This window comes from Erinaceus europaeus, chromosome 16, assembly GCF_950295315.1.
Source record: "Erinaceus europaeus chromosome 16, mEriEur2.1, whole genome shotgun sequence".
NCBI classification, from domain to species: domain Eukaryota; kingdom Metazoa; phylum Chordata; class Mammalia; order Eulipotyphla; family Erinaceidae; genus Erinaceus; species Erinaceus europaeus.
This window is the reverse complement of record NC_080177.1, coordinates 69,645,455-69,715,457: the sequence shown is the minus strand read 5'-3', so window position 1 is coordinate 69,715,457 and position 70,003 is coordinate 69,645,455. Positions and strand designations below refer to the sequence as shown.

Sequence of the window (70,003 nt, the reverse complement as noted above, 5' to 3'; positions counted from 1 at the left end):
CCCTACCTTTCCCTTCCCTCTTGATTTCTGGCTGTCTCTATCCAATAAAAAATATTTATTTCTATTTTTTTCTTATTAGATAGAGACAGAGAGACGTTAAGAGGGGAGAAGGAGATAGAGAGGGAAAGAGGCAGAGAGACACCTGCAGCCCTGCTTCATCACTCATGAAGCTTCCAGGGGCTTGAAGCTGGGTCCTTTCGCACTATGACTGTTTAACCAGGTGTGCTACCACGTGCTCCCAGGGGGAAAAAAAAACAACAAAACCTTCCCATTTCACTAGACAGGATAACCGTCCCTCCCTTCCTCCATCCTTCTAACATTGGACTGCTACTGTCCAGTTCTGAGTGAACTGAAGCAGGCATCTGCTTTTACCTCTCAAACAATTCAGCTATCCAATCTCCTAATAGTTCCTTGTGCCTGTTCATCTAAGGTCTGTAGTTCTTTTTGTGTGTTGCTGTTGTTTTTGAGACAGAGAGCGTGAAAGAGAACACAGCATAGAAGCTTCATTCGGTGTGCTGGGGGCTGGGCTTGAACCTGGGTCGTGCCCACAGTAAAGCAAGTGCACTATCCAAGTGAGGGGTTTCACCAGCCAGCCCTGTCAGTTTTTTTTTTTTTTTAAAGATTTTATTTATTGATTGATGAGAAGGATAGGAGAGAGAAAGAACGAACCAGACATTTCTCTGGTACATGTGCTGCCTGGGTTTGAACTCAAGACCTCATGCTTGAGTCTAATGCTTTGTCCACTGCATCACCTGTCAATAGTTTTTGATAATTAACCGTAGAATCATTCATCCCACACTTTAATAGCACCAGTTAAAAATAAATAAATAAATAAATAAATAAATAAATAAATAAATAAATAAATAATAAAAAAGGCAGGCCAAGCAGGATGACAGGGAGGGAAGAGCAATGCCAAAGAAGCAAGTCAAAGCAGCCAGGGAGGCCCAGAGGAAAGCCATCAGGTTTTCGCTAGAACACCGAGCACAGTGAATAGAGTAATGCAAAGGGGGCAGTAATGATGGGCAGTTTGGACCGTGGAGACAAAAATTTACCCTTGCATTATCATATACATATATATAAAAAACTTTTTTTTGCTCCACCCCCACCCCCGCTCCCCCTGTAAGTTGTCAAGCTTCAAAGGGCAGACACTGGAGGTTATTATGATTTAACAATTCATGTTCACAAGATATCTGGCTCACCCCCTCCTTTTATGAGTAACATCAAAGTAACTAGTTGTTTGGTAACACTGTCTAGAGGGGTGAAGCTGAGGAGTCAGGTGGCTAGAACTTTAATTTGCAGCTCAGCTGTTGCTCTGGTGTGTGAATTTAATGGAAATCTGTTTTGTGCCACAGCTTTTTCTACCTGAGAAAGTGCGATAGGATTGTTTTTGTTTTAACTTTATTTTATATGACAGGGCAGAGAGAAGTTGAGAGGCATGGGGGAGATGGACAGAGAGGCACCTGCAACCCTGCTTCACCACTGGTGAAGTTCCCCCCCTGCAGGGGGGTTTGAACCAGGATCCTTGCTCATGGACCAGCACCCAGCCCCCAGGAATTCTTGCTTAGGAGGAGAAGGTTAAGAATTAAAGAGTCGGAAGTCAGGCAGTAGCGCAGCGGGTTAAGCGCACACGGGGCAAAGCGCAAGGACGGGTCTAAGGATCCGGGTTCGAGCCCCCAGCTCCCCATCTACAGAGGAGTCGCTTCACATGTGGTGAAGCAGGTCTGCAGGTGTCTTTCTCTCCTCCTCTCTCCATTTCTCTCTGTCCTATCCAACAACAATAACTACAACAAAACAAGGGCAACAAATGGGAATAAATACTAAAAAAAAGAATTAAAGAGTTGGGAGGCATTAGACAGTATAATGGTTATGCAAACAGGCTCTCATGCCTGAGGCTCCAAAGCCCCAGGTTTGATCCCCCGCATCACCATAAGCCAGAGCTGAGCAGTGCTCTGGTTAAAAAAAAAAGTCAAAGTTGTGGTCTGGGAGGTGGCGCAGTGGATGAAGCACTGGACTCTCGAGCATGAGGTCCTGAGTTTGATCCCCGGCAGCACATGTACCAGAGTGATGTCTGGTTCTTCCTCTCCTCCTGTCACTCTCATGAATAAATTCTTTTAAAAAAAAAAAAAATTGCACAATCAACTAGTCCACAAAAGTCACTGCTTAGTTCAGCTCCGAGTTTCAAGAACCGTGTATCCTTTACCTAAGCCTGCAAGTCAGTTCTGCGGGCAAATTTCGCACAAGGGAAGGAAAAACTGACCCCAATTTTTTTTTTCCAGTAAATCACCAGCTTTTGGGAAGGTCAGGTTTCGAAGCTGAAAACTCTTGTCTGTCTGTCTGTCTGTCTGTCTGTCTCAGAGTCCACACTCCAGCCTGACAGTGTGAACTGACCCACATTTTAATACAGCCAGGGCAACTGCTCAGTAGGTTTGCTTTTCTTTCTTACTTTTTTTTTTTACCTGTCTTTTCCTTTCTTTTTCTCGCTATTTTTTTCCTTTCTTTCTTTCCTTTCCCTCTCGCTTTCCTTTCCTCTTTCTTCTTTTTCCCCCTTCTGTTTTTTCCCAGAGCACTGCTCAGCTCTGGCTTATGGGGAGCGGGGGATTGAACTTGGGACTTCGGAGCCTCGGGGATGAGAGTCTGTTCGCATAACCGCCATGCTATCTACCCCGCCCACTTTCTCCCCCCACCTCCCTTTCATTCCGTTTCCCTCTCTTCTTCCCTTCCTCCCCACCACTCCGCGCTCGTCGGCGGCTGCGGCTGCGGGGACGCGGCCCCGGGACGTGCGGCCTCCCGTCTGCTCGGCGCGGCCGCTGGGCGCCGCACTGACGCGCAGTCGGTTTCCCCGGCGTTTTCACAGACGTGACCCTCGCGAGACCCGGGATGACTCGCCCTGCGGAGTCGGCCCCACGGCGCCGCCGCCCCGTCAGTCTGAGCCGCCCAGGCTTCCCGAGGACGCACCCGCCGGGCGCCCTCCTCCCCGCACCTTCGAACAAACCTGCGCAACCCGGGGGCGCTAAGGCCAAGCCGAGAGGGATGGATCGGATCGGGCGCGCCGCAGCGTCACTCCCCCCGACCCCGCCCGCCCGCCCGCCCACCCGAACCCGGGTTCCGGAACCTCTCACTCTGAGGTCTCGCTGGGGCGGGGGGGAAGAAGCAAGGATGCAGGACCGCTGGGCAAGGTCCTGGTAAGGCAAAGGGCTGCGGAAGCCGCGCGGGGCGAGGGGCGGGGCTAAAGTCCAGGCGGGAACAGTAGCCCCGCCCCTCGCCCTGCGCGCGCCCTAAAGCCCCAACCGCCGGGACCGAGGCGGGCCCGGAGGGGGCGGGGCTTCTTTCCCTTTTCTTGAAAAATTAACAGCTGCCATTTAAAAAAATATTTATTTATTCCCTTTTGTTGCCCGTGTTGTTTTATTGTAGTTTTTGTTGTTGGATAGGACAGAGAGAAATGGAGAGAGGAGGGGAAGGCAGAAGGGGGAGAGAAAGACAGACACCTGCAGACCTGCTTCACCGCCTGTGAAGCGACTCCCCTGCAGGTGGGGAGCCGGGGGCTCGAACCGGGATCCTTAAGCTGGGCCTTGTGCTTTGCGCCACCTGTGCTTAACCCGCTGCGCTACCGCCTGTCTCCCAACATCTGCTATTTCTAAGACTTATTTTTTCTCTTTTATATTTTTTATTTATTATTGGAAAAAGAGAAATTGAAAGGGGAGGGAGAGCTAGGCAGACAGATGGGCGGAGTAGATAGCATAATATTATGCAAAGAGACTCTCATGCCTGAGGGTCCCAGGTCCCAGGTTCAATCCCCCCACACCACCATAAGCCAGAGCTGAGCAGTGCTCTGGTTAAAAGAGAGAGAATGAGAAAGCAAAGGGTAAGAGACAGACACCTGCAGTTCTGCTTAACAGCTTGTGAAGTTTCCCCCCTGCAGGTGGGGACCAGGGCTCGAACCCCTGTCCTTGCACACTATAGTGTGTGCTTAACCATGTGCGCCGCTGCCTGGCCCCTTTTCCTCTCTTTTATTTAATAGGGATAGAGAAATTAAGAGGGAAGGAGGAGTTAGACACGGGGACTGAGACACCTGCAGCCCTACTTAACCACTCTAGAAGCCCCCCCACCGGGGGGCTTGAACCCGGGTCCTTGCTCATAGCAACTTGTACACTTGACCGCATCACCTCCAGGCCACTCCCCCCCACACTTTTTTTTTTTTTTAAACCAGAGCACTGCTCAGCTCTGGTTTATGGTGGTGTGGGGCATTGAACCTGGGACTTTGGAACCTCAGGCATGAGAATCTCTTTGCATAACCATTATGCTGTCTACCCCTGCAAGATACATTATTTTATTATTTAAATCATCTAAAGGTTTAACATGATAGGCTAGAGCAGGAGCAGACACATGCAACATCCAGATTCCAGCCAGAAGACTCAGGCGTGCATGATCCTCCTGTACAGCCCAGCTATCACCCGGCCTCAGTGTCTAGTTTTGATTATGGATTTAAAGGAGTCCAGGGCTGCGCCAAGTTTCCCTTACTTTGCTTTCTGGCTCATTCCCCTGAGGAAGCCAGTCTCTTACCCATTTTTCAGATCAGAAAACTAAGGCTCAAATATCAGCAGGTCGGGTGACTTGTTCAAGATCTAAACCTGAGTCAGTGACCTTCTGAACCCGCCCAGCACTGCCGCCCACAGGGAGCCCCAGTGTCCCCAGCTGCAACCTGCCCGACCTGCCCCCCCAGGTCAGTTGCCTCCTAGTTTTCTTCCACCCCCACCCTCTCCTTTTTTCTCTCTTCCTTCATTCACCTCTCTCTGTTAACTAGCTGGACATTTATTGTGTTGAACCTATAAAATCTGGAGCTAGATGTTCCAAAGCTTTTTAGTAGTTGTGGCGTCAGGGTTTTTCTGCAGCCTTATGACAGTACCCTCCTGGTCTCAAGATAGCTTCAGAAGTTCAAGAGATTCATGAAGGAAGGAAAGAGAAGCAAGTTTCCAAAGCAGCTCCTTGCAGGCTTTTCCCCAAGTCTCATTGGCCAGACTGGTCACCTGAGCACCCCTAGACCAATGAGCTCCCGTACTCCCTGGCTGGTTGCACTCCCGGGGGGGGGGGGGGGGGGGGGGGGGGGGGGGGGGGGGGACCCCAATAGGAACAGTCAGTGTTGGCAGAGGTGGCAATGCTGGACTTGTTCCCTGCACTTGACCTTAAGCTGACTGTTGCCTTCGACTAAAGGTCACTGTTTCTCTGAAGGTAGTGCCCCACCCATCCCCACCGCTGTATCTAATTTTTTTTTCTTTATTGAGGGGATTGTTTACAGTCAACAGTAGAATACAGTATTTGTACATGTGTAACATTTCTCAGTTGTTCATGTAACAATTCAACCCCCTCCAGGTTCTCTGCCATCAAGTTCCAGGACCAGCCCCTCCCCCCACCCCAGAGTCTTTTTTTTTTTTTTAATTTCTTTATTTGGGAATTAATGTTTCACATTCAACAGTAAATACAATAGTTTGTACATGCATAACATTCCCCAGTTTCCCATATAGCAATACAACCCCCACTAGGTCCTCTGTCATCCTTCTTGGACCTATATTCTCCCCCACCCCCACCCCCACCCCAGAGTCTTTTACTTTGGTGCAATACGCCAATTCCATTTCAGGTTCTACTTGTGTTTTGTTTTTTTTTTCTGATCTTGTTTTTCAACTTCTGCCTAAGAGTGAGATCACCCCATATTCATCCTTCTGTTTCTGACTTATTTCACTTAACATGAATTTTTCAACGTCCGTCCAAGATCAGCTGAAAACGGTGAAGTCACCATTTTTTACAGCTGAGTAGTATTCCATTGTGTATATAGACCACAACTTGCTCAGCCACTCATCTGTTGTTGGGCACCTGGGTTGCTTCCAGGTTTTGGCTATTAAAAATTGTGCTGCCAAGAACATATGTGTACACAGATCTTTTTGGATGGATGTGTTGGGTTCCTTAGGATATATCCCCAGGAGAGGAATTGCAGGATCATAGGGTAGGTCCATTTCTAGCCTTCTGAGAGTTCTCCAGACTGTTCTCCACAGAGGTTGGACCAATTTACATTCCCACCAGCAGTGTAGGAGGGTTCCTTTGACCCCACACCCTCTCCAGCATTTTCTGCTGTTACCTTTTCTGATGTGTGACATTCTCACAGGAGTGAAGTGGTATCTCATTGTTGTCTTTATTTGCATTTCTCTGACAATCAGAGACTTGGAGCATTTTTTCATGTGTTTCTCGGCCTTGTGGATCTCTTCTGTGGTGAATATTCTGTTCATGTCCTCCCCCCACTTTTGGATGGGGTTATTTGTTGTCTTGTTGTTGAGTTAGGCAAGCTCTTTATATATGTTGGTTATTGAACTTTTGTCTGATGTATGGCATGTAAAGATCTTCTCCCATTCTGTGAGGGGTCTCTTGGTTTGGGTAGTGGTTTCTTTAGCTGTGAAGAAGCTTTTTAATTTGATGTAGTCCCATAGGTTTATATTTGCCTTAGTCTTCTTTGTAATTGGATTCGTTTCATTGAAGATGTCTTTAAAATTTATGCAGAAAAGAGTTCTGCCAATATTTTCCACTAAGTATCTGATAGTTTGTGGTCTAACATCCAAGTCCTTGATCCACTTGGAATTTACTTTTGTATTTGGTGAAATACAGTGGTTCAGTTTCATTCTTCTGCATGTTTCAATCCATTGTTTCCAACACCATTTGTTGAAGAGACTCTGCTTTCCCCATGTAATAGTCTGGGCCCCTTTGTCAAAGATTAGATGTCCATAGGTGTGGGGGCAAGAGTCTTTTACTTTGGTGCAATATATCATCTGTCTAATTTTTTTTAACATTTATTTATTTTTCCCTTTTGTTGCCCTTGCTGTTTTATTGTAGTTATTATTGTTGTTGTTATTGATGTTGTCATTGTTAGATAGGACAGAGAAATGGAGAGGAGGGGAGACAGAGAGAGGGAGAGAAAGACAGACACTTACAGATTTGCTTCACCGCCTGTGAAGCGACTCCCCTGCAGTTGGGCAGCCGGGGGCTGGAACCGGGATTCTTACTCTGGTCCCTGCGCTTTGCCACCTGTGCTTAACCCACTGCGCTACTGCCCGACTCCCTAATTTTTTTTTTAGATTTATTTAGGGGGGCCAGGTGATGGCACACCTGGTTAAGTACACACACACTACAGTGTCCAAGGACCCGGGTTCAAGCCCCTGAGCCCCACCTGCAGGGGGAAAGCTTTTTGAGTGGTGAAGCAGTGTTGCAGGTGTCTCTCTCACTCTCTGTCACCCCATTCCCTCTTGATTTCTGGCTGTCTCTAGCCAATAAATAAAGATAATAAAATTTTTTCAAAAAAAGATTGGTTGGTTTGTTAATGAAATAAAGAAAGAGAATCAGAGCATCATTCTGGCATATGTTTGCCAGGGACTGAACTCACGACATCATACCTAAGAGTCCAAGGATTTTTGAACTGTACCACCTCTCGGGCCCCTAGATTTATTTATTTATTTATTTATTTTGTGAGAGAACAGAGCATTGCTCAGATCTGGCTTGTGGTGGCAGCAATTGAACCATTTATATGTTTTCTCCTCTACTTCTCTTGTCTGAGAATCTACAAACCCCTCCCTCCACCACCAGTTGATCGGACTCTAGTTAGGTGAAGTCTATGTGCAGCTGTTCGATGGTTGATACAGAAGCTAGTGCAGTGACTAAGGCTTTGGACTTAAAAGGATGAGTTCAGACCCCAGTATCACATGGGTAAGATTGATGTTCTGATTCTCTCTTCCCTTCTTTCTCTCTCATAAATAAGTCTTTTAAAAAATATTTGAGGGGTGGTCCGGGAGGTGGCACAGTGGCTAACGCACTAGACTCTCAGGCGTGAGGTCCTGAGTTCAATCCCCGGCAGCACATGTACCACAGTGATGTCTGGTTCTTTCTCTCTCTCCTCCTATATTTCTCATTAATAAATAAAAAAAAATATCTGAGGGGATTCAGAACTCTGGTGGTGGGAAGAGTGTGGAAGTCTACCCCAGTTGACATGTAATTTCATAAGTCAATATTAAATCACTAATAAAATAAGAAATTGTTTAAAAAATAGCTGATGGGGCCAGGCAGTGGTAAATCTAGTAGAACATGCATGTTACCGTGTGTGAGGACCTGAGTTCAAGTTCCCCTGGCGTCCACTTACAGGGAGAATGTGCAGGAACAGTAAAAGAGGGCTGCAGGTGTCTCTCTTTTCCCCCTTCCCCCTCTCAATTTCTCTCTGTCCTAGCAAATGAAATAAAAATAACCACCAGGAAGGATGTAATTGTCATGATCACTCTGGTGGCAAAATAATATTTATGGGAGTCGGGCTGTAGTGCAGCGGGTTAAGCGCAGGTGGCGCAAAGCACAAGGACCGGCATAAGGATCCCGGTTCGAACCCTGGCTCCCCACCTGCAGGGGAGTCGCTTCACAGGCGGTGAAGCAGGTCTGCAGGTGTCTATCTTTCTCTCCTCCTCTCTGTCTTCCCCTCCTCTCTCCATTTCTCTCTGTCCTATCCAACAATGACGACAACAACAATAATAACTACAACAATAAAACAACAAGGGCAATAAAAGGGAATAAATAAATTAAATAAATATTTTAAAAAATTTGCATTTGATACTAAGAACTGCATCTAGGTCCTCAAATCATTGGAGAAGCTGATAATCCGCAGTGGTAGAAAAACTCTCAGAGCTAAGTGTGTAAAGAGTGACAGATTTCCTTTTTCCTTTCTGCACTTGTAACAATGTGAGAAATGGTGTGATCCAGTGCAGAATTTTAGATCTCTGCCTGGTACCACCATAAGCCAGAGCTGAGCAGTGTTCAGGTCTCTCTCTTTCTCTCTCTCTCTCATTCATAATAAGTAAGTCTTTTTTTTTTTTTTTTTTTTAATATCCCTGGTCATCTTGTCAGCTGCCACCTTTCATGCTTAATATTAAAGTGCTGTCATTTTTTTTCGGAGGCTTTTAAGAATCATTTATGCTTCCTCGTCTCTGTAGTGCAGCATCATTGAATATTAGGCGTAATGTCCCCAGCAAATGGTACTTGGAACAAAACAACAAAGCACATGCTTTAGTGACTCAGGGCTTGCTCAGAACCTGCTGAAACCCGTCTCTCAGATTTGTCAAGTGTTCTTAAGTGGCTGTAAAGTACTGGGGGGTGGGGGGTGGGGAGATGACGAAGGGTGAAGTGACCTTCAGGTAGAGAGAGAGGTCAGGGTGGTCCAGGAGGTGGTCCAGGAGGTGGTCCAGGAGGTGGCATAGTTGGATAAATGCACTGGACTCTCAAGCATGAGGAGGGAGGGAGAGAGAGAGAGAGAGAGAGAGAGAGATCAGGTGGGAGAGCGCAGAGGTGTTGTGACACACAAGGACCTGGATTCAGGGTCCCCACCCTGCTCCAGCCCTGTCCCCTCGTGCAGGTGGAAGCTTCATGACTTGTGAACCAGTATTGTATATCTCTTCCTCCCCCCTCCTCTCTCTCTCTCTCTCTCTCTCTCTTTCTCTCTCTCTCTCTTAACCAGAATACTGCTCTGGCTTATGGTGGTTCAGAGATTGTAACTGGGACTTTTGAAGCCTCTGGCATCAGAATCTCTTTGCATGGTTACATTATGCTATCTACCCCCACCCTTTCAGTCTGACTCTATCCAATAAGTAAATAAGTGAAATTCAAAAGTGAAATGTTGAAGGAGGGGGAGAAAGAGAAGAAGAACAGGGTAGAGAAGACTGCCATGGCAGACCTTCCTGTGCGATTATCTACTCCGTCTCAGTCTCAAGCAAATGGCTGCGTGACCTTGAGCTTCAGGTTCCTTATCTGTCAAAAGGAAGAATTAACATATTTCTAGCTCCTCCAGTCTCCTTGTGTTGATGTAATGATCAGATGAGATAATGGCTGAGAAAGTCCTTTGGAAAGACTATCAAAGAGAGGTGTTTTTAAATTGACACTTATTAAGTACTTATTTAGTGCCTTGGGAAAGACACAGAGATAAAGATGACACCCTCCCTGCCCCGGAGAAGTTTGTAATATTGTTGAGAAGATTTGCACATGAAAAGCAAGTAACATACAGCAGCAAGAAGGTGTCAAAAGTGCAGTTTAGATGATAATACTAGAGGAATTTAAAAACTTTCTCAAGGAACCGAATGGAAATAGACAGTACTATATAGGGGCCTAGGCAGTAGGCACAAGGACATGGTTCAAGCCCTTGATCCCCACCTGCAGGTCAGCAGGTATCTAGCTTTCTCTCCCCCTCTCTATATCTTACCATCCTCACTCAATTTTTTTCTGGCCTGTCCAAAGAAGGGAAAAAAAAAAAAAAGAAAAAATGGCCTCCAGGAACAGTGGATTCAAAGTGCCGGCACCAAGCCCTAGCAATAACCCTGGAAGCAAAAAAAAAAAAAAAAAAAAAAAAAAAGTACTATATAGATCTTTCAAACTACTCATTTATTTACTAATGAGAGAGAGAGCCAAAGCAACACTTTATGTATCTACTTGTTGATTTTTGTCAGGCCTTGCCCCACAGACTAACCCTTTATTTAGTTTCATTTGTGACCTAAAAGATTTGGCCTTTTCATTTGTGTTGTTCAGCTCACCTTCTCCTATGCCATATGGGAATACAGTCACTCACTTCCCCCTCTAATTTAGCTGTTTTTTTAAAAATATTTATTTATTTCCTTTTGTTGTCCTTGTTGTTTTATTGTTGTAGTTATTGTTGATGTCGTTGGATAGGACAGAGAGAAATGGAAAGAGGAGAGGAAGACAGAGGGGGGAGAGAAAGACAGACACCTGCAGATTTGAGAGAGACTCCTCTGCAGGTGGGGAGCTGGAGGCTCGAACTGGGATCCTTCCACCAGTCCTTGCTCTTTGTGCCACGTGCGCTTAACCCACTGCACTACCGCTTGACTCCCTAATTTATCCGTTTTATTGGGGGGAGGACAGGAATGTCCATAAGAAGAACACATGGCTTTGGTGATCATGTGCCTCCTCCCTTCTGTCACTCACTTCTTCAATCTTCTCCTTCTCTCTCTTATTTATATATTTATTATTGGATAGAGACAGAGAAGTTGAGAGGGGAGGAGGAGGGAGAGACAGAGACACCTTCAGCCCTGTTTCACCACTCATGAAACTTCCCCCTACAAGTAGGAACCAGGGGCTTGAACCTGCACCCTTGAGCACTGTACTGTGAACACTTAACTAGGTGTACCATTGGGGGGGTGGGCTTCCCTCCTCCCTCATTTCCCCTCCTCCTCCTCCTCCATTACAGGAAGAGAAAGAGAGAGGTGCAGTGCTCAGTTCTGGTTTATGGTGGTAGCAGGGATTGAACATGAGACCTCAGAGTCTCAGACATGAGAGTTTTTGGCATAGCTATCATGCTCTCTCCTGGCTCCTTCTGTTCTTTAATGAGAAAACCAAGAACACACTCAAGTTTTCCTGATATTGATTCCTAGGAGAAAAGGTTCTGGGCAGAGTGGGGATGCATACAAAGATAAGTTATGGGTCTGAGTGGTGGCGCACCTAGTTGAGTGTGCATGTTAGAATGCACAAGGACCTGGGTTCAAGCCTCTAGTTCCCACCTGTAGGGGGATGCTTCACTAGCAGTAAAGCAGTGCTACAGTTGTTTCTCTTTTTCTCCCTTTTTTTTTTTTTTTTTTGCCTCCAGGGTTATTGCTGGGCCTCAGTGCCTGCACCATGAATCCACTGCTCCAGGAGGCCATTTTTTCCCCCCTTTTGTTGCCCTTGTTGTAGCCCTACCATGGTTATTATTGTTATTGTTGATGTCGTTCGCTGTTGGATAGGACAGAGAGAAATGGAGAGAGGAGAAGACAGAGAGGGGGAGAGAAAGCCAGACAGACACCTGCAGATCTGCTTCTCCCCCTGTGAAGCGACTCCCCTACAGGTGGGAACCCGGGGGCTCGAACCGGGATCCCTACGCCCGTCTTTGGGCTTTGCGTCACGTGCGCTTAACCCACTGCGCTACCGCCCGACCTCATTTCTCTCCCTTTCTATTTCCTGCATCCCCTCTCAATTTCTGCCTGTCCTATCATAATATGAAATCAACAAGTCTAGGAAGTCGGGCAGTAGCGCAGCGGTTAAGCGCAGGTGGCGCAAAGCACAAGGACCAGAATAAGGATCCCGGTTCAAGCCCCGACTCCCCACCTGCAGGGGAGTTGCTTCACAAGCGGTGAAGCAGGTCTGCAGGTGTCTGTCTTTCTCTCCCCCTCTGTCGAGTCCTCCTCCTCTCTCCACTTCTCTCTGTCCTGTCCAACAATGAGGACATCAATAACAACAATAATAACTACAACAATAAAACAACAAGGGCAACAAAAAGGGAAAATGAATAAATAAATATTAAAAAAAAAAAGAAATCAACAAGTCTAAATAAATAAAGTGTCAGAAAAGTGGAATAGTCTTTTTTAAGAAAGAAAAATAAATTAGGCCTAACTCCTCCCACAACCTAGCTCAATTATTTTCTCAAAAGTGTTGCTCTTGATCTAGTACTCAGCACATATTCATGTAGGTGTTTTCAATTTGATGATAAATGTAAATGAGAGTCTGAGAAAAAGTCTACTTAACCTTTCAGATGTGGTCATTTCTTTGTTGCATTGTTTAAAATCACCAAAAAGAATGGAGGCTTGCTGAGAACAATTGTGTCAACATTGCAGGGACTCTAATTCCCACATTCTAGCTAAGAAACAAAACACTGATGCAAAGATCAAAGTTTCTTTTCTTTTTTTTAAACAAAAGATTTTATTTATTTATTTATTAATGAGGAAGATAGGAGAGAGAAAAAGAAAGAACTAGACATCACTCTGGTACATGTGATGCCAGGGATTGAACTCAGGACCTTGTGCTTGAGAGTCTAATGACTTACTCACTGCGCCACTTCTTAGACCCAAAGATCAAAGTTTCTGGTGAGTTTTGGGTAGTTTATTTCTCAAAGGAATGGAAACTTTTGAGTAGAATGTATACTTAGTTTAATCTTTTTCTTGCCTTTCCTTATATTTAGTTTTAAAAGTGTTTTAAAAATTAATTGATGTAAGACACACGGTGAGAACAAGAGCATCACTCCGGCGTGTGCAGTGCCAGGGGCTGAATACAGGGCCTCAGAGATAAGAATCCAGTGCTTTAGAACGGGGCTGGGGAAAAGGAAAAAAAAGATTGTTTTATACACTACATCACCTCCCAGGATGCTATAGGATTTTTTTTTTTTTTTGCCTCCAGGGTTATTGCTGGGGCTCGGTGCCAGCACTATGAATCCACTGCTCCTGGAGGCCATTTTTTTCTATTTTGTTGCCCTTGTTGCGGTTGTTATTGTTGTTGTTATAGCTGTTGTTGTTGGATAAGACAGAGAGAAATGGAGAGAGGAGGGGAAGACAGAGAGGGGGAGAGAAAGATAGACACCTGCAGACCTGCTTCACTGCTTGCTAAGCGACACCTCTGCAGGTGGGGAGTTGGCTTGAACCGAGATCCTTACGCTAGTACTTGGCGCTTTGCACCATGGGTGCACTTAACCCGTTGTACTACCGTCCAGCCCCCTTTTAAAATATTTAATTAATTAATTTATTATTGGATAGAGACAGAGAGAAACTGAGAGGGGAGAGAGAGATAGAGAGAGAGAAATAGACAGAGAGACACCTGCAGCCCTGCTTCACCACTTGTGAAGCTTTCCCCTGAAGGTGGGGATCAGGGTTTGAACCTGGGTCCTTGCTTACTGTAATCTGAGTGCTTAATCAGGTGTGCCACCGCCTGCCCCCAATTTATTTATCTATCTATTTGTTTGTTTATTTATTTATTTACCTCCAGAGTGATTGTTGGGGCTCGGTGCCTGCACTACAAATCCACTATTCCTGGGAGTCATTTTTCCCATTTTATTGGAAAGGACAGAGAGAATTGAGAGGGGAAGAGAAAATCAGACACACCTGCAGACCTGTTTCACTGCTTGTGAACTCTTTCCCCTACAGGACTTGAACCCGGATCCTTGTGAGGGTCCTTGCACTTCGACTATGTGCACTTAACCAGGTGCACCACCACCTGGTCCCTGTTTCTATTTATTTATTTTTCCTTTTGTTGCCCTTGTTTTGTTGTAGTTATTATTGTTGTTGTCATCATTGTTGGACAGGACAGAGAGAAATGGAGAGAGGAGGGGAAGACAGAGGGGGAGAGAAAGATAGACACCTGCAGACCTGCTTCACCGTTTGTGGAGCGACCCCCCCCCCCTTGCAGGTGGGGTGCTGGGGGCTCGAACCGGGATCTTTGCACTGGTCCTTGCACTTTGCTCCATGTACACTTAACTCGCTGCCCAACTCTCTCCCTGTTTTTATTTTTAATCAGAGCACTGATCAGCTCTGGTTTGTAGTAGTGCTTAGGATTGAACTTGAGACCTGAGAGCATTAGGCATGAACATCTTTTGAATAACCATGGTGCTGTCTAGCTCCCTGACTGTAGAATATGTTCTGATGGAGCCAGGTGGTGTGGTGCCCCTGGTGTGCGCACACATTACTGTGCACAAGAACTCAGGTTCAAGTCACTGGTCCCACCTGAGGGGAGAAGCTTCAGGGACTGTGAAACATGGCTGCAGTGTGTTTCTCTCTCCTTCTCTATCTTCCCCTCCCCTATCAATTTCTCTTCCTCTATATCCAAGAATAAATAAAGTATGAAAAGAAAACTGACACTGAAAATTCTGGCTTAAGTGATCTGTTTCAAAAATCAGGACATGAAGCTAGCTACTGGTCCTTGGCATCACCCTTAACTGAGCCCTTGCTTAGAATTTTTTTTCTTTTTGTTATCTTTATTTATTGATTGATAGAGACAGTCAGACACTGAGAGAGTAGAGGAGATGGGGAGATAGACAGAGAGGCACCCGCAATACTGCTTCACCACTAGAGGCTCTAACCTGGGTCGTTGAACACTGTTAACTGGTGCACTCAACTGAAAAAGTATTTAGGGCAGGGAGGTAGCATAATGGTTATGCTAGAGACTTTCAAGCCTGAGACTTAGTAAAAGGCGAAAGATTTATGTGATCTGAAGAGAAACCAGAGTATTCATGCCTGAGACTTAGAAGTCCCAGGCTCAATTCCTGCACCACCATAAACCAAAGCTGGTTGGGGGCCAGGTGGTGGTGCTCCTGGTTAAGTGAGCACATTACAATGTGGAGGACCTGGGTTCAAGCCCCTGCTCTCTCCCTGTAGGAGGGAACCTTTTTCAGGAGTGGTGAAGCAGGCAGGGTTGCAGGTGTTTCTGTGTCTCCCTATTTTCCCTCCTTCTCGACTTCTCTCTGTCTCTATCCAATAATAAATAAATAAAATTTTTAAAAACTAAAATAAACCAGAGCTGGTCAGTGTTCTGGTAGAAGAAGGAGGAGGAGAAAGAAAAGAAGAGAAAGTATTTAAAAACAAGTCACATCAGTTTGAAAGTATCTGCAGACAAGAAGCAAAGAATACATCATGGCATTATAGACATAGAAACTAGTTTCAATAATAAAAAAAAAACTATAGGCAGTCAAGATATTTTCAAATAAGTTTCACTGGAAAATGAAGGTATTCAGAAGCACAACTATTGATGATTAAGCTAGAAATTTTCATGGTCACTATAAGTGCATGATTTAGAAGGAGACAAGTGGATAGAGAAAATGTGTAATCAACCTATGACATCAAATGAAAATTTTTGAACAAACGTTCCCAATGTCTCATTTCTACAATTGTTTAACCCTTCCAAGGGCACTTTATTTATTTATTTACTTATTCCTTTTTGTTGCCCTTGTTTTTTTTATTGTAGTTATTGTCGTTGTTGTTATTGATGTCATCGTTGTTGGATAGGACAGAGAGAAATGGAGAGAGGAGGGGAAGACAAAGAAGGGGAGAGAAAGATAGACACCTACAGACCTACTTCTTGTGAAGCGACTCCCCTGCAGGTGGGGAGCCGGGGGCTTGAACTGGGATTCTTATGCTGGTCCTTGTGCTTCGTGCCACATGCGCTTAACCTGCTGTTCTACCGCTCGACTCCCCCAAGGGCACTTCTAAAGCAGCCTGTGGCAGCGTCCCAGGTTGCCTGTCTGTTGGTGGAAACCTTTGTGACATAAGCCTGAATATGCCCAGCTTTACTGTGAGACACTATATAAAGTCCCAGATAAACAAGGCCTGGTTGGAAATGCTGACAATACTGGAAAAGCTGAGAAATTTGCATTAGAAGAGGAGAAACTGAAATCATTTTTACCAGCGAAATAAGAGGCAGTCAGTGAAACTGATTCAGAAGGCCAGTGTCATTTTGGAGAGCTCTAAGTGAAGCACAAAGTGTGCGACTCTCACATCTGCCAGGTTGAGCTGCTGCTGCTGTTGCTGTATGGCAGAAACATGCTGAGCTGATAAATAGTTATTTATTTTAAATATTCCCTTTTGTTGCCCTTGTTATTTTATTGTTGTAGTTATTATTGTTGTTGTTATTTGATGTCGTCGTTGTTGGATAGGACAGAGAGAAATGGAGAGAGGAGGGGAAGACAGAGAGATGGAAAGATAGACACCTGCAGACCTGCTTCACCTCTTGTGAAGCAGCTCCCCACAGGGGAGCCGGGCCAACAACCGGGATCCTTATGCCTGTCCTTACACTTTTGCCATGTGCGCTTAACCCACTGAGCTACCTCCTGACTCCCTTTGCTTTCTTTCTCTCTCTCTCTCTCTCTCTTTCTCTATTTATTTTCCCTTTTGTTGCCCTTGTTGTTAACATTCTTGTGGTAATTGATGTCATTGTTGTTGGATAGGACAGAGAGAAATGGAGAGAGGAGGGGAAGGCAGAGAGGGGGAGAGAAAGACAGACACCTGCAGACCTGCTTCACCCCTTGTGGAGCGACCCCCACCCCCTTGCAGGTGGGGAGCCGGGGGCTCGAACTGGGATCCTTATGCCAGTCCTTGTGCTACACGCCATGTGCGCTTACCCCTCTGCTAAGTCCCCACCCCCTTCTTTCTTTTTCTTCCTTCCTCTCTCCCTTTCATTTCATTCTTTTCATTTTTAAAAATTATTCATTTATTTATTCATGAGAAAGATTAGAGAGAAAGAACCAGCCATCACTCTGTACATGTGCTGCTGGGGATCGAACTGGGGACCTCATGGTTGAGAATCCAATGCTTTATCCACTGTGCCACCTCCCGGACCACTCTTTCATTTTTTATTTACCAGAGCAGCATTGTTCAGCTCTGGTTTGCGGTGGTGCAGGGGATTGAACCTGAGACTATGGAGCCTCAGACGTGAGAGTCTCTTTGCACAACCATTATGCTGTCTGCCCTGCCCTCTTTATTCTTTCCTTCCTTTTTTATTATTTTTATTCTTTTTAAAATTTCTTTATTGGGGAATTCATGTTTTACATTCAACTGTAAATACAACAGTTTGTACATGCATAACATTCCCCAGTTTCCCATATAACAACACAACCCCCATTGGTCCTCTGTCATCCTTCTTGGGTCTGTATTCTTTTTTTTTTCTTTTTTCTAATTTCTTTATTGGGGAATTCATGTTTTACATTCAACTGTAAATACAACAGTTTGTACATGCATAACATTCCCCAGTTTCCCATATAACAATACAACCCCCACCAGGTCCTCTGTCATCCTTCTTGGACCTGTATTCTCTCCACCCACCCACCCCAGAGTCTTTTACTTTGGTGCGACTCGCCAATTCCAGTTCAGGTTCTACTTGTGTTTTCTTTTCTGATCTTGTTTTTCAACTTCTGCCTGAGAGTGCGATCATCCTATATTCATCCTTCTGTTTCTGACTTATTTCACTTAACATGAATTTTTCAAGGTCCATTCAAGATGGGCTGAAAATGGTGAAGTCACCATTTTTTATAGCTGAGTAGTATTCCATTGTGTGTATATATACCACAACTTGCTCAACCACTCATCTGTTGTTGGACACCTGGGTTGCTTCCAGGTTTTGCCTATTACAAATTGCACTGCTAAGAACATATGTGTACACAGATCTTTTTGGATGGATGTGTTGGGTTCCTTAGGATATATCCCCAGGAGAGGAATTGCAGGATCATAGGGTAGGTTCATTTCTAGCCTTCTGAGAGTTCTCCAGACTGTTCTCCATAGAGATTGGACCAATTTACATTCCCACCAGCAGTGTAGGAGGGTTCCTTTGACCCCACAACCTCTCTAGCATTTGCTGCTGTTACCTTTTCTGATGTATGACATTCTCACAGGAGTGAAGTGGTATCTCATTGTTGTCTTGATTTGCATTTCTCTGACAATCAGAGACTTGGAGCATTTTTTCATGTTTCTCGGCCTTTTGATCTCTTCTGTGGTGAATAATCTGTCCATGTCCTCCCCCCACTTTTGGATGGGGTTATTTGTTGTCTTGTTGAGTTTGGCAAGTTCTTTATATATTCTGGTTATTAGCCTCTTGTCTGATGTATGGCATGTAAAGATCTCCCATTCTGTGAGGGGTCTCTTGGTTTGGGTAGTAGTTTCTTTAGCTGTGCAGAAGCTTTTTAATTTGATGTAGTCCCATAGGTTTATACTTGCCTTAGTTTTCTTTGTAATTGGATTCGTTTCATTGAAGATGTCTTTAAAATTTTATGCGGAAAAGAGTTCTGCCAGTATTTTCCACTAAGTATCTGATAGTTTGTGGTCTAACATCCAAGTCCTTGATCCACTTGGAATTTACTTTTGTACTTGGTGAAATATAGTGGTTCAGTTTCATTCTTCTGCATGTTTCAACCCATTTTTTCCAACACCATTTAAAAAAAATTATTTATTTATGAGAAAGATAGGAGGAGAGAAAAAGAACCAGATATCACTCTGTGCTGCCAGGGGACCGAACTCGGGACCTCATGCTTGAGAGTCCAAAGCTTTACCACTATGCCACCTTCTGGACCACACCCAACACCATTTATTGAAGAGACTCTGTTTTCCCCATTTAATAGTCTGGGCACCTTTGTCAAAGATTAGATGTCCATAGGTGTGGGAGTATTCTTTCCTTTCTTTCTCTCCTTTCTTCTTTATTTCTTTCTTCTTTAAATATTTTATTTATATATACCTATGTCTTTTGTTTCTTTTCACCAGAATTCTGCTTAGCTCTTGGTTATGGTGGTACTGTGGATTGAACCTGGGACCTCAGAGTCTCAGAGATGAGTCTTTTGCATAACCATTATGCTGTCTCTCCAGTCCACCAGCCCCCCCTCCACTTTTTTTTCTTTTTTCTTTAAGAAAGGATTAATTAACAAAACCATAGGGTAGGAGGGGTACAACTCCACACAATTCCCACCACCCAATCTCCATATCCCACCCCCTCCCCTGATAGCTTTCTCATTCTCTATCCCTCTGGGAGCATGGACCCAGGGTCACTGTGGGTTGCAGAAGGTAGAAGGTCTGGCTTCTGTAATTGCTTCCCTGCTGAACATGGGTGTTGACTGGTCGGTCCATACTCCCAGTCTGCCTCTCTCTTTCCCTAGTAGGGTGGGTCTCTGGGGAAGCTGAGCTCCAGGACACATTGGTGGGGTCTTCAGTCTAGGGAAGCCTGGCCGGCATCCTGATGACATCTGGAACCTGATGACTGAAAAGAGAGTTAACATACGAAGCCAAACAAATTGTTGAGCAATCATGGACCCAAAGCTTGGAATAGTGGAGAGGAAGTGTTAGGGGGGTACTCACTGCAAACTCTAGTGTACTTCTGCTTTCAGGTATATATTTTGCAGTAGTTTACGGATACGTGTGAATATATGCTCTCTCTCACAGAAACTGGTGTATATCTAGGTTTTGGGACTTTGTTAGAAAGTGAACCACCTGAGATGGAATTAGAGTATACTATGAAAGGAAAGGTCTCACCCGAGTAATGAAGCTGAAGAGTTGTCATTCCACACGTGAAGTCTCTGGTCACAGTCTGAAGTAAATGTTGAGGTGGCAATCATTGCGTTGGTTAGGCTGTGATCGGCAGATGCAATATTATTTGATATGGATTGGGAGAGGCATACGGGAAAGTGGGCCCTACCCAAGGGTTTCAGGACTGGGGGAAGTAGAGGCTCTATAGTGGAGTTTCTTTTCACCAGAATTCTGCTCAGCTCTTGCTTATGGTGGTGCTGTGGATTGAACCTGGGACCTCAGAGTCTCAGAGATCAGTCTTTTGCATAACCACTATGCTGTCTCTCCAGTCCACCAGCCCACCCCCTCCACTTTTTTTTTTTTTTTTTAAACTAGAGCACCATTCAGCTCTGGCTTTGGTGATACTGTGAATTGAACCTGGAACCTCAGACATGAAAGTTGTTTGCATAACAGCCGAGCCATTTGGAGTTTCATATTTAAGACTTTAGAACTTATATGGCAAATTGTACAATGTTTCATGTGATTAAGGCATTGTGGCAAAATAGATAAATAAATAAGTGGTCCAGTAGGTGGCTCAGTGGATAAAGCACTGGACTCTCAAGCATGAGGTCCCAAGTTCAATCCCTGGCAGCACATGTACCAGAGTGATGTCCGGTTCTTTCTCTCTGCTCCTACCTTTCTCATTAGTAAATAAATAAAAATAAACAAAGAAAACCCCAAACTACAAGAAGTTAGCAATTTAGTACTCTCTATTTCATTCTCTGAAATCTGCTCAGCTAGTTGGCAGGTTGCAACTAAAGCAGCTAAACAGATTTAAATGTCACATCTACAATTCTTGGGACCGGACTGTCTTGCAGAAATCTGAGGCTCCGATAATTCTGGCACAAATGTTTTCTTTTTTCTTTTTTTCTGGACATTTTTTTAATATTCTTTTTTTATTTTATTTTATTTTATTTATTTTCCCTTTTGTTGCCTTTGTTGTTGTAGTTGTTATTGTTGTTGTTATTGATATCATCATTGTTGGATAGGACAGAGAGAAATGGAGAGAGGAGGGGAAGACAGAGAGGGGGAGAGAAAGATAGACACCTGCAGACCTGCTTCACCACCTGTGAAATGACTCCCTGACAGGGAGCAGGAGACTCGAACTGGGATCCTTACTCTGGTCCTTGCGCTTTGTGCCACCTGTGCTTAACCCACTGTGCTACCGCCGGACTCCCAACACAAATGTTTTTTTTTCCGGGCAGGGGTAGATAGCATAATGGTTATGCAAAGAGACTCTCATGCCTGAGGCTCCAAAGTCCCAGGTTCAGTCCCCTGCACCACCATAAACCAGAGCTGAGCAGTGCTCTGGTTGAAAAAAAAAAAAAAAAAAGGTTTTTTTGGGTAGCATTTCAAAATGAACTTATCACTTACTTTGAATGATCAATGATGGGGGGGGCAGGTTTCTCCACAGATGGGGACTCCACGGGATCATCAGAATCAAGGCTTACTGACTCAGAAATCTGTGGGGGTTGGGCAGATACTCACTACTGGAAGGAGACAGATGAGAGTGGAGGGGACGGTGACACACTGAGAGGAGGGGTGGAAAGTAGCCACCCTCATTCAGTACCCAGCCTTGAGAGAATGGGAGCTTGACAGTCCCTGTGGTGACACCCTAAGATGCAGAGAGGCTCTTCACATCCCATTTCAGATTTCTACATCAGGCCTCTGGAATGGTCAGTGCTGGCAACTGGTGATTTTATTTGTAACCATTTATTATGATTGCAGGGCAGTCCATACACACACACACACACACACACACACACACACACACACACTGCATAAAAATAGAAAATAGGCCAACAGCAAGACATGTCCTCAGAAATCACCAGTAACAATTCAGTGTCTACCCTTTCAGACCCCTTTCCCTTTATAGGCATAGTATTGAAACTGTAGAAACAAAATAGGGCCAGCCTATACTGTACAGTTTGGTGACTGTCTTTTTTATTAACAATCTGGACCTTCTATCTCAGTAAAGTTTCCCTCATCTTGTCCTGGGCCCTTATGCAAGTATTCAAACTAGCCCTCACCTCAACACCTTTTACAGTAACTTGTTTAATAGGGAAACCAGGACCTTGTATTATTATCTCACATCCAGCAGTTTGACTATTAAAACAAAAACAAAACATATGGAGGGGGGCAAGGGTAGATAGCATAATGGTTATGCAAAGAGACTCTCATGCCTGAGGTTCCAAAGTACAGGTTCAATCCCCTGCATCAGCATAAACCAGAGCTGAGTGGGACTCTGGTAAAAAAAAAAATTTTTTTAAAAAGGTAGCCATGTCTCACACTGACACCAGCCAGAGCTGAGCAGGGCTCTGGTGTTTCTCTGTCTCTCTCTCTCTCTGCCACTCTCTCAAAAATAAAATATTTTGTAAAAGGGGGGGCCGGGCAGTCGCACAGTGGGTTAAGTGCACATGGCATGAAGCACAAGAACCAGCTCAAAGACCCCAGTTAGAGCCCCCGGCTCCCCACCTGCAGGAGGGGTCGATTCACAAGCGGTGAAGCAGGTCTGCAGGTGGCTTTCTCTCCCCGTGTCCCCGTCTCTCTCATTTTCTCTCTGTCCTATCCAACCACAACATCAACAGCAACAATAACAATAATGACAACAACAAGGGCAACAAAATGGGAAAATGGCCTCCAGGAGCGGCGGATTCGTGGTGCAGGCACGGAGCCCCAGAGTAATCCTGGGGAAAAAAACATATGGGTGGGGCTGGGCAGTGACACACCTGGTGAACAGAGGTTACAGCCTGCAAGGACCTGGGTTCAAAGCCCCAATTCTTCAACTGCAAAGCGGATGTTTTGCAAGGAAGGCAACAGTGCTGCAGGTGTCTCTCTCTCTCCCTCTCACTTCCCTCTAGATTTCTCTCTGTCTCTATCATGTATATATTTGGGGGAGCACTTGGTAGAGCACATGTGTTACCATGTGGAGGGCATGGGTTCAAGCCCCCAGCCCCAACCTGCAATGGGGGGAACTTCAGGAGGTTCACGCAAGCACCTTCTTCTTCTAGCGTTTGCCCTTCTTCCGTAGCCAGTCAACAGCGTCAGGTTGAGCCTGATGTCAAGTTTCGAGACCTCCTTTGAATCTGGAGAGGTGGCAGTCATTGACTATGTGGGTCATAGTCTGTCTGGAGCCGCAGGGGCAGTTCGGGTCGTCTCTGGCTCCCCAGCGATGGAACATAGCGGCGCACTGGCCATGGCCTGTTCGATAGCGATTGAGGAGGGCCCAATCATAACGTGCTAGGTCAAAGCCGGGTTGACGCTTGCAGGGGTCTGTGATGAGGTGTTTGTTCTTGACCTCAGCTGACTGCCAGCTCTGTTTCCAAGAGACTGGAACAGAGAAGTTCAGTGTAGGCGTAGGGGACCAGATTGGGTGACGAGACGTCAAGCGTCGGACAGGGTGGGCGAAGATATCCGCGTATATTGGCAGGTCCGGTCGAGCGTAGACGTGGGAAATGAACTTAGATGATGCTGCATCCCGATGAATATCTGGCGGGGCGATGTTGCTAAGAACTGGCAGCCATGCAAGCACCAAGCCCCAGCAGTATAAGCCTGGCGGTGGTAATAGTAATAGTAATAGTAATAGTAATAGTAATAGTAATAGTAATAGTAGATATATTGGGGGCTGGCGAACTATTAACAGGTCACTTGGATAGTGTGTGACATGTCATGTGTGTGACCCAGGTTTAAAACCACCCCCGCCTCCACATTGGAGGAAGCTTTGGTACTATTTTTATTTTCTCTCTCTCTCTGCCTTTTCTCTTTTCTTGTATCTGAAAAAAGTCCTCTCAGAGCAGCAAAGCCCCAGAGATGACAACATAAATAATAATGGTGATGATAAAATAATAATAATAGGGCCCAGCAGGTGACGCAGTGGGTAAAATATTGGACTCTCAAGCATGAAACCTTGAGTTCTTCCTACATTCATTTCCCTCCTCAACTAGAATTCTAATTAGTATTCAAAACAAAAGCCTTCTGGTGGGCCACATGGAATACATTTGGGGACAGGCTGCAGCCTGCGGTCGGCCACTTCTTATCTACACTGCAGGCCAGACGAAGTCTCACCTCTGTCACCTCTGTCGTCTGCTCTGTGTCACAGGAGGTATTCTGTTGATGACGCTCCATTACTTTGCACTTGTTAACATGTTGCTCATAATCTTCTGGAGGCATTTTATATGTGCATCTGTCTCTCTGACTAGACCAGACCTCCTCAAGGGCAGGGCCTTTCTGCAGGCTATTGGCTTTGGCTTCTACTGTGCTTTGAAAGGGAGGGAGTAGGGGACCCGAGAGGTAGCTTACCAGCTGGGATGTCTGCCTTGACATGTGTGCTGCCCAACTCTGACCCCCTGGTATCACATGGGGAGTGCAAAGATGACACTGGGGGGAGGTCCTGTGCTATGGTGTCTCTGTCTCTCTCTCTCTATATATATATATATGTTGGCTTGGAGTGGTAAAATAGTATGCATAGGCCTCTGGTGATACAAAATATAAACAGATAAATAAATAAATGTGGGGGTGGCATACATGATTGAGTACACATGCTACAGTAGTCCAGGACCCTGGTTCAAAGCCCCAGTCCCCACCTGCAGAAGGAAAGCTTCACAAGGGGTGAAGCAGGGCTGCAGGCGTCTCTCTCCCTCTCCGGCTCCTCCCCTTCCTCTTGATTTCTGGCTGTCTCTATCAAATAAAGATAATAAAAATAAAATAAAAAATAAACTGAGGTAGATGATATTTCTGATTTTTAAAAAAATTTTGCCTCCAGGGTTTTCACATTGGCTTTGAGCCTGTATAACTGCCCATAGACATTTTTCTTTTCCTCCTTTCTTCCTTCTTTATTATTTTTTTTACAAGGTTGGTGTGGGGGGTGGCTGGATGGTGGTTCACCTGGTTGAAGCACATATGTTACAATGTACAAAGACCTAGGTTTGATCCCTCAGTCTCCACATGCAGGGAGAAAGCTTTGCCAGTAGTGAAGCAGTGCTGCAGGTATCTCTCTGCCTCTCTTTCCCTCTGTTCCCTTCCTTTTAAAAAAAAATTTTTTATATTTATTTTCCCTTTTTTGTTGTAGTTATTATTGTTGTCGTTATTGATGTAATTGTTAGATAGGACAGAGAGAAATGGAGAGAGGAGGGGGAAGACTCTGAGAGGGGGAGACACCTGCAGACCTGCTTCACCGCTTGTGGAGCGACCCCCCGCCCCTGCAGGTGGGGAACTGGGGGCTTGAACCAGGATCCTTACACCTGTCCTTGCGCTTTGTGCCACCTGCGTTAACCCGCTGCGCTATTGCCCAACTCCGTTCCACTTATTGCTAAGCTTCCCCTTTGCGTGGTGCTCTCATGTGATGTCAGGGACTCAGATCTGGGTCCTTATGCGCAATAAGGTGTATGCTGTACTAAGTGTTTTTCTGGGAGACTCTTTGCCAGCTGTCTCTCTAGAAGCTGGCGCAGTGCATAAAGCCACTAAACACTCAAGCATGAGGTCCTGAGTTAAGTCCCCATGTGCCAGAGCGATGCTCTGATTCTCTTTCCCTTTCCTTTTCCCTCTCCCTGTCACTTCCTCTCCTCCCTAGTTATAAACAAATCTCAGACAGAAAGAAAATCCACAATTGATTTACTTTTTTTCTCTCTACACCTCAGGACTTGTGGCCAATGACAAAAAAGCCAGTGCAAGTTGACCAAACAAAGGTTTACCTGGTCACCTGGGGCTCGGCAGCACCCCATGAATCTTTATCGACCATAAACACTAAATGGAACAAATAAGACTGACAGGTCTGCCAGCAAACAGGGAGCAGGGAAATTCCTGCACAGGGCATGCTGGGAACCAGCCAGTGGTGACTGGGGTATGGGGATGGCCTGCCTTCTGGGCCTGTTCCCATCAGATGGCAACACTGGCGAGAGAGAGAGAGACCGAGACCATAGCACCTAAACTTTCAAACCTAGGTTGTGCATGAGGCGAAGCAGTGCACTATCCTGGTGAGCTATGTTGCCAGCTTACATGGATTATTATTATTATTTTATCAGAGCGCTGCTCAGCTCTGGCTTCTACAGTGGTGCTGGCATTGAACCTAGGAGCTCAAAGCCTCAGGCATGAAATCTTTTTGCATAACCACTATACTATCTCCCAAGCCCTAAAGTGAACCTAAAAAAGAATCAGCAGTGAGCCCCAGATGGAGGCCAAGATCAGAGCAGGACAAATAGTGACCGAGAGGACAAGAATGCCAAGAGTTAAAGAACTGAAGGGGATGCCTGTAAAGTTATCCGCAAAGTTATCCACGCTTATCTGGATTCCCAGGCTTAGAGCAGCCTGCTGAGAAAAGTTCCCAGTCACGGAGCCTTTGTAGTCACTGGTGTAATAGTAACAGTGCAGAAGCAGTCTCAGCATGTGGAAGGCTAATCTAGTTTCAGAACATTTGTCCCTCCCTACTCCAACACCACCCCTACCTTCAGTCCCCCCTCCCCCACGTCTCTCTCTGGTCCTCAGCAGCTTGAATCTGATTACCTGGCTCCTTCAGATTCTTTCCCAGGAACTTCTTTCTCAGGTTAATTAGCAGTCTTTTAATTTTTATTTTATTGGCTAGACATAAACATTGAGAGGGAAAGGGGGGATGACAGAGAGAAAGAGAGACACCTGTCGCACCACGTCACCACTCATGAATCCTGTCCCCTGTAGATGGGGCTCAGGGGCTTGAACCTGGAACATTGTAGTAATGTGTACATTCTACTGAGTGCACCACCTACCTGCCCTAAAATGATCAGCAGCTGGGGGTCGGGCAGTGGCGCAGTGCAAGGACAGGCATAAGGATCCCGGTTCGAGCTCCCGGCTCCCCACCTGTAGGGGAGTCACTTCACAATCGGTGAAGCAGGTCTGCAAGTATATACCTTTCTCTCCCCCTCTGACTTCCTGATTTCTCTCTGTCGTATCCAACAACACGACATCAATAACAACAAATAATAACTACAACAATAAAACAACAAGGGCAACAAGAGGGAAAATAAATAATAAAATAATTTTTTTTTAAATGATCATCTGGGCCTGGGTAGATAGCATAATGGTTATGCAAAGAGACTCTCATGCCTGAGACTCCAAAGTCCCCTGCACCACCATAAGCCTGAGCTGAGCAGTGCTCTGGTGAAAAAAAAAAAAAAAGATCATCAGTCAATTTTAGAATCATCTCGGAATGCAGAATTTCTCTTCTCAGGAATCATCATTTTCACTATGATGCGCTAAGTGACAAGAAAATGAAGACAAAGGATCAGGGTTCAGCACAAGGACCAGCATAAGGATCCCGGTTCGAGCCCCCAGTTCCCCACCTGCAGGGGAGTCGCTTCACAAGCTGTAAAGCAGGTCTGCAGGTGTCTATCTTTCTCTCCCCGTTTCTGTCTTCCCCTCCTCTCTCCATTGCTCTCTGTCCTATCCAACAACGACAACGTCAATAACAACAACAGGGCAAAACAATAAGGGCAACAAATGGGAATAAATAAATAAATAAATTTTTAGAAAAAAAAAATATTTAGCACATTCACCCTTGCGCTTTTTGCTGTTATCTTATAACCTTTGTTAATCAATTGATGAATATGCTACAAGTCTGTTCTGTTTAGAATACAATGGTGGGGGGAGTCGGGCGGTGGCGCAGTGGGTTAAGCGCACGTGGCGCAAAGCGCAGGGATCGGCATAAGGATCCCGGTTCGAGCCCCCGGATCCCCACCTGCAGGGGAGTCACTTCAAAGGCGGTGAAGCGGGTCTGCAGGTGTCTATCTTTCTCTCCCCCTCTCTGTCTTCCCCTCCTCTCTCCGTCTTCCCCTCCTCTCTCCATTTCTCTCTGTCCTATCCAACAACAACAAAAAAAGCAACGTCAACAATGGCAATAATAACCGCAAGGAGGCTGCAACAACTAGGGCAACAAAAAGGGGGAAAAATGGCCTCCAGGAGCGGTGGATTCATGGTGCAGGCACCGAGCCCAGCAATAACCCTGGAGAAAAAGAAAAAAAAAAAAAAGAAGAATACAATGGTGGGCTGGGAGACAGCTTAAAGATTATACAAGACTTTCATGCCTGAAGCTCAGAGGTCCCAAATTTAATCCAAGCTACAGCCATTAACCCAAGCTGAGTGATGTGCTGGTGAAATACATAAATAATGGCACCAGGGGAGTCAGGCAGTAGCACAGCAGGTTAAGTGCACGTGGTGCAAAGCACAAGGACCAGTGTAAGGATTGTGGTTCGAGCCCCAGCTCCCCATCTGCAGGGGAGTCGCTTCACAGGCGGTAAAGCAGGTCTGCAGGTGTCTTTCTCTCCCCCTCTCTGTCTTTCCCTCCTCTCTCCATTTCTCTCTGTCCTAACGACATCAATAACTACAACAATAATTACAACAACAATAAAAAAGGGTAACAAATGGGAAAATAAATATAAAAGATTATTTAAAAAAAAAAGGCATAACACCTAAATGCAAAGAATGATCTGTGCTTGAATCTGGGTTAGGAAAACAAACAAATGGACTATCTAGGCTAGATGGCGGCCTCTGTGCAGGAAGCTGGGTTCAGCCCTCCACTCCTCTTTTGTAGTGAGGAAGCTTCTTGAGTGGTGAAGTAGTGCTGCAGGTGTCTCCCTTCTCTGTCACTCTCCCCCTCCCATCTCAGTTTCTCTCTGTCCCATCAAATTGAAATAAAGAAAAAAATAATCATACCCACGGGAGAGCTAAGGCACTGGGGGAAGCTTGGTGCTGTGGTGTCTCTCCCCATCTGTCTGTCTCTGTCTCTGCGTATCTGAATACTGTCCCAGGTGGTGAAATCACCTGTGTGAGGATCACTGGGCCAAACCAAAGACTATAGTGGGGGGAGGGGGAGGATACAAGAGCATTTCAAACTATTAGTGGTAGTTAGAGGCAGAGAGAGACTGACTACAGCAGTGGGAGCCAAGCTTAAACCTGGCCACACACACGGCAAAGCGGTGCACCATGCAAGTGAGCTTTCTCACGGACTCTTATTTATTCATGATGGATAGAGAGAGAGAGAGAAGCAGAGCGTCACTCTGGTTTATATAATGTCAGGGATCAAACTTAGGGCCCGTGCCTGAGAGTCCAGCGCTATCCACTGTGCCACCTCCTAGGCTACTGTGTCATTTTAGCAGCAGAAATGTAGACATCTAGCCAAAACATAGAAGCCTTTACCAAAAAAAAAAAAAAAATTGTTCCATTTTTTTAAAATAATTTTTTTCTTAATATTTATTTATTCCCTTTTGTTGCCCTTGTTGAAATTGTTTCATTTTTCAGGGCATCTTTTTTTGTAAAGATATACAAATACAGACATACACACAAAGATACACAAAATATCCGCACCGATTATATTTATTGCTAGAAACTTAAGCATGACAAATAAAAATAATAATAAAAGATAGAACACCTAAATAGATAAAAACACCTCAGTGGTTGGGCAGTGGTGCACACAGTAGAGTGCACACATTACTATGTGTGAGGACCTGAGTTCAAGCCTCAGGTCCTCCCCAAGTGCAGGGAAAGGGGAGACGTCACAAGCAGTGGGGCAGTGCTGAAGGTGTTTCTTCCCCCTTGTTTCCGTATGAAAGGAGAAAAAGAAAAACAAAACAGGTTGTGAACAGCAATGGATTCATGATGCAGGCACTGAGCCCCCAACAATAATCCTGTGGCAAAAACAAACAACAACAACAAAACCCAAAAATAACCCAGTGGTCAGCAAGAATTTGGTAGACCTGCTAAATGTTTACCACAAGGAACTGGCTTAAGAAGTCTACCCTTAGGTGAACCAACATCAACACCACTGGCTAGAGCCAAGTCAGTGCCTTCCTCCTCCAGCTCCTCAGAACCTGGGTGTTGGGGGTGGGGGAATGAGGGAGGTTACAGGGGCTAACATCCTGCATCTCAGAGGTCTAGAAGGGTGAGTTACTGCTAGGGAACGAGGGCAGGAAGGACCTGAGCAGGGAGTGAGAGAGTGTGTGACATGCTCACGTGTGCATAGGCTGTGCCGGGGGGCCTCCGTGCCCGTCAGCTGGGGAGCACGCAGGAAGTGGGGCAAGCCTGGAGCTCCATGCCCAGGGACCAATTCATTACCTCCTCCAGCTGACACCAGAAACCAAGTGCAGGCACCCACCTGACCGCCCCAGGTCCGAGTGAGTCCCTGAGATACAGGCAGTACAAGCGGCAGCAGCCCCCACCCCCCAACCTGCCTCACCTTTCTAAGCTGGGCCGCCCTTCTCAGAGAAAGGTGCTCATGGAATAACCCAGCATTTCTAGAGCTGGCTCAGCATGTCCACTGCTGCATCCAGGTAAAGACGAGATAACTGTGGTGACAGCCAGGGTGACCTCACGCCTGACTCACTCTCGTGTGGAGTACAAGAGTGAGGGGCTCCCTTGATACTCCCCCCACACACATCATGATCCAGAAACAGAACAGGACAAGCACACATGGACGGGAGGCACACATGAAGTCAGCCCTTGAGGCACATGAGGCAGCCTGCGGTGCCTGGGCGTCGGCTCCAGCACAGGCTGCACGTGGTGGGGAGGCCAGTCACCCCCATGCCGGCGCAACCGGACGTCTTCTCCTCCACAATCCATTTGGAATGTTGTGATCTTTGGGTCTCTCTGGCCCTTGGGACCCTTTTCCCAAGAGGCTCTTCTGTCAGGCTCGGAGAGGACATTCCTTGCCTCCGCTGACCTCAGAGGGGCTCGCTGGCCAGAGGGGTCTGTCATCGGCAGCGACGGCGGCAGTGGTGACTGCGGCTCAGATGTAGTTGGCAGGGGGCTGTCGGGTGCTGAGCCGCTGCATGTGACAGCCGTGGCAGAGCAAGTGCCCATCCAGAGGGAAGCAGCAGCAGCCTTCCTCGTCACTCAGCTGCATCCGGCAGTCCTAGGGAGGAAGGGCACGAAGTCTGAGGAACCTTCACTGTGTCTGCTCTGCTCTGCATCAGACTCCTAACTTGGAAGCAAGGGCCTAATGGAGTCCCCAAAGGAATCGGAAAAAAAAATCCCTCAGCCAGGCACCAGGTGGCGCTGCTACAGCGATAATAAAGACAGGTTCGCATTTGCAGTGGCTGCCACAACTTCCTAGTTTTAGTCTGGTTAGAGAAGTCAGGTGCAGAAAGGACTCAACAACCTGGCCCCACCAGAGTACTGTGAGGGCTAGAACAAGCCTGGAACTGGGTCAGAGCGCTTCCTGGCCTGCCAAACCCCGGAGCTCCACCCTATAGCAGTCAGTTCTAGAACCCGACACCCAGTGTCTGGTCCATTGTCTCCCCCCTGACACACACCCGCCCAGCTTCTCCAGGTCCTGGCCCCAAACACTCACCTCACAGTGGTAGCACTCAAAGTGATAATCTCGGTCCATGGAAATCACCCTCACAATGTCCTCACAGCCCTGAAATATGATGAGAGCAGCAAGATAGACCCTCAGTGGGAAAATCCATACGGATGCCTCCAAAAGGCTCTTTGTAGTGGGTCTTTGCAGAAATTGCCCCTTCCCTTCCTGGTGCTGCTCTGAGAAGACTCCATCCCTCAGCCTCAGGGCTCCTCCTACTACCAGAAAGAGGCAGCTGGCACAGATCACACAGGCTATGCCGAGGACTGATTTGCTGGCATCCGGTTGCTCAGCAGTTTCTAGCTTCTCTACTTCGGTGCATCCTGCCCTCACCACACCAGCACGAATCCTACCAGCACTCTGGGCTCTCCCACCTTTCCCCAGCCCGTGTCTGTGTCTGGGATATGGTAGCCTTGACCACAAAGTCCCTCCTCTAGCTGAGGATAGAGGAGATGGGGTCCAGGCCCAGGGAAGCTGTCAGACATGTCCGGGCCCGGATGTTAGGGTCAGGGTGGTGACCCCGAGAGCAGAGTCACACGGGAATCTTTGCAGAGGACATTCCTCAGCACCACTGCTTCCTGCGGGAGGCCAGGCCACGTGTCCCTGTCCCCTCCCCAGAGGCAGTGGCACTGGCTGCCCTGCAGGAGAATCCAGACACACTGACCTCAGAGGGGAGGATGGGCTGGCCACAGGCCGCACACTTGGGAGCATAGTTTCTGAAAGAGAGAGAGGGCGGGAAGCGGGGTGAGCCTAGTGCGGCCACCCTGAGCCCAGGGCCACACTGCCTCCCCAGGGAAGGAGTGACTCACTTGTGGTAGTCGGTGACACAGTACACCTGGTTGGAGAAGTCCACCGTGAAGGGGATGCCATCCAGGCACTTGTTGCAAACGATGCAGCGGAAGCAGCCTGGGTGATAGGACTTCCCCATTGCCTGGAGGATCTGCCTCAGGGATGGAGGAGGATCAGTCTCCCAGCTCTCTTCCCCGTTCCCTACCATACTGCCAGCGGCTTCTACTCACTGCATCCAACCCCCTGCTACCCTTCTGGAAAAAGGCTGTGGCCCAGTGGATAAATCATCAGGACCCTTAAGCATAAGGTTCCATGTTTATTGGGAGTCGGGCGGTAGGTAGTGCAGTGGGTTAAGCGCACATGGTGCAAAGTGCAAAGACCGGCGTAAGGATCCCAGTTTGAGCCTCCAGCTCCCCACCTGCAGGGGGGTCGCTTCATAGGTGGTGAAGCAGGTCTGCAGGTGTTTGTCTTTCTCTCCCCATCTGCCCCTCCTCTCTCCATTTCTCTCTGTCCTACCTAACAAATGATGTCATCAGTAACAATAATTACAACAACCATAAAAAACAAGGGCAACAAAAGGGAAAATATAAAATTTTTTTAAATGTTTATTTATGATTGGATAGAGACAGAAAAATTGAGAAAGGGAGGGGGGAAATAGAGAGGGAGAGAGACAGAGAGACACCTGCAGCCCTGCCTCACCACTTAAGAAGCTTTCCCCCTGCAGGTGGGGACCGGGGGCTTGAACCTGAGTCCTTGTGCACAGTTATGTGTGTGCTTTACCAGGTGCACCACCCCCTGGTCCCACCAGAGTGATTTCCTCTCTTATAAATCAATGAATCTAGGGGCTGGGTGATGGCACACTTGGCTGAACGTAAACTTTACAGTGCGCAGGCCCCCAGGTCCCCACCTGCAGGGGGAAAGCTTCACAAGTGGTGAAGCAGGGCTGCAGGTGTCTGTCTCTCTCCCTCTCAATATCCCCCTTCCTCTCATTTTCTGGCTGTCTCTATCCAATAAATAAATAAAAGATAATTTAAAAATAAAATAAAAATAAATGAATCTAAAAAAAGGTCTTTGCACTCAGTGGTTCCCAGGCCTAGCTACAAACTGAGAGAATCTAGGGCGTGTGTAGGAGCCTGGTCCCACCCCAAAAGTCTTCCTGAGTCCGATCTCCCAAGCATTAGGATTCTTTGCCTGGTGACCCGCTACGTTGCTGGGCTGAGAACTCCTGCTCTAACCCAGCCCCTTTACCACGGAAAAGAAAACTGAATTCTAACTGAGCTCAGTAAGCAGGCGGCTAAGACCCAGTGGCCCACACTCCTTGCTCAGGAGAGTGCCTGGTCGGGCCCGTAGGATGTGAGAGGAGCCAGATTCCAGGAGCCCAGACTCGATGCCCTGGGCAGAGGGTTGCCACCCAGAACAGCTGTTCTAGCGTAAGGGTGAACATCTGGTGCCAGCTCTCCTGCCCCGACCTCTTCTCAGAGTCCACCCGCTCTGCTTACCTTCTCCAGAATCAAGTGCCCACAGACACAGCATTTCTCAGCTGCCTCCTGAAACCCTGAAAACTGGAAAGAAAATGACCAGCGGAGGCTGTTACAAGCTGAGAAAGACCTACAGCGTGGAACCCCAGGGAGCTGCTCGCCAGGCTAGGGAAGACCTCACTCACCAGATAGTCCTCCTCACAGTACACGGAGCCGTTGACACTGTAGAAAGCCTTGCAGCGTAGAGTTCGCCCTGGAAGCAGAGAAGGGCTGGAGCTAAACCTGGGACCTGTCACTGGGCTTCCTCTGTTCTGGGGCCACTGCACCTCCAGTATTGTATGGTGTGTGTGTGTATGTGTGTGTGTGCGTGCGTGTGTAAAGATCTTGTTTACTAATAAGAGAAAGAGGAAAACAAGACCAGAACAGAGCATCATTCTGGTGTGGAGGATCCTAACCGGGACCTCATGCTTGAGTCCAACAGTTTATCCACTGTACTACCTCTCAGACTGCTGCATGATGTATTTTTAAATTAATTAATTAATTAATCAATTAATTTTTTGCCTCCAGGGTTATTGCTGGGGCTTGGTGCCTGTACTATGAGTCCACTGCTCCTGGTGGCCACCTTTTTTTATTTTAATTATTTTTATTTATTGGCTAGAGATAGCCAGAAATCAAGAGGGAAGGGGGAGATAGAAAGGGAGAAAGAGACACCTGCAGTCTTGCTTCACCACTCATGAAGCTTTCCTCCTGCAGGTGGGGGCCGGGGACTTGAACCTGAGCCCTTGCTCATTATAACATGTGCTCTCAGCCAGGTGCACCACTACCTGGCCCCTTCCTTGTGGCCATCTTTTTTCCATTGTTGTTGTCATTGCTGTTACTGTTGTTGAATAAGACAGAGAGAAATTGAGAGAGATGGGGAAGACAGAGCAGGAAGAGAAAAATAGTCTCTTTGCATAACCATTATGCTATCCCACCCTATTTATTGATTGATTTATTTATTTTGCCTCCAGGGTTATCACTTGAACTCGGTGCCTGCACTTCAAATCCACTGCTCCTGGAGACTTTTTTTTCTTTCTTTTTCTGTTACCCTTGTTGTTTATTATTGTTGTTATTGGATAGGACATAAAGAAATGGAGAGAGGAGGGGAAGACAGAGAGGGGGTGAGAAAGATAGACACCTGCAGACTTGCTTCACTGCCTGTGAAGCAGCTCCCCTGCAGGTGAGGAGCCTGGGGTTTGAACCAGAATCCTTACCCAGTCCTTGCGCTTTGCGCATGTGCGCTTAACCCGCGGCACCACCTACCAGCTCTGTATTTTTTATTCTTAAAGATGTGTTTATTTATGATAAAGAGAGACAGAGAACCGCATCACTCTGGCACATGAGATGCTGATGCTGGGAATGGAACTCAGGACGTTATGCTTGTGGGTCTGACACTTTATCCACTGTGCCGTCTCTGGGCTGCTCAGGATGTATGTATGTATGTATGTATGTATGTATGTATGTATGTATGTGCCTCCAGGGTCATTGCTGGGGCTTGGTACCTGCACTATGAATCCACTGTTCTTGCAGCCATTTTTCAATTATTTTTTCTCCTGGATATGACAGACAGAAATTGATAGGGATAGGGAAGGTAGAGAAGGGGAGAGAAAGGTAGACACCTGCAGACCTGTTTTACCGCTTGTGAAGCGACCCTCCTGCAGGTGGGGAGCCAGGGGCTCGAACTGGGATCCTTGCGCTTCGTACTATGTGTGCTTAACTGGTACGGCCACCCCCCCTGAAGTATTTAAATCTGGACTTCACTGGGCACAGTGGTTATTCAACAAGACTTCCATGCCTGAGGCACCAAAGGTCCCAGGTTCAATCCCCAGCACCACCATCAAACCAGATGTTTAGCAGTGCTCTGGTAATAATAAAATAAAAATAAAAAAATATATAGACTTCAGGACCAGGTGGAGGCGCACCTGAGTGAGCGCACATGTTGCAATGTTCAAGGACCCAGGTTCCAGTGCCTGGTCCCCACCCGCAGAGGGAAGGCTTCACACGCAGGGCTGCAGGTGTCTTTCTCTATCTTCCCCTTCCATCTCAATGTCTGGCAATCTCCAACCAATAAATAAATAAAGATAATAAAAAACTCATTAAAAAAAAAAAGTCTGGACTTCAGTGCTTGCCCTTCTCCCATGTGAGACAATTCCAATCTCCTTTGGTCTCCTCTCTCCCAAATTCCCCTCTCCTCAGCTACTGTTCCCTCAATAGGCTTCCTTCTAATATTAATTTATTTTAATATTTTTTAAATTTTAATGAGAGATACAGAAAGACACAGAGAAAGACCAGTGTACTGGCCAGCTCTGGCTTGTGGTGAGTTGCTGGGGATTGAACCTGGGAACACAATGTCTCAGATGAGAATCTTTTTTTGCATAACCATTATATAGTCTCCCCAATCCATCTAGCAGTTACTGTTAACTAATTTTTTATTTTATTTGCCTAAAGGTTATTGCTGGGGCTCGGTGCCTGCACTACGAATCCACTGCTCCTAGAGGCTATATTTCCCATTTTGTTGCCCTTGTTGTAGTTATTATTGTTGTCATAACTGTTGTTGTTGGATAGGACAGAGAGAAATCGAGAGAGGAGGGGAAAACAGAGGAGGAAAGATAGACACCTGCAGACCTGTTTCACGATTTGTGAAGTGACCCCCTACAGGTGGGAAGCTGGGGACTCAAACCGGGATCCTTCCACCAACCCTTAAGCTTTGCGCCATATCTGCTTAACCCTCTGCACTACTGCCCAACCCCCGTTAATTAATTTATTGAGAAAGAGATTTGGAACCATCTCTCTGACAAATGAGATGTTGGGGGTGGGGGCTAAGACTCAGGACCAATACTGGGCTGGGGAGTCAGCATAATTATTATGCAAAAGGCTTTCATGCCTGAGGCTCTGAGCTCCCAGGTTCAATCCCCAGCACCACCATAAGACTGAGTTGATCCCTATCTGGTCTTTCATTAAAATTTTTTAACAAATATTTATTTAAGAGAATCCAGTGCTTTATCCATTGTGTTACCTCCCAGGCCACAACATTTACTTTATTTATTTACTTTGAGATAGAGTTTTACAGGAGAGAGGAGCATGGTCCGGGAGGTGGCACAGTAGCTAAAGCACTAGACTCTCAAGCATGAGGTCCTGAGTTCAATCCCTGGCAGCACATGTACCGGAGGAATGTCTGGTTCTTTCTCTCTCCTGTCTTTCTCATTAATAAATAAATAAAATCTTAAAAAAAAAAAAAAACAAGAGAGAGAAGCAAGAGAACTACTCTGTACGTTTGGCACTGGGGATCTAACCAGGAGCCTCAGGCATGCAAGTCCTGTGTTCTACCAGGCCCCACCTCCACCCCTCTTTGTTTATTTCTTGGGGATGGGAGATAGTTCCTCTGATACAGCATTTTCTGTACCATATGCAAGGATCTGAGTTCTTGCCCCTAGCACCACATGGCACACCATGCTTGGTAGCTGCTGGAAAGCTCTCTTCTTTGTCTCCCCCACCCCCTTCTTTTTCCCTAGCACCCAATTTGACAAGACCCAACATCCTTGGACAAAGACTCCCCCCCCCCCGTTTATTTTTTTAATAGGACAGAGAATTGAGAGGGGAGGGGTGAGAAAGATAGAGACACACCTACAGTACTTGCTTCACTGCTCGTGAAGCTTACCCCCTGCAGGTGGGGAGCGGGGGTTCAAGCCTGGGTCCTTGCACATGGTAACATATGCTCTCAGCCAGGTAGGGCACTGTCTCCCTCTTTCTACTTTAAGTTAAAAGGGGGGAAAACAGAGCCCAAAAGATTTATTTACTGATGAGAGAGATGAGCAGGGCACATGGGCTGCCTAGGAGCCCTTTGCCTGAGCACACGCTCCTTCCAGGGAGAGACTCTGGAGGGCAGGGTGAGCTGGAGTGACCCTTCCCTGATGCATTAGATCGCTTCCCTAAGCTTGCAGGAACCCAGAATCCAGGGTCTGAGGTGGCCCAGGACCTTCTGTGAGTAGACAAGGCAGGTTCATTCCCCCATGATCTGCACCAGGAGCTGTTCCCTGGTGTCCACATCGCTGGACTGGGGAGGACAGAGCTGGGCGGGGGAAGGGGTGGATGGGCTATTCCCACTTGTGCCCACCACTAGCTCTTCAGTGTTTAGAGAAGTCTGCACAGAAACTCCTGAGACCAGGGTATCACGAGGGAAAGAAACGCACCTAACTGAGGCCCTGTAGATACAAAGATAGATGGACAGAGAGAACTCAAAAGAGCCAGGCAGAAGCTGGGGAGGGAAAGAAAAGCCAAATCTGGAGTCAGACAGGCAGAGACAGGAGATTAAAGGTTTAGCAAAGGAATCAGAGTGGGCAGGCAGTGCTGAGGGAGGTGAGGGCAGGGCTGGGGAGTGGAGGGTGCTGGGAGTCCCCCCCTCCAGGCGGGCCTCCTGAGCTAACAGCAGTGGGCATTCCTGGAGCGTGATGTCATCAGCTTGGCATGGCCTGGTGGCCTGCACTCTGGCGAGGTGGCTGAACTCTGACCAGCCAAGAGAAACCCCCCCTCCCTGGCTTCCCACTCCCACAGCCCAGCCCCCCCATGCATTCCAGTCTTTCACTGTCGCCCCGGGCAACCCAGGCTGCCCAAGACCAAACCCCACCAAGGAGAGACTGGAGGAGGAGGAGGAGGAGGAGGAGGATAGCGGCCTGCAGGGCTGGAGTCCAGGCTGGGCAGGAAGGGAGGCAGGAGAAAGGGAGGAACAGAGGGGAGGAAAGTCGTTGGCTGGGGGTTGGGGAAGCAGGTAGACCAGAGGAGGGAAGGTAGGGCTCTGTGGGCAGACAGAGGGCACACGCTGGGCCCAGCTGCTCTGTGCGCAGATGAAGAGACTTAGGCTATGTCCCTGCCCCCCCCTCGCAGTGTGTGTGTGTGTGTGGGGGCAGGGTCCTGGAGGCTGGGGCTGCACTCACCACAGGAGCAGCACACAAAGCACTGGGTATGGTAGAGGCTGTCCAGGGCCTGGCAGGCATTGCTTTGCCCGTAGATGCCTTTGTTGCACTTGATACAGGTGCCTGCGGGGAGAGATGGGGCTGTCGGATCCTCCATCTTTCAGGACCACCAGTCCCAACCTGCCTTTAATAGGCTCTCCTCAGGGTAATAAGAAATGGGAGGCAGCAAGGCCTTGGCTGGGCAGATCCATTCTTGTTTACTGATCAACCAACAGATATTCCTAGGCATTTATTTTGCGCCTGCCTCGTGAAAATACTGCAGGAGACTGGAGAGTACAGAGTCATCTCCTGGCTTTCTGGGGTTTCCCTTCTGTTGAGAAGGGTCCCTGTGGCATCCCCTGAGGCTCTCTCAGGAGGCAGGAGTGAGCATCCTACAGGGCGCATGCCAGGCTGGAGGAGGGAACAAGGACCTCAGTGCACGTGCAGAGTGGACGTTGGAGGGGCCTTGCTGTACACCGGGGCAAAAGGAGGACGTGGCCGCACAGAGGGCCCATGTAGGCTACTGCATGAGCAGGTCCTGTGGGCGGTGGCTGCTAGCGCAGGCTGTGCTCCTGGGACAAGGGTGGGCATAACCCCCAGAGTCTCCCTGCCAACTTCGGCCGTGGGCCAGAGTGGAACTGCTTTCTTTCTTCCCTTATGCCACCCCCACCCCCCTACAAGTACATCCACCTGGCTCCAGCAGCCGCTTTTCCTGGGTGTGTCCTTCCTTCCCTCCACTCCCCAATTCCAGGACCATGAGTGAGGGCCAGGGCCTGTCTCTGGAGAGCAGATCCCAACGGGCTTGCCTCGCCCAGCCCCACCTCTCCCCCTCGGCAGGCTGCCACGCTCCCTGCCTGTTGGGGCCCATCCCGGCCTCTGCCCAGGGGCTTGGGAGCCCGCGCAGCAGCTGCAGCCTCGGATGAGCCCAGGCCTGTCCTGCTCCCACCCCCTGGCAGCTGGGCAAAGCTGGAGCCAAGGCAGAGGGCCCCTCCTAGGCCAGCAGTGGGAGGGCACAGTCAAGCTGGGGGTGCTGGTGGAGGAGGCAGCCTGACCCCAGGGAGCACAGGCTACCACCTCAGGGCCAACCTGTGGCCTCCCACCTACGGGGAGACGAACCTGATTTGCCAGCCAAAGGGCTTGTAGGAGCCCCGGATGCTGTGAGGACATAGGGACAGACTGCTCAGGCATGTCCACCTCACCTCCACCAGCCCAGCGCATCTACACTAAGGCCCTTCCTCACAGCACCGACTTCCTTCCGACTCTGGTGTTTAAAGAGACTTCTTCCTTCCAACAACCACTGCTCCCAGGCCTCAAAAAGGACACTGCTGAGAACAGTTGTCACTTAGCTTCTCCTGACAAAGCTCTAGGCTTTTCTGATGGGAAGGGGTTGAATTGGTCCTTGCAGCCTGCAGCCCTGCTCAAGAAGCTTCTTTCCAACCTGTCTTTCCCAAAAGTCTGAGAATATGGAGCACCGCAGGTGGTGCGCTGGAGAGGCCTGAACAACTCAGGAGGCCCACAGCCCAGGAGGTGGAGAAGCCCTCCACTTCTCTCTATACTGCCTGTCACAGTGAAATAAATACATATGTATGTATATATACATACATATATTTCAGTTCAAGGATCATTCAACACCCTAATCTGCCCCATAACTGAGACAGACTATTAGTCATCCTTCAAGTTGGGGGGTGGGGGCAGCGACCAGGTGACAAGGGGCTTCTTGGAGCCTGACTTTTGAGCAGGTGAACTGAAGGCGAGCTTCCTAACAGTCACACAGGTCAGTGTGGTCCACAGTGTGGCTGTGGCCCAGCCCAGACTTCCGGAGAATGGGGAAATGCGCCTGACGCGGCTGGGTCTCCGCTTGGCTGCCCACGCACCAGGCGGGCAGGGTCGGGGGCGAGGCGGCCTAGGGGCCCCGCTTCCCAGGCCGGGCCGGGCCGGGCTATCCTTCGTCCCCCGCCTGGCCCGGCCCGGCCCGGCCCCGCGCGTGCTGGAAGGTGCCCCCCCCCCCCCCCCCCGGCCCCGAGGCTGCGCCCCGCCCGCGGGCACCTGGGGCGCCCAGGCAGGAGCCGGCACGCACGCGGCGCGCCCGCCATCCCCCCACCCGCGCATTCCCCGAATTCCTGCGGGTGGAGCCGGGCCGGGTGGGGGCGCGGCGCGCTGCAGCCTGCAGGGGCTCGGCGGCTCGGCCGGGCGGCGGGGGGGCGCGGTGTCGGGGTGCGCCCCGTCCCTCCCTCCCAAGTCTCCCGCCGCCCCAGGCACAAGCTGGAAAGCTCAAGGAATTGGGGCTCACACAGCGCTGGGGGGGCCGGGGGCTTGGCACGCACAGAATAGGGGGGTCCCAGACGGGAGAGAATCCCCGGTCCTGTCCCGCGCCCTCTTGCCCCCCATCCCGGCGCCGGGCCCTCCCCGCCGCTCCCACTCACCGAAATAGTCCTCTCTGGCCTCTGGCTCCCGCAGCCGGGCCCGGGCGGCCTCCGGGACGAACGCGCCCTGCGGCTCCTCCAGGCCCGACGGCTCAATCCCCGAGGGCTCCCCGCGCGCGCCGGCTTCTCGCCCGCCCGCGCCCCCTGCCAGGCGCAGCAGCGCGCTCAGCTCGTCCTGGTAGCGGGCGCCCGCCGCGCAGTCCCCGTAGCCCGTGACCGAGTGTCGTCCGGGCTGCGCCCCGCGTCTCTCCAGGGGCCCCGCCGCTCCCACCGCGGCTCCGGCCAGGGTTCCCGGGCTGCCCAGGGCCGGCGGGTACGAGTGTCGGCTCTCCTGGCAGCCGAAGCCCGCGGGGCGGTGCGCGCACAGTCGGTCCAGGGCGGCGTGGAGCTCCGGGTAGGCGGACGGCACCCCTCCGGGGGAGTAGCCCGCCGGGACCCCGGCCAGGGGGGGCCCGAACAGGCACGGCCCGGCGGGCAGGGGGCTGCCGTGGCGCTGGTCGTAGCCCATGCTGATGCCGCTGGTCCGGTTGCTGCAGGGCCGGCTCCCTCCGGCCCCGCCGCCCCCCGCCCCGTCCAGGAGCAGGCTGCCCCGGGGGCTAGACGGCTTGCTCGCGTCGCTGGCCGAGCTGCTCGCGAAGCTGGAGCGAGGGCTCAAGGCCGGGGCCGAGGGCTCCAGCCGAAAGTCGGGGGGCAGTGACTGAGGTAGAGGCAACGCCCGGGCGGGAGGCAGCCCCCCGGCAAAGGAGCCTTCATAGCGCTGCGCCTCAAAGGAGCCGCGCGGGTTCCGCTCGGCGTCCAGGGGGCCTGGCTCTCGGGCCGGCTCCAAGGGCTCGTCCCCGGGGCCCCCAGCGGCTCCGCGGGGCCCTGACTTCCTGGGTGCCCCCAAACCACTCAGGCGCCCCTTGCTCGGCCCGGCCGTGCCATCAGCCCCAGACCGGCTCGATTCACCCTTCCTGCGGCCGAACTTGGCGCTGCCGGAGTCCGAGAGCCTGAGCTTCTCCAGCAGGCGACTGGCCTTCTCCCCCAGGCGCTCCATGCCCCGCTGCCCGCCCGGCGCCGCGCAGCACCTGGGGCCCCGCTTCTCGTCGCGGGCCCCCGCGGGCACAGGGGCGGCACGGGGGTGTGGAGGGCGGCCCGGATGCCCGGCGCCAGGCAGCCCCCAGCATCCCCCGGCGAGAGGGGCTGGGTCCCCCCACCCCGCGCCCCGGGCGCCGAGCGGGGCCGCGCGGGCCGCGGCTGTCGGCTGGGCTCTGCGGGGCTGCGGGCTCACGCGTCCCCGGCCCGGCCGGCCCCCGCCCCCTCGCGCTCACACTCAGCACCCGGCGAACTTCTCTCGCAAACTTTTGTCTGTCCGGCCGGATCTACTTTCCCGGAGGGCGGAGCGCCGCTTGCGAGAGGCTCCGGGCGTCTGCGCAGGGATCTGGGCCGCGCGGCCGGCGGGGAGGGCCGCTGCCCTGCAGGTGGAGGGCCACCTACCCCGGCGCCGAGAGCGGGGGGCGGCCCCGACGGCCACAGTCACCCCGCCAGGACCCGGGCAGGGGGCCAGGGGGAGGGGCGCGGCCTCATTGTCTGCAGCCGGAATGCGCGGAGGGGCACCGCGCGATGAACGGCTGGGCACCGGGGACCGGAGGCGTGTCCTGAGCCGACACCCTGACTCTGTCCCTCGTGTGGGGACCCGCAGAGAGGCTGCTGCAAAAGGAGTGAGGCAGCTACAGGAAGAGAGCGAGAGATGAGACTGTAAGGGGCGCAGAAAGACGCGGAAGCCCAAAGGGAGAGAGAGACAGAGACAGAGACAGAGAGAGAGAGAGAGAGGTGGTGAAAGACTAGTCGCGCTAGGAAGGGCGAGCCAGCCGGGGCAGAGGGGACCGTGGTGTGCGAAGACTGGGAGGATGGCTAGACGCCGGCAAAGGTGTGTGCAAGTCTGCAGGGAATGAGAGACGGGCAGATAGCTGGGGAAAATTAAAATACAAACAAACAAAAAACCCACCACTTTCTGAGCCCAAGGCCCTGTGACCGGCAGGGGCTTTGGTGTCTCTGGAAAAGAGGAGGACAGATCAGCTAGAGGGATAGACACACACCCCTGGTGTTGGGAAATGAGAATTCTTAGCTAATGTTTCCAGTGGCGGACGGGATAGGAGGCCTGGTTTCAGGGCTAAGGAACATGTCGCCTCTGGTCAGCCCAGGGTAGACTGACAATGAAGAGCAAGTCTAAACTTGGAGGATTCCATGTCATGTAGGAGAGACAGAAGATGAAAATGAAATGATCAGGGTGGGAAAGGAAAAGAGGCTGGCACTGGCCACACTGAAAGGATCAGGCGTAAAAGGGGCCAGTGAGACAGCACAATGCTTATGCAACAGACTTTCATGCCTGAGGCTCTGAGGTCCCAGGTTCAATCCCTGGCACCACCATAAATTGAGCAGTGCTCTGGTGGTAAAAAAAAAAAAAAAAAAAAAAAATTAAAAAAAATTGGTTGAAACTGAACAGAGCTAATTAAATGACAGTCAACTGGTTTTTGCCCAGACTAGCACCTTAGGGGCAAGCGGCATGGAGAAAGAAAATGACTCCTGTGTATTTGGATAGTAAATGTGTATGAAAAGTAGATGCAAACAAGCTATGCATAACATTTTCATCTCCACATCTTGAACACTTTTATAATCTTAGTATAGCTTTGGGGGATAGGGAAGGAAGGGAGGTTAATGTTTTTGGGGAAATTAATTTGGCACAAAGAGTTTGGCTTCTTTGTCCTAGCAATCTTGTCTGTCTGACCTCTTCTCCCCAGGAAGTAGCTTCTCTGTCTTCCTCCCACCTCCCCTCAGGCTTAAAGCTCTTCTCTGATCTAGAAGACAGGCTCCTTACTATCAAACTGAAGGAGGCAGTGAGGACTGAGCTGTAGAGAGGTGAGCAGCTATTAAGTTATTGCTAGTGCTGGAAGCAGTTTCTTCAGAATTAACAATAAAACTCTCTCCTCACCTCTCTCCTCAGGGGAAAAAGAGAACCCTAATTCCTCCTCCCAATTATTTATATCCAGAATAACTGAGGGATGGGGTGGGAGGTGGGGCTCGGTGGTACATAGCATAATAGTTATGCAAAAAAATTTTGGTATGCCTGAGGCTCCAAGCTCCTAGGTTCAATCCCCAGCACTACCATAAGCCAGAGCTGAACAGTACTCTGGTAAAATAATACTACTAATAATAAATTTAGTGATCCGGGAGGTGGCACAGTGGATAAAGGACTGGATTCGCGGGAGTCAGGCGGTATCGCAGCGGGTTAAGCGCACGTGGCGCCAAGCGCAAAGACCAGCGTAAGGATCCCGGTTCCAGCCCCCGGCTCCCCACCTGCAGGGGACTCGCTTCACAAGTGAAGCAGGTCTGCAGGTGTCTATCTTTCTCTCCTCCTCTCTCCATTTCTCTCTATCCTAGCCAACAATGACGACATCAAAAATAACTACAACAAAAAGGAACAAGCGCAACAAAAGGGAAAATAAATATTTTTTTTAAAAAAGATTGGATTGTCAAGCATGAGGTCCTGAATTCAGTCCGTGGTAGCACATGTACCAGAGTGATGATTTGGTTCTATCTTCCTATCTCCCTCATTAATAAATAATATATTAAAAAAATAAATGTGTGGGGAGTCAGGCTGTAGCGCAGCGGGTTAAGCGCAGGTGGCCCAAAGCGCAAGGACTGGCATAAGGACCCTGGTTGGAGCTCTGGCTCCCCACCTGCAGGGGGAGTCGCTTCACAAGTGGTAAAGCAGCCAATGTGTCCTGGAGCTCAGCTTCCCCAGAGACCCATCCTACTAGGGAAAGAGAGAGGCAGACTGGGAGTATGGACCGACCAGTCAACGCCCATGTTCAGCGAGGAAGCAATTACAGAAGCCAGACCTTCTACCTTCTGCAACCCACAATGACCCTGGGTCCATGCTCCCAGAGGGATAGAGAATGGGAAAGCTATCGGGGGAGGGGGTGGGTGGAGATTGGGCGGTGGGAATTGTGTGGAGTTGTACCCCTCCTACCCTATGGTTTTGTTAATTAATCCTTTCTTTAATAAATAAAAAAAAAAAAAGTGGTGAAGCAGGTCGTCTGCAGGTGTCTGTCTTTCTCTCCCCCTCTCGGTCTTCCCCCTCCTCTCTCCATTTCTCTCTGTCCTATCCAACAATGACAACAATAATAACTACAACAATAAAACAACAAGGGCAACAAAAGGGAATAAATATTTTAAAAATAAAATAAAAAATAAATGTGTACCTTTCACTCCCCTCTCAATTTCTCTGTCTCTATCTAATAAATACATAAAAATAAAGTAAAGAATAAAAAAAATCTGAACAGACAAAGGGCTAATAGTTGGAATTTTTGCTCTTCTGGGTGAAGATGGTTGATTAAGTTAAAAGTATAGTTTCTTGAGACCCAGCATCACATATACCAAAGATGCTCTGCTTCTCTCTCTTCTCCTTTCTCTCATGAATGAATAAATAAATATTTAAAATGATAATATTAATAATGTACTAATAAGCATGAAATAAAAATGATAGTACTGCAAAAAGTATAGTTTCATAGAAAAACTGTATTTTTTCATTTTTATTAGTAACTTTACAAGATCCTACAAAATTATAAGATTTCAGAGGTATAATTTCACACCTACACCTGGTGTGTGTAAGTCCCCACACTCTCCATCAAAGTTCTGAACGCCCACATAACTGCCAAAGTTCTCACAAAGGCCAAGAGAGTGGTTACCTTTTTAGTTTGCAAGTTTATGTGCTTTAGTCAAAAATTAAAAAAAATATTTATTCTCTTTCGTTGCCCTTGTTTTTATTGTTGTTGTTATTGATGTCTTCGTTGTTGAATAGGACAGAAATGGAGAGAGGAGGGGAAGACAGAGGGGGAGAGAAAGATAGACACCTGCAGACCTGCTTCACTGATTGTGAAGCGACTCCCCTGCAGGTGGGGAATTGGGTCTCCAACTGGAATCCTTTCGCCAGTCAGTGCGCTTTGGGCCACCTGCGCTTAACCCGCTGCGTTACTGCCCAACTTCCTTAGTCAAAATTTTTATTTTTATTTTTTTACTACAGTATTGCTCAGCTCTGGCTTATCTTTGGTGTAGATGAGTAACTCCCCCCCTCCCAGCACTTTTTTAGCTGTGGCTGTTTCTGGTCTGGATATCAAATGTGGGATATCTTTTTTTAAAAAAAAAAATGTGTGTGTGTGTGTATGTGTGTTCAACAATTTGTTGGGCTTTGTATGTTAACTTTCTTTTCAGCCACCAGGTTCCAGATGCCAGCAGGATGCGACCAGACTTCCCTGGACAGACAACCCCACCAATGTGCCTTGGAGCTCCGCTTCCCCAGAGCCCTTCCCCACTAGGGAAAGAGAGAGACAGGATGGGAGTATGGATGGACCTGTCAACACCCATGTTCAGCGGGGAAGCAATTACAGAAGCCAGACCTTCCACCTTCTGCATCCCACAATGACCCTGGGTCTATACTCCCGGAGGGTTAAAGAATAGGAAAGCCATCAGGGGAGGGGATGGGATACGGAGGTCTGGTGGTGGGAATTGTGTGAAGTTGTACCCTCTTATCCTATGATTTTGTAAATGTTTCCTTTTTATAAATAAAAAAATTTTTTAAAATCATAATAGCTAGCCAGGCGGTAGCACAGTGTGTTAAGCACAGGTGGTGCAAAGCACAAGGACCAGAGTAAGGATCCTGGTTCGAGCCCCCAGATCCCCACCTCCAGGGGAGTCACTTCACAAGCAGTGAAGCAGGTCTACAGGTGTCTGTCTTTCTCTCCCCTCTCTGTCTTCCCCTCCTCTCTCCATTTTTGGGTCCTTGCACACTGTAATGTGTGTGTTTAACCAGGTGTGCCACCGCCTGGCCCCTGGGAGAATAAATCTCGTGAGAAGCTGAGCAGTAATTACAGGAAACTCACCTCTGGGCTGGTGTTGGTAGCAGTGGGCACAACTGGACTCAGCAGCCTGTGCTTTCAGGGACACCAGGGGGGCAGAGACAAAGTGAGGGAGGAGGGGAACACGGGCCTTTGGAGCTCACAGTACTAAACAGCCTGGCCTGGAGGCAGGACCCCTTTCCTTCAGCACTTTGCTCAGCTCCGGCTTATGGTGGTGGCAAAGATCGAACCTGGAACCTCAGAGGTTCAAGCAGGAAAATCTGTGGAGTTGTCCTATCTTCCCAACTCCATCTCCAATCCATCTGATACTGGTTCTTCTAAAACACAGTAGTGGCAGCTGGAGCAAGAGCTAAACTGGTTTCCTCTCTGCATGTGATGTGAGACTTTCTTCCATGTGAAGTGAGTAAAATACGGGGCCTGGTGGCAGCACAGCTGGTTAAGCGCAAGGACCCGAGCAAGGGGGTTGGGGTTCCCACTCCCCACCTGCAGCAGAGACGCTTCACGAGTGGTGAAGCAGGTCTGCAGGTCTCTTGTCTTTTTTCTCTCTCTCTACCCCTTCCCTCTCAATTTCTCTGTCCTGTTGGAGAAAATAGAAGGGGAAAAAATAAGTAAAAGAAAACATAAAAAAGAAAAGAAAAAAAGAAACATCGGCTGTGGGGCTGGGCAGTGCATACTCGCTTGAGTGTACATATTATCATGACCAAGGACCTGGGTTCAAGTCTCTGGTCCCCAGCTGCAGAGGGAAAGCTTCATGAACTGTAAAGCAATGTCACAGGTGTCTATCTCCCCCTTTTCCCTTGATTTCTCTCTGTCTCTATCCAATAAACTAAAAGATAAAATGTGCTGGGGAGGGAGTCGGGCTGTAGCGCAGCGGGTTAAGCGCAGGTGGCGCAAAGCACAAGGACCAGCATAAGGATCCCGGTTCGAACCCCGGCTCCCCACCTGCAGGGGAGTCGCTTCACAGGCGCTGAAGCAGGTCTGCAGGTGTCTATCTTTCTCTCCTCCTCTCTGTCTTCCCCTCCTCTCTCCATTTCTCTCTGTCCTATCCAACAACGACAACAACAATAATAACTACAACAATAAAACAACAAGGGCAACAAAAGGGAATAAATAAATAAAATAAATATTAAAAAAAAATCTGCTGGGGAGACAGCTGTTACGCAAACAACTTTCGTGCCTGAAGCTCTGAATTCTCTCTCTTTCTCTGTGTCTTTCATTAAAAATAAATAACATATTGGTGTATTGCACCAAAGAACTCTAGTGGAGGGAAGGGGTGACCAGTGCCTGATGGTGGAGGAGGACCTAGGCTGGGAGTGAGAGTATTCTGCAGAAAACGGAAAGATTTTATCCATGTACCAGCAACCGTATTTACTAGGAACCATTAATTGCCCCCAATTAAAATAAAGTAACTTGAGCAAGAATCCATTAGGTTCCGTTGGTATGGACAGTGTGTTACTTTATCATGTACACAACCCAAGTTTGATCCCAGCCCCCACTGCATTAAAGGAAGTTTCACTGCTGTGCTCTCTCTCTCTCTCTCTGTCCCCAGAACACTGCTCAGCTCTGGCTTATGGTGGTGCAGGGGATTGAATCTGAGACTTTGGAGCCTCATGGCTGAGAGTCTGTTTACAGAACCATTATACTATCTACCCCCACCCTCTTTCACGCTCTTGAAAAGGAAAAAGGTAAATAAAGCATTGAATAAATAAAAAACAGAACTATCACATTCTGGGAAGCAGTGGTATGCATAAAAGCCTCGGACTCTCAAGCGCGCCGCCCAGAGTCCGATCGATCCTCAGCACCACAGGCACCAGAATGACCCTCTGGTTCTCTCTCTTTCTCCTTTTTGTCACTAATCAATTAATTAATCAGTCAATCAGTCATTTAACACATGCACACTGATCTCGTTTCCGTTTAGAAACCTTTCATTGGGCTGAGGAAACAGCGTAATGGTTATGCAAAAAGACTTGCGTGCTCTGGTCTCTGCCTCTTTCTTTCTTTCTTTCTTTCTTTCTTTCTTTCTTTCTTTCTTTCTGCTTTCTTTTTTTTAAATTTTATTTATTTATTCCCTTTTGTTGCCCTTGTTGTTTTATTGTTGTAGTTATTATTGTTGTTGTCGTTGTTGGATAGGACAGAGAGAAATGGAGAGAGGAGGGGAAGACAGAGAGGGGGAGAGAAAGATAGACACCTGCAGACCTGCTTCACCGCCTGTGAAGCGACTCCCCTGCAGGTGGGGAGCCGGGGTTCGAACCGGGATCCTTATGCCGGTCCTTGTGCTTTGCGCCACCTGCGCTTAACCCGCTGCGCTACAGCCCGACTCCCTCTGCTTTCTATTTTCTATTTTCTAGTCTCTGTCTTTTTCTATGTCTTTCTCATTATAATAAAATAAATGAAATATTTATTTAAAAAAAAACACCTTCACTGAATTCTCATTGTCCTTGGCCTAGGCTGTACTGACTTCCTTCTTTTTTTTTTTTTGCCAGCAGTATTATCACTGCTGCCACAGCACGACTCCACTGCTCATGAAGCTTCCCCCCTCGGGTGCATCCATGTGGTGTCTTAGGACTCAAAACCCAGGCCCTCTGGAGGAGGGCCTAGACAGGGGGTAAGGTGAGAGTGTTTTACAGAAAACTGAGAAATTTTACACATGTACCAATAACTGTATTTACTGTTTACTGTAAACCATTAATCCCTCCCAATAATTTTTTAAAAAAAATGTAAGAAGTCATCTTTTCAGCATCTGAATCAAGTCTCATCTGGTCAACCCTACCCAGCACACATTACATGAGGCAGTTAAGTTCTGCTTTTGCCTCTCCCCCCAAATTTGGGTTCCACCGTTCACTTCCTACATATATGTGAATCCTAAGAAATATATCTACTTTCCAAGAACTATCCCAGGAGGTCAACAGAGTAGGTGGAATGTGAAGTCAGGTACAGGAAGAAAGGATAAATGCAGTTCTCTGAGTAGAGTGTGAAGTTTAAGAGTGAACTTCAAAGCACTAAAGTTTCTGACTTTCTTCCTCTTCTACTATGGAAAGAGTTCCACAAATAAATACGTTGCTCAGGAAAAAACAAAGAGCCCTTCTTGCACAGTAGCCTGTGCGCTCTACCGGGTGAGCCACTCTGCAGCCCCAGCTCTCCTGTATTTTATAAAGTCTCTCTGCTACTCCAGCCTCTTCTCTTTGAATCCTCCCCTCCCCAAACTTCATTTTTTAATATTTATTTTATTTATTTATTCCCTTCTGTTGCCCTTGTTGTTTTATTGTTGTTATTGTTGTTGTTGTTGTTGTTGGATAGGACAGAGAGAAATGGAGAGAGGGAGGGGAAGACAGAGAGGAGGAGAGAAAGACAGACACCTGCAGACCTGCTTCACCACCTGTGAAACGACTCCCCTGCAGGTGGGTTCGAACTGGGATCCTTATGCTGGTCCTTGTGCTTTGCGCCACCTGCGCTTAGTCCGCTGCACTACAGCCCGACTCCCCCCAAACTGCATTTTATCTGCTCTCTCTCTCCTGCCTCCCAGGACTTTTGTATTTGTTGTTGCAAATGTTTGGGTGGTACTGCTTGACTTCCTCTTCCCTCCTGGGTAACTGCTCCCCACCTGTGAGGTATCAGTTAAACAAGGCTCTCTAAGCCACCCCCATCCTGCCCCAGCACCTATACCCACTTCACCCCCCAGGCCCAGCACCCCAACTGCAGCCCATATTTACGGGCCTCTAATCACTAATCCATCAATGGCATATCCACATGCCTGAGGCTCTGAGAGCCTAGGTTCAATCCCCAGCACTACCAGAACTGATCAGTGCTCTGCTTCCGCCTCTTATTATTATTATTGCTGGGGCACAGTGCCTATACTGTGAATCTGCTGCTCCTGGAGGCCATTTTCTCCATGGAACAGAGAGAAATTGAGAGAGGAGGGGGTGATAAAGAGGACGAGAGATAGATAACCTGCTTCACCCTTACGAAGCCTCCTTCCTGCAGGCAGGGAGCTGGGGACTCGAACTGGGATCTTGCTTGGAGTCTTGAGCTTTGCATTATATGCACTTAACCTGGTGCACTACTGCCTGGCCCCCAAAAGTCTTCTTTTCTTTTTTTTTCTAAGCAAAGGGATTATAAACCTCTGGTTTCTGGTGAGCCTAGAGTTTGAACCTGAGGCTTTGCTGCCTCAGGCATGAAGGCCTATACTAGATAAGAGCCGCTATACTAGACAAGAGCCGCTATACTAGACAAGAGCCGCTATACTAGACAAGAGCCGCTATACTAGACAAGAGCCGCTATACTAGACAAGAGCCGCTATACTAGATAAGTGATCTGCCCACCTCTCTTTATTCTTCTCTGTGTAACTCTCTTATTAAAATAAATAAAACATTAAAAAAAAAGTATCTCCAAAGCACCTGAGACCTAGTCAACAATATTTATTACGATTGAGTGGAAGAATAGAAAGTTATTTTTTAAATTCTTAGTCCATTCAGAATGCACGCGCACACACCCACACCCGCACCCACACATCCACACGCCCACACCTTCCTCAAAAGACAGCATAGCTTGGCTGGCAGGACTAAGAAACAGCTACAAGGCCCTGGGCACTGCTTGGTCAGGTGACAAGAAAGCAGCTGCTGGTGAGATGTAGGAACTCTTAATTTTTCTCGTGTGTAGGATGGGAATAATAAAAGCTGTTTATATAATTCAGTAAACAATAGCTATTGAGAGCCCAGTTCCCCAATGCGGATGAGCCCATGGGCTCCGCTCAGAGGCAGCAAGCCCGTGATGAAACTGCCCACCAGGTGGCAGTGTCCCCCAGGCCTGGCGCGTGGGGCCGCCACTGCAGCGCTAGGCCAGCGGAAGGTACAACCAGGGTTGTCTCCCCAAGAGCTTTGAGGGAAACCAAAAAGGGGAAAAAAAAGGAAAGAAAGGAAAAAAACTCAAAAGAATGGGACATGGTGTTAGGAAGGCCTCGTGTTTCTCAGCCCCATCCTCTTTTTCTCATCCAGGATCCTGGGAGGCACTGTTTATACTTAGGAATAAGCATTTTTTTCTGGCTTGCCATTCACAGTAGAGGGAGTTTTTTGCTCTTCTAGATGGTTCCCCCACTCCCATCCCCGGTGTGTGCCTCTAGAGTTGCTAGCTTCCACTTCCAGTGGGGACTGTGTTAAGAAGGAAGATTTTTTTTTTCTCCTTTCAGTGTAAAGAATCTCTTGTTATTCTGAGAATGCCCCTACCCCCCACTTCTGGGATATGGGGAGTGACAGAAGCCAGAGTTATTCTGGGTTCTAGATTTCATTCATCCTTTTCTACCTTGATTTCAATGAATGAGTTCAAATCAGGACAGCAGGTTTTGTGGGGCTGGTCAAAGGATGGGGAGGCAGGTCCATTCTCATCACCTCCCTCTTCTTCCTCTTCTTGGAAATTTGGGTTATAAAGGTCCAGTGGCAGAAGCTGCACCTCAGCAGAAGGTAGTCGATCCGAGGGAGGCCCGTACACACGATTGGCCTTCGTGCCATGCTTGGAGTTAGCATCCAGGTGGTAGCAGAGCTCGGTGAGGCGCTGGGCCCGGAACCGAGGTGGCCGGGCCACCCAGACGCCAGGCTCATTCAGACTGTCCTCTTCATCTGACATCAGCTCTTCCGTTACATCTTTCCACAGGCGCTGGTCCTCAGGGCCGAAATGCCTCATGATACTGGAGCGGTTGGCAAAGAGCTGAGGCAGGAGGTTAGGTTAGAGAAAACAAAGTATGGCTTGGGTTTGTCTGGGGGGCAGGAATAAGGCTGAGTGAAATCTGCCTTTGAGAGAATCCAGCCTCTGAGTCAAGTCTTAGCCATGGCTGCCCACCTCCCTTTTTTTTTTTCTTTCTATTTCACTTGATAGGACAGAGAGAAACTGAGAGGGAGTGGGAGATAGAAGGAGAGAGAAAGATACCTGCAGACCTGCTTCACCGCTCACAAAGCACCCCCTGCAGGCAGGAAGCAGTCAAGCCCAGGGCCTTGTGCACTGTACTGTGTGCTCTCAGCCGGGTGTGCCACCGCCTGGCCCCATGCCTGCCAACCCCTGGCCCCCTTTCTTCTCTATCTACCTTAACTCCTAGCTCTTAACCTTATTTTATGGTGCCACGTGCACTGGCCCTACCTACTGTGGCTTATTAGGGTTTCAGAGTTTAGCCACTGCTAAACAGGGCAGCGGCTGGCTGAGTTCACAAGGACCTGGGTTCAAGACCCCATTACTTCCTGCAGGGAGAAAAAAACTTCATGAGTGGTGTCTGCAGTGCTACAGATATCTTCCTCTCTCCCTCTGTATCATCCCCTTCTGTCTCTATCTAGTATATAGGACACCTTTCTATGGTGAGCATCCTGAAAGACCTACCCGGTATCTCCGGCTTCGAAGCTTCTTCTCCTCTTTTTCCTTCAGGCCCTTAAAAGGGTTCAAGGAGTTGCGGTACTCACGCCTCTTAGTAAGGAAGTAGGCTACACAGGCTCCTGAGGTGGAAAGGGGAAGGAGGGAAGGAACAGAAAGCAGAGTCCTGTCAAGATGCCATCCTTGGCTCTCTTTCATTTGCCCAAGCGCTACCTGCCCAACCACTGGAGGGGAATCTGAGAATCACTGTTTCGATGGGCACTTTGCACTTACTCCTCCATTTCCAGCACGAATTCCTCCATTCCTCCCACTAGAAAAAGACACCTCCCCACCCTATCAATTTATTTATTTATTTATTTATTTATTTTACCAGAGCACTGCTCAGCTCTGGCTTATGGTGGTGTGGGGGATTGAGTCTGCCATTTTGGAGCCTCAGACATGAGTCTCTTTCTCATATACCATCTACTCCTGCTCATTTATTTATTTTTAATTGCTACCACAGTTATCTCTGGGGCTCAGTGCCTGCACTACCGTTCCACTGCTCCCAAAAGGTAGGCAGGCATATATTTGCCTCCAGAGTTATTGCTGGGGCTCGGTGCCTGCACTACGAATCCACTGTTCCTGGGGGCTATTTTGTTTTCCTTTTGTCGCCCCTGTCGTTTATCATTGTTGTTGTTGTTGTTGTTGTTTTTATTGCTGTTGTGTTGTTGGATAGGACAGAGAGAAATGGAGAAAGAAGGGGAAGACAGAGAGGGGGAGAGAAAGATAGACACCTGCAGACCTGCTTCACCGCCTGTGAAGTGACTCCCCTGCAGGTGGGGAGCCAGGAGCTTGAACCAGGATCCTTGAGCTGGTCCTTTTGCTTTGTGCCATGTGCGCTTAACCTGCTGCGCTACTGCCCAGCGACCCCCCTTTTTATATTTTATTTATTATGGATAGAGACAAGGAAATTGAGAAGGGAGTGGGGAGATAGAGAGAGAGAGTCAGAGAGACACCTGCCACCCTGCTCCACCACTCATGAAGCTTTCCCCCTGTAGGTGGGGACCAGAGGCTTGAACCTGGACCCTTGCACACTTTAATTAAGTGCTTAACCAGGTGTGCCACCACCTGTCCCCCTTTCTTTCTTCCTTTTTTTTTTTTTTAACTTTCTTTTTATCTGCTATTACAGAGAGAAATTAAGACAGAAGGGGAGAGAGAGAGAGAGAGAGAGAGATCTGCAGCACTGCTTTACCACTCATGAAGCTTCCCCTTTGCAGGTGGGGGACTGGGGCCTTGAACCTGGTCCACCCCATCAATTTAACCTACCCACACTCTCTTCTGCTAATAATAGAATACAGTAACTTTTTTAAAAAGTCATATTTACTTAATTTGATGGGATAGAGAGAAACTGAGAGGTGAAGGGGAGATAGAGAAGGAGAGAGAAAGAATACAGCTCCAGACCTGTTTCACAGCTCATGAACTACCCCCACCCTCCCAAGCTCGAATGGGGCCAAGGGCTGGAACCTTGGCAACATGGGCACTCAGCTGGGTGTGCTACTGCCCGCCCCCTACAAGGACTATTTTTTTAATAAATCTTTTTTTAAAAAAATATTTATTTATTCTCTGTGGTCCAGGAGATGGCGCCATTGATAAAACATTGGACTCTCAAGCATGAGGTCTTGAGTTCAATCCCTGGCAGCACATGTACCAGAGTGATGTCTGGTTCTTTCTCTCTCTTCCTATCTTTCTCATTAATAAATAAATAAAATATTTAAAAATATATATATTTATTTATTCTCTTTTGTTGCCCTTGTTGTTATGTTGCTGCTGTTGTTGATGATGATGATGTTGTTGTTGTTGGGCAGGACTGAGAAATGGAGAGAGGAGGGGAAGACAGAGAGGGGGAGAGAAAGATACCTGCACACCTGCTTCACAGCCTGTGAAGACTCCCCTGCAGGTGGGGAGCCAGGGGCTCGAACCAGGATCCTTACGCCGGTCCTTGCGCTTTGCGCCACCTGCGCTTAACCTGCTGCGCCACCACCTGACTCCCTAAAATAAATCTTTATGTATCTATTTATTATTGGATAGAGACAGAGAAAAATTGAGAGGGGAGATGGAGACAGAAAGGGAAAGAGACAGAGAGACGCCTGTAGCCCTGCTTCACCACTTTTGAGGCTTTCCCCCTGAAGTTGGAGACCAAGGGCTTGAACCCAGATCCTTCTGCTCTATAATGTGTGTGCCTCACCAGGTGCACCACCGCCTGGTCCCTACAAGGACTTTTTGAACAGAAGCAGTCTCAAGGCTCTAGGGTTACCTACAGACAAATAACAGAAAAGCAAGGGAGGTAGAAAACAGATTGGGGGTGGGAAGTGGGGGGTGGGGAACGGGCCTGCGTCATGCCTCCGTTCCCTCACACTCTAGATTCAGGTCCAGCAGAAGCTTCGTGGAGGGGTAATGGTGTCCTTGCCTTGCCTTTCGCATTTTCACTGCATACTGAGCAGGGAACACAAAGGCAATTAAAACCAGTCCTGTTACTATTACAGGTAAGAACAGCCAAACCCTTGTTTGTTTGTTTTCCAGTGCCAGGAGTTAGACCCAAGAACTCATACAAATAAAGCATGTGTTCTACCTCTAAGCTGCATCTCTGGCTCCAGAATATGATTTTTAAACATTTCTTTTTAAAATATTTATTTATTTATTTATTGCCAGAGAACTGCTCAGCTCTGGCTTATGGAGGTGCTGGGGACTGAATCTGGGAGCTCAGAGCCTCAGGCATGAAAGTTTTCTGCAAAGAGTAGGGCGTTAGCGCAGTACGTGGCGCAAAGCACAAGGACCGGCGTAGGGGATCACAGTTCGAACTCCAGCTCCCCACCTGCAGGGGAGTCGCTTCACAGGCGGTGAAGCAGGTCTGCGGGTGTCTATCTTTCTCTCCCCCTCTCTGTCTTCCCCTCCTCTCTCCATTTCTCTCTGTCCTAACAACGATGACATCAATAACAACAACAATAACTACAACAATTAAAAGACAACATGGGCGAGAGGCAGACTGGGAGTATGGACCGACCAGTCAACGCCCATGTTCAGCGAGGAAGCAATTACAGAAGCCAGACCTTCTACCTTCTGCAACCCTCAATGACCCTGGGTCCATGCTCCCAGAGGGATAGAGAATGGGAAAGCTATCAGGGGAGGGGGTGGGATATGGAGATTGGGCGGTGGGAATTGTGTGGAGTTGTACCCCTCCTACCCTATGGTTTTGTTAATTAATCCTTTCTTAAACAAAAAATAAAAAAAATAATAATAAAAAAAGACAACATGGGCAACAAAAGGGAAAATAAATAAATAAATAACTAGACAATCTTTTGCAGAGCCAGCTGCCATTAGTTAAAAAAAAATTAATTGAGTTATTAACATGAGAGAGAGAAAGGGAGGGAAACAGAGCGCCACTCTGACACATAGGCTGCTGAAGACTGAACTCATCGCCTTATGTTTTGAAGGCCAAAGCTCTAGCCGCTGTGTCACCTCCTAGGCTGCCAAGCCCACTATTTTCAGCACCACTTACATCACCTCCACCACGCCTCTTCTCCTCTGACCAACAACAGGAGCGGAGGGAGAATGAGAGGGGAGTCGGCTCCGTTTGCCTTACCTTTCAGCTCCTTGTCAGTGTAATTGTGGGGACTGCTCACCAGCTCCTGCCTGAGCTTCTCTAGAAGGAACTTCACCACGGCGATATTCCATGAGGACTTGATGCTGCCACAAAGAGAGGAGTGAGTGAGGCAGTGGCGTTGGAAGAGTCAGGCCTAGGCCCAACTGTCATCAACTCTGTAGTCTCTGACAGGACACAAGGGCCAAGGTGAGACCCCTGTCAGCCTCTTTGACGGGCAGAGCAGCCCCTCCTCCCCTCTCCTTGGCAGGCAGAGAACCTCATGACTCCTTCCCCTAAGGAGGATCATACCTTTCAGACCCGTTGAATCTCTTGTCATTGGTGATGTGGTTATGCACATTGTGGACCAATTTCTATGGGAAAACAACAGACACAGAATGAAATTAGGACCGAGTTATAGGGGACGCGCCTCTGGTTTCTAGACCTTGTCCCTACGGGGCTCTTGGCCTGAATCCTTTCCACAGTTTGCCTGAGCCAGCCAGAATACCCATGTTAACAGTCCTATGACTATTTTATATGTATGTATATTGTCATCACTAGGATGTCCCCACTGTAGGCATAGTAGATACATACATATTTACATGGATGGATGGATTGGTAGACAGGCCTGAGAGGTGGTTCAGTGAATGAAGGCTCTCAAAGATGGGGTCCTGAGTTTGAGTCCTAGTATTGCACGTGCCAGAGTGATGCTCTGGTTCTCGCTCCTGCTTTATTTATTTTTAAAAGATTTTATTTATTTATTTATGAGAAAGATAGGAGGAGAGAGAAAGAACCAGACATCACTCTGGCACATGTGCTGCCAGGGATCAAACTCAGGACCTCAAGCATGAGAGTCCAAAGCTTTATCACTACGCCATCTCCTGGACCACTTATTTATTTAATTTTTTTAATGAGAGAGAGACCAGTATACTTGCTCAGCTCTAGCTTATGGTGGGTCTGGGGATTGAACCTGGAACTTCAGAGCATTAGGCCTGAGAATCTTTTGCATAACTATTATGCTGTGTCATGGCGCTAGTCCTCCCTCCCTCCTTCCCTCTCTCTCTCTGTCCCTTCCTTCCTTCCTTCCTTCCTTCCTTCCTTCCTTCCTTCCTTTCTTTCTCATAACCACAGCACTGAAGTACCCCCAGTGCCGGTATCACCACTAATGAAGCTTTCTTCCTGCAGGTGGGGACCAGGGGCTTGAACCCAGGTTCTTACTCACTCTAATGTGTGTGCTTAACCACATGTGCCACCACCTGCTCCCTCCATCCCAGCGTCTTCACTGAATTTTTCTTTTTTCTTTTTTTCCCCTCCAGGGTTATAGCTGGGGCTTAGTACCTGCACTACGAATTCACTGCTCCTGGAGACTATTTTTTCTCCTTTTTTGTTGCCCTTGTTTTTTTTTTTTTTATTGTTATTGTAGTTATTATTGTCGTTGTTATTGCTATTGTTGTTGGATAGGAAAGAGAAATCAAGAGAGGAGGAGAAGACAGAAAGGAGGAGAGAAAGACACCTGCAGACCTGCTTCACTGCTTGTGAAGTGACCACTCTCAGGTGGAGAGCCAAGGGCTGGTAAATTTTTATCAAAACTCCAGCATCCTTCCTAGTCTGACGTGCTCTTGGGGAGCAGTCCACCAGAGTAGAGGGGCTCAAACATTCCTACAAATTTACTCCTGATAGCAGAGAAAATATACACTCCAGAGTTACTATAAGCACTATAAGCAGACTTTGTTTTTTGCCTCCGGGGTTATCTCTGGGGCTCGGTGCCTACACTACGAATGCACTGCTCCTAGAAGCCATTCTTCCCATTTTGTTGCCCTTGTTGTTGTTGTTATTGTTGTTGGCTAGGACAGAGATAAATTCAGAGAAGAGGAGAGAAAGACAGACACCTGCAGACCTGCTTCACTGCCTGCGAATCGACCCCCCTGCAGGTGGAGAGCTGGGGGCTCAAACCAGGATCCTTGCACCGGTCCTTGTGCTTCGCTCCATGTGCACTTAATCCACTGTGCTACTGCCTGCCCCCCCCCCACATTTCTTAAAAGTGTGCTCCATGAAATCATAACAGTTTTCTCCACAAGGTGTCTATTTTTTCACTAAAATAACACACACATTACAGTGTACAAAGACCCAGGTTCAAGCTCCTGGTCCCACCTGTAGGGGAGAAGTTTCACGAGTGGTGAAGCAGGGCTGCAGGTGTCTCTGTCTCTCTCCCTCTCTCCTCCTTCCCTCTCAATTTCTCTCTGTCTCTATCCAATAATAAATAAATACAAGTATTAAACAGACAAAAAAGTTTTGCCTTAGATATTCCAAAATCTCACCTTAGTTTTGCATATAACAGTTGCTGAAAAATACATTTATTTATTATTTTTTTAATTATCTTTATTTAGTGGATAGAGACAACCAGATGTCAAGAGGAGAGGGGGTGATAGAGAGGGCGAGAGAAAGAGAGACACCTGCAGCTCTAACGAAGCTGTCCCCCTGCAGGTGGGGACCGCAGGCTCACAGCCGGGTCCTTGCACATGGTAACATGTATGCTCAATCAGGTGTGCCACCACCCGGCCCCCTTATTTATTTATTATACCAGGTCACTGCGTAGCTCTTGCATATGGTGGTACTGGGGATTGTGCCTAGGACCTTTAGTGCCTTACGCATGAAAGTGTCTTCGCGTCACCGGTATGCTATTTCCTCAGCCCTGGTTACATTTTCTGTACTCAATTATATTTATTTATTAGATAGAGACAGCCAGAAATCCAGAGGGAAAGGGGAGATAGAGAGAGACAGAGAGACAACTGCAGCCCTGCTTTACCACTCATGAAGCTTCCCGCCTGCAGGTGGGGACCAGGGGCTTGAACCCAGGACCTTGCACACTGTAATGTGTGTGCTAAACCAGGAGTGCCACTGCCTGGCCCTTTATATTTTCATCTTCAGCTTCTTTAGTCACCAGAAGCTGAAATTGATGGATTCATAGTTTAATTTTTTGTTTCTTCTGTAATCACCAGGACCTCACTGCCCTAGGCTGACTTTTTCACACAGAAAGAAACAGACAAGAGAGAGTGGGGAGACAACAGAGCACCCAGGCTTCCCCCAATGCTCATGTGCACTACTGGGGGCTGGGTCCTGGTGGACTCAAATTTCAATATCAGACTTGAGCTTCATATTCAAAACATCCCAAATCTACCCTTTACCTCTGTGACTGACTGCTGACTGGATCAACTCAGCAAAGTCCTGTGGACTATGGTGAGAGTCTCACTCTAGATGGACTATCACTACAGTGGTTTCATATGTAGCATAGTCATCATCCTATGGTAAAATCTAGAGTTACCAAATCATAATGGATAATAGGTGACTGCTTTAGGAAAAAGTGTGAGTTATGGGGGTCGGGTGGTAGTGCAGTGGGTTAAGTGCACATAGCACAAAGCGCAAGGACCCCCGTAAGGATCCCGGTTTGAGCCCCCTGCTCCCCACCTGTGGGGGGGGGTTTTGCTTCACCAGCAGTGAAGCAAGTCTGCAGGTGTTTGTCTTTCTCTCCCCTCTCTGTCTTCCCCTCCTCTCTCCATTTCTCTTTGTCCTATCCAACAACAATAACAAGGATAACAATAACAATAACAATAACGACAAGGGCAACATCCAGGAGCAAAGGATTCGTGGTGCAATAACCCTGGAGACAAAAATAAATAAAGGTTCATTATGCATTATCTCAACAAAAAATTGAAGAGAGAGCATGATTTTCAGGTACTTAAAAAAAAAAGTAGGGGCCGGGTGGTGGCGCACCTGGTTGAGCGCACATGTTACAGGCACAAGGACTCAGGTTCAAGCCCCTGGTCCCCACCTGTAGGGGGAAAGTTTCACAAGTGGTGAAGCAGGGCTGCAGGTATCTTTCTGTCTCTCCCCCTCTCTATCACCCCTTTCCCTCTTGATTTCTGGCTGTCTCTATCCCATAAATAAAGATAATAATAAACATTTAAAATAAAATAAAATAATTTTTTTTAAAGCTTGAATTACAAAAAAGAGAAAGAGAGAAAAGAAAAGAAAAAAGAAAAGCAGGGTGAGGGAGTTGCATAACTTCTAACTCAAGACGCTTGGAAGAGGTTAAGTTGATAAAAATCCAAACAGGCTTGAAGTGGAAAGGAGAAGGAAACACTACAGACAATAATAAGTGTTAAGTCTGCGAAGGCTGCTGGCTCACCTACCTCCTGAGCAAGCTAAAAATAAAACACATGTGCCCAATGGGTGGCAGGGATCAGCAGCATTCCAAGAAATGGAGACTTGTCGGCATTCCACAGCAGCCTCGGCAGATAAAGAGACGCTTCTCCCAAAGGCTGGAAGCGTGAAGCTCAGCAACTCTCCCAACCCACTGTCTGGCACCAGAACATTCTAAAGCTCCCTCAGGGATGGGCATCAGGCTCCTCTGATACATCTGGAGCTGCTTTCTTAGCACCACAAAGGAGGGCAGGAAGGTGCCAGGCCTCCACCCGCCTCCTCTCACGAGAGGCAGCACGCAGGAGAGGAAGGCAGGGACCTGAAACCCCCTGAGCTTACGGTCCTGGAGGTGGTGTAGTAGGTAAAGTGTCAGACTCTCACGTATGAGATTGCAAGCTCAACTCCTTGCAGTTTATGTATGACAGTGATATTCGTGTGTGTGTGTGTGTGTGTGTGTGTCCTCTCTCTGGTGGTTTTTCTGTTTTGTTTGTTTTTTAATATTTACTCCTTGATGTTTTACTGTTGTGGTTATTATTTTTGTTATTGATGTCGTTGTTGTTGGATAGGACAGAGAAATGGAGACAGGAGGGGGAGACAAGAAAGGGGGAGTAAAAGACACCTACAGACCTGCTTCACCACTTGTGAAACGACTCCCCTCCAGGTAGGGAGCGGGGGACTAGAACCCGGGTCCTTGCGCTTTGAGCCACATGCGCTTAATCTGCTGCGTTGCTGCAGGGCTCTGCCCCCCTTTTAAAAAATATTTACTTATTTATTCCCTTTTGTTGCCCTTGTTGTTTTATTGTTCTTATTGATGTCCTCGTTGTTGGATAGGACAGAGAGAAATGGGGAGAGGAGGGGAAGACAGAGAGGGGAGAGAAAGACAAACACCTACAGACCTGCTCCACAGCTTGTGAAAATACACCGCAGCAGATGGGGAGCTGGGGGCTCAAACCGGAATCCTTATGCAGGACCTTGCGCTTTGCGCCACGTGCGCTTAACCCGTTGCGCTAACGCCGGACTCCCTTTTTTTTTAACCAGAGCACTACTCACACTACTCAGCTCTGGCCTGTGGTGTTATGGTGGTCTAGGGGAATGAACCTGAGACCTTGGAGCTTCAGGCATTAGAGTCTATTTGCATAACCATTATACTATATCCCCCACCTTTCTCCTCTCTCTCATTAATAAAGTTTTTTTCTCTCTTTTTAAAATCTTTTTATTTATTTATTATTGAAAAGAGACAGCCATTGAGAGGGAAGGAGAAGATAGAGAGGGAAAGAGAGGTTGGGTGATGATTTATCTTTCTCATAAATAAATAAAATCTTTAACAAAAGAACAAGGAAAAAAGAAAGACCCTGATATTGTGGAAATTATGACCATCACATATTCATTCATAATTTAAACACTATGAGGTTTCGAGAAACTCCTTGATTTCTTGGTCTACGTCTCCATTTCTTTCTTTTTTTATTTTATTTGTTTATTCCCTTTTGTTGCCCTTGTTGTTTTATTGCTGTAGTTATTATTGTTGTTGTTATTGATGTCGTCATTTTTGGATAGGACAGAGAGAAATGGTGAGAGGAGGAGAAGACAGAGATGGGGAGAGAAAGACACCTGCAGGGGGCTGGGTGGTGGCACACCTGGTTAAGCGCACACATTACAGTGCGCAAGGACCCGGGTTCGAGCCCCCAGTCCCCAACTGCAGGGGGAAAGCTTTGCAAGTGGTGAAGCAGGGCTGCAGGTGTCTATCTGTCTCTCTCCCTCTCTATAGCCCCCATCTCTGTTGATTTCTGTCTTTCTCTATCCAGTAAATAAAGACAATAAAAATTAACAACAACAACAAAAAAATCAGATAGACACCTGCAGACCTGCTTCACCACCTGTGAAGTGACTCCCCTGCAGGTGGGGAGCCGGGGGCTGGAACCAGGATCCTTATGCCGGTCCTTGCGCTTAACCCGCTGTGCTACCGCCCGACTCTCTATGTCTCCATTTCTATCACTGGCAGCAATAGCGACCTTAAGTCAGTAATTCAGGACATCGGGCCTGGGAGGTAGCACAGGGCGTCTGGCCTTGGACTCATAAGCAAGACATCCCGAATCTGATGTGCCAGTGATGTTCTCTGGTTCTATTTCTCTCTTTCTCATAAGTAAAGCATTACAAATAAACAGGGCCAGAAGATAGCTCTCCCAGTAGAGGGTATGACTTACCATGAATAAGGCCCTGAGTCTGAGTCCTAACATTACAAAAAATAATAATAATAATAATTCAGCCTGTTAGAGCCCAATTTGTATACCAGAAGCCTCAGAAGCTCAGGTTCAATCTGCCTTCCTCATTCCCTCTACCTGGTAAGATTCAGGGTACCAGCCATTCACCACAGGAAGTTGAAAAATCAACCCACATTTCCCTCTCCAACCTCCAGACTGAAAACAATGTATAGCAATCAAGCTCACTCACAGAAAGTACTAGATCTCGCTTGCGCCTGGAGTTCTTCTGCCCACTCCCTCTGGTCCTGCACGGGGAGGCAGCAAAGCCCAGAGAGCGTCTCAGCTCCTCAGCTCCCCCAGGGACTGGAACTTCCAAGGTGCTGTCCAGTGCAGCACTGAGTATGTCCTCAGGCCGGGCTGCTGGCAGCTTGGTTCCATTTTCTGGCCCACTCTCAGAGGGCGCACGCTGGACAGTGAGATGTGTGGCTGGTGAGAGTTGCTTGGCATAAGCAGGTACCAGCACCCGCTGAACTCCACCCTCAGAGGCCACATAGTCGTCCACCAACTAGGAACATACAAAACAAAACAAACAAAAAAAAATTAGTCAACCAGACTTAGGGATAATTGATCAACCATCATTCTTTGACCAAGGACAGAGACTATAGAGAAAAGCAGGGGGGAAATCCAGCTGTCATTCATGACCATAGTTATCTCCTCAACCCGCAGGGGGAATCCAGCTGTCATTCATGACCATAGTTATCTCCTCAACCCGCAGGGGGAATCCAGCTGTCATTCATGACCATAGTTATCTCCTCAACCCTCAGGACAGGCGTCTTCCTCCCTCCCTTCCTACCTTTCGCTCTTTCTTTAATTTTAGTATCCTTATTTATTGCATAGAGACAGCCAGAAATAGAAAGGGAAGGGGCAGATAGAGAGGGAGAAAGATAGAGAGACACCTGTAGCCTGCTTCATCACTCACAAAGCTTTCACCCTGCAGGTGGGGACCGGGGGCTTGAACCTGCGTCCTTGCACCTTGTAACATGTGCATTCAACTAGATGCGCTACCACCCAGCCCTGACAGGTCTCTTTCTAATGCTTTGTGAGAAGTCTCTCTCTCTCTCTCTAAGATACTAAGAGAACACAAGCGGTGAAGCAGGTCTGCAGGTGTCTGTCTTTCTCTCCCCCTCTCTGTCTTCCCCTCCTCTCTCCATTTCTCCCTGTCCTATCCAACAACAACGACATTAATAACCACAACAATGTTAAACAACAAGGGCAACAAAAGGGAAAATAAATAAATAAATAAATAAATAAATATTAAAAAAAAAAAGATACTAAGAGAAACTGAGAGGGGAAGGGAAGATAGAGAGGGAGAAGGGAGAAATAGGGAGAGAGAGAGAGAGAAACACTTACAGCACTGCTTCACCACTCACAAAGCTTCCCCCAACACACAGACTGAAGGCAGGGACCAGGAACTTGAACTCGGGTCCTTGTGCATGGTAACACGCACTTAACTGGGTACACCACTGCCTGTTTTTTTCCCCCAAGATTAAAAAAAGTATTATTATTATTTACTAGAGAGAAATTGAGGGCTGGGGAGATAGCATAATGGCTTCCAAAATACTTTCATGCCTGAGGCTCCAAGCTCCCACTTTTAATCCCTAGCACTACCATTAGTTAGAGCTGAGCAATGCCCTGGTCTTTCATAAGCCAGAGCTGAGTAGTGCTCTGTTGTTTCTCTCTCTCTCTCTCTCTCAAAAATTAAATAATAAAATATTATTTAAAAAAAAACTCTAAATAACTGATAACTGGGGCTCTGTGCTGCCAGTCGCCCTTTTAGCCACAAGCTACACGGGCCTGTAAAAAAAGAAAAAAAATGTAAAAAGAGAAAATGAGGGTAAGGGGGAAGTAGGAGGAGAGAGAGAGATCTGCACCCTGCTTCACCTCTTGTGAAGCTCCCTGCATGCAGCTGAGAACTGGGGGCTTGAACCTGGATCCTTGTGCTTGGTAACGTGTGCTCAACTAGCTGTGCCGTGTCCGGGCTCTGTGAGGACTCTTTCTTTTTTTTTTAAATATATTTATTTATTCCCTTTTTGTTGCCTTTCTTGTTTTATTGTTGTAGTTATTACTGTTGTTATTGATGTCGTTGTTGGATAGGACAGAGAGAAATGGAGAGAGGAGGAGAAGACAGAGAGGAGGAGAGAAAGACAGACACCTGCAGATGTGCTTTACCGCTTGTGAAGCGACTCCTCTGCAGGTGGGGAGCTAGGGGCTCAAACCAGGATCTTTACACCGGTTCCTTGAGCTTTGCACCACGTGTGCTTAACCCGCTGTGCTACCGTCTGTCTGACTTCCAGGAGTCTTTTTTTTTTCCCTGTGCCTCCAGGATTATCGCTGGGGCTTAGTGCCTACACTATTAACCCACTGCTCCTGGAAGCCAACTTTTCCCATTGTTGTTGTTGGTGGTGGTGTTGCTGTTATTAATGTTGTTGTTGCTGCTGTTGTTGTTGGACAGGACAGAGAGAAATTGAAAAAGGAGGGGAAGACAGAGAGGGAGAGAGAAAGACAGACACCTGCAGACCTGCTTTACCGCTTGTGAAGCAACCCCACCTGGAGGTGGGGAGATGGGGGCTTGAGCCGGGATCCTGGCGCCAGTCTTTGTGCACTTAACTTAGTGTACTGCCACCAGCTCCATCTTTTAATTTTTTTTTTTTTTTAGTTTGCAGCCAGGTAAATTATTTGTCTAAAAGGATTAGGGGAGGAAGCAACGAGAAGAAAGGAGCCCAAGCAAGAAAAGAAGCTGTAATGAAAGTCAAGAGGTGAAATAGGAGGGAAATGGGTGCAGAGGAAAGAGTGGTGAAGCAGACATCTCTAGAGAGCCCGGCGCCACCTGCCACTGCTTCCTTCGTGGGTGCCAACATGTCCCCTCACCTCCATCCCACCCTGTCACTTCACTGACATCTATTTGCCTGCCTGTGCCCTCACTCAAGGACATTCAGGCAAGGAATGGAAGGAGGGAGGAAGGAGGAAGGAGGGGGGACTTCTGCACTCAAGAAAACAAAACACTGAAAGTGGGGAGGGGGGGGACACAGAGAGAAGCGGGGGAGGCAGCAGATTTATAGACCTGCGAGCTGTTTCTTGCTCTGTGAAATCTAATTCCATTCTGTTGGCTTGGAAGCTTTCCCTGCCTAGAGAGAACCACAGCTCAGGGCACTGCCTAGACTGGTACCTTCCCTACCTCTTCCCACTTTCTGTGTTCCCCCTTCTGCACCCCAAATCACCAACCCCGGCCAGCTCAGCCTGGGGTGACAACAGTGGCCACCACCCACACGATCAGGCCTTCAGGGAGCAGTGATCAGTTTATAGCATGCCATGGAAGAGGCCAGGAGAGTTCCTACTTGTGGCTCAGCTCCAGAAAATCAGCTGGGGGGGGTGGGGCTGGGGAGTTAGCATAATGGTTATGCAAAAGACTTCCGTGCCTGAGTCACCAAAGGTCCCAGGTTCAATCCCCAGCAACATGATAAGCCAGAGCATGCGTATGCACACACACATACATGCTGGGGGTTCCAGCCACCCCAGCTACCCAGTGAGTTCTGCTTCTCCAGTCTTTACAGGGTGTCTGGACTTCAGGGACAGGAGGTGAGGGGGTCAGAGGGACAGCTGACAGACTTCCCATGTTCTCTCAAGTGGCAGCACACCTGTTATCTCCCCATCTCTGCCATCTCTCTGGCTGCTCCATCTGTCTCTTCCTGGCACCTCCGGGTGGGATCTACTGCTCTTACTCTAGTCAGGATTTTCCTGCTTTGATGGCCCTGAGCAGCTAAGACATTGAAACAGCACAATGCATGTCTGTGTTTTTCCTCCCTTGCCTCTTCCTCCCTACTTGTGCTGTCCACTTCTTCCTCTCACTCACCTCCTTTCCTCTCCCTCCTGCACCTCTCTGCACTCAGATTCCCTTTTACACACAGAAATCCCTCTTCCCTGCCAGTCTCTTGTTCTCTTTCCTCAGACTTTTCTGTTCACCTGCCTCCTTCCCTCTCCATCCCTGCCTGTGGGTTCTGTCTCCTCCCTCTCACTTCTTCCTGCCTCTCTCCCCATCCTCCTGTCGCTCTCTAGGCTGAATTCCTCTTGGCAGGCAGAGGGCCCGTGATAAAATATGAATGAGCCGTCTGCGCAGCAGGCATCCCCGCCAGGAGACGCAGAGCCCCTGGTGCAGCTCAGGCAGCTGGAGGAGAAGGTGCCAAGCAGAGTGTCCCCTCCCCATGTACCCCAGAACCCACCTCCTGCCCAAGAAACTGCCAGTGCAGGAGACAACTGGAGTTCAGTGCCCACTGACCCCTGAAGGTCAAGGCAACTACTTGGTGCAGGTCTCATTTCTTATTCTCATTTTCTTTCTTTCTTCCTTCCTTTTTAAAAAATATTTTATTTGTTATTGGATAGAGACGGCCAGAAACAAGAGGGGAGGGGTGATAGAGAGGGAGAGAGAGAGAGACCTGTAGTCCTGCTTCACCACTCATGAAGCTTTCCCCCTGCAGGTGAGGACCAGGGGCTTGAACCCAGGTCCTTGCACACTATAATGTGTGTGCTTATCCAGGTGCACTACAGCCCGGTCTTCTAGGTCTGATTTCTTACAACTGAAAAGAAGGGTGAAGGCCAAAAGAGAAAGGCAAAAGGGGAAGGCCGGGAAAGACAAGGAGCCTCAGAGTGGGGCTCTGCTGGGCCTGTACTCACGGGACTGAGCATGGGGGCTCCCTCGCCAGCAGCCAGGTTGCACCCAGGGAGCCGCAGGTCTCTCTGGGCCCCAGGGAAGCCCAGAGGTCCAGGCCCCCCAGCCGAGGCGGCCCCCAGCTGCCTCAGCTCTTCAATCATCACTTGCACGCCGCTGCCCACGCTGTCACACTCCTCGTCCGCAGGGGCAGCTGCTGCAGCCTTGCAGGTGTCTCCTGGGCTCTCCTTGAGGGGCCCTGGCTCCTCAGGCTGGGAACTCTGCACCGGGCTCTCCCTGGCCTCTTGTGGGGCTGTGGCTTTGCCTCTCCTCAGCTCCCCCACTTCGTTCTGGAGTCGCTTGAGCAGGTCATGGTTGGCCCTGGCCAGCCCCAGCGCGGCCTCCGCCAGCCCCACAGCCTTGTCCACACGCTGGTAGATGATGTGCAGGAGCTGCTCCGAGCTCTGCACCGCCAGCCCATGGCCCGTCACGGTGATCGGGGTGGCGGCCGCAGGAGGAGGGTTGGAGCCCTGCGGGCCTCCCCCACCACTCTCACTCTTGCAGGCGCAGCAGCAGCACCGGGCCTCGCCGCCTCCACCGCCGCCACCGGGCGGGGAGAAGAGGATGGTGGCGCTGAAGGACATGGCGAGCGGGAACCAGGCTCACTCTGCTGGACGGCTCACACCACTGGATCCTAGTCTCTCTGCAGTCACTCTCTGTTCTCATGGAGGGTGTTGGCCAGAGGAGCCTGGGGGACTGGTGGCGCAGGGCTGCCTCTCCCTGCCCGGGGAGGACAGTTGCCTTCTCTCTGCTGGTCTTGTGCTGGCTAGCACAATACGCTGGGTGTCACAGTTACCAAAAGAAGGGGCCCTGCCAAGGCCTTCCTGACGAATACAGCTTCAGAGGGCAGAAGACATGCTTCCTGCACCCAAGCATGGAACCCCCAACCAGTGCAACCTAAGAAACAAAAAAAGGAGCCCACCACTGACCCACAGGCATCTGGAAAGATTTGACCATTAAGGAAGAAAATTTTGATGTTAGGGCGGAGGGTAGATAGCATAATGGTTATGCCTAAGGCTTCAAAGTCACAGGTTCAGTCCCCCACACCACCATAAGCTGAACAGTGCTCTAGTTACAACAACAACAACAACAAAAGTTGATGTCAAAAGAAAAATAAATTGATGTCCAGGGGACCAAGTGGTGGCACACCTGGTTAAGTGTACAAAAGGCCCTGGGTTCAACCACCTCCAGTCCCCACTTACAGGGGGGATGCTTCACGAGTAGTGAAGCAATGTTGTAGGTGTCTCTCTCTCTCCCTCTCTGTCTCCCTTCCCTCTAAATTTCTGTCTGTCCTATCAAATAAAATAAAGTTTAAAAACAGAAGAAAATGTCAATGTTCAGCTAATCAAAAAGATCTATGCATATCTATGTTCATGGCAGTGGTATATGTTATAGTCAACGTTTGGAGACAGCATCAGATGAATGGTTAAAAATGTGTCCGGAGTCAGGCAGTAGTGCAGCGGGTTAAGCGCACATGGCGGCGTGAAGCGCAAGGACAGGCATAAGGATCCCGGTTCGAGCCCCCTGCTCCCCACCTGCAGGGGAGTTGCTTCACAGGTGGTGAATCAGGTCTGCAGGTGTCTAGCTTTCTCTCTCCCTCTCTGTCTTCCCCTCCTCTCCCCATTTCTCTCTGTCCTGTCCAAAAATGATGACATCAGTAACAACAACCATAATAACTACAACAACAATAAAAAACAACAAGGGCAACAAAAGGGAAAATAAATAAATAAATATTAAAAAAATAAATTAAAAGTCTTAAAAAAATTAAAGGGAATCGGGCAGTAGCACAACAGGTTAAGCGCATGTGGTGCAAAGCGCAAGGACTGGTATAAGGATCCATTTCGAGCCTGCTGCTCCCCACCTGCAGGAGAATCACTTCACAGGCGGTGAAGCAGGTCTGCAGGTGTCTATCTTTCTCTCCTCCTCTCTGTCTTCCCCTCCTCTCTCCATTTCTCTCTGTCCTATCCAACAATGACATAAATAATAACAATAATAATAACTACAAGTGCAACAAAAGGGAATAAATAAATATTTTTTAAGACATGAAAAACTGCTTCATATATTCACAACGGAATACTACACAGCTGTGCGGAATGATGACATACTCTCCTTTGCTACAACTTGGGTGGAACTA

The 70,003-nt window shown here is 48.3% G+C and overlaps 3 protein-coding genes across 7 annotated transcripts in view; all 3 read right to left on the bottom strand.

Annotated features, from left to right (window-relative positions):
- HAUS4 (HAUS augmin like complex subunit 4) overlaps positions 1–3,171 on the bottom strand; it is a 15,011-nt gene extending 11,840 nt beyond the window's left edge. The window contains exon 1 of one of the 5 annotated variants that reach the window (XM_060175325.1): positions 3,113–3,171. The gene's annotated coding sequence lies outside the window, so the exon portion shown is untranslated. Of the gene's footprint in view, positions 1–2,728; positions 2,941–2,980; positions 3,088–3,112 lie in introns of those variants that run through there. The other 4 variants (XM_060175326.1, XM_007537726.3, XM_060175324.1 and 1 more) reach the window with 4 other exon arrangements.
- A 26,002-nt stretch (positions 3,172–29,173) lies between these two features.
- On the bottom strand, positions 29,174–42,138 carry AJUBA (ajuba LIM protein). Its single transcript, XM_007536700.3, has 8 exons — positions 40,849–42,138; positions 38,408–38,509; positions 33,623–33,690; positions 33,459–33,521; positions 31,980–32,110; positions 31,835–31,886; positions 31,162–31,230; positions 29,174–30,723 (listed from the first exon to the last, which is right to left on the bottom strand). Exons 1-8 carry the CDS (start codon positions 41,882–41,884, stop codon positions 30,598–30,600), a joined length of 1,647 nt encoding a protein of 548 aa, XP_007536762.1. The 5' UTR covers positions 41,885–42,138; the 3' UTR covers positions 29,174–30,597.
- Positions 42,139–51,145: 9,007 nt separating this feature from the next.
- Positions 51,146–70,003, bottom strand: part of C16H14orf93 (chromosome 16 C14orf93 homolog) — a 34,342-nt gene continuing 15,484 nt past the window's right edge. The window contains exons 2-7 of the mRNA XM_007536688.3: positions 67,836–68,808; positions 63,358–63,672; positions 57,022–57,083; positions 56,713–56,816; positions 53,103–53,215; positions 51,146–52,442 (exon numbers count right to left, since the gene is read on the bottom strand). Of these exons, the coding sequence (XP_007536750.2) occupies positions 52,023–52,442; positions 53,103–53,215; positions 56,713–56,816; positions 57,022–57,083; positions 63,358–63,672; positions 67,836–68,453 (1,632 nt within the window). The 5' untranslated portion in view covers positions 68,454–68,808 and the 3' untranslated portion in view covers positions 51,146–52,022. The remainder of the gene's footprint in view (positions 52,443–53,102; positions 53,216–56,712; positions 56,817–57,021; positions 57,084–63,357; positions 63,673–67,835; positions 68,809–70,003) is intronic.

What these genes read in the sequence shown, in the direction of transcription:
- AJUBA (XM_007536700.3), bottom strand. Translation starts at nt 41,884, where the DNA reads ATGGAGCGCCTGGGGGAGAAGGCCAGTCGCCTGCTGGAGAAGCTCAGG. An exon ending in TGTGTCACCGACTACCACAA is followed by an intron (nt 31,887 to 31,979) that starts GTGAGTCACTCC and finishes TCTCTCTTTCAG; the next exon opens with AAACTATGCTCCCAAGTGTG. An exon ending in AGCCCATCCTCCCCTCTGAG is followed by an intron (nt 31,231 to 31,834) that starts GTCAGTGTGTCT and finishes ATCATATTTCAG; the next exon opens with GGCTGTGAGGACATTGTGAG.